The sequence below is a fragment of the Apodemus sylvaticus genome, chromosome 8 (genome assembly GCF_947179515.1).
Source record: "Apodemus sylvaticus chromosome 8, mApoSyl1.1, whole genome shotgun sequence".
In the NCBI taxonomy this organism is placed as follows: domain Eukaryota; kingdom Metazoa; phylum Chordata; class Mammalia; order Rodentia; family Muridae; genus Apodemus; species Apodemus sylvaticus.
The window spans coordinates 27,260,110-27,332,198 of record NC_067479.1 but is presented as its reverse complement, the minus strand read 5'-3'; the positions used below and the strand labels follow the sequence as shown (position 1 = coordinate 27,332,198).

Here is a 72,089-nt window from a genome sequence, read left to right as displayed (position 1 = left end):
ATTTCTATATACATATATTCTTAAATATAATAACCTGTTGAGTCCATATTATGTTACTTGGATGTATTTGCAGAGCTGAATTGAATGTCCCTTCCGTGAGAACTAGTGTTCTTGGCACCTGAAGGTATCATTCATGCTTCCAAAGGAGGGAAGCAGACAACAGTATTACCTAGGTACAATGATTACAAACCACATCAATGCGGGCATGGCACAGCAATCCTCTCTGGTTGCTATAGTGACATGCATCCCTTGGCAACAGCCAACATCTCTCTACACACTTAAGACCCTCTTAACAGAAAAGTGATCATATCTGGACCTGGAAACCTAGTTAACTGCTCAGTGCTAGTCAAATTCTGGTTACTGAAAGAGAATCTAAGATCACTAAGTTAGTAAACCAGCATAATTTGTAACACCAATCTATAAATATTTGTCATTTTTGTATTTTTTTTATTTTGAGACAGCACCTCATGAAATTTCCTTGGCTGGCTTTGATTAATTTGATATAACAGGCAGTCCTTCAATTTGAGTTTTTGTTTTTTGTTTTTTTTTTCCCCTGGGGCAGCCTTAAGAATAGCAGGGCCCCCAGGCACAGGTTAAATTGTATTCTGAAGACAATAGTAAACACTTAGAATAATTCCACTAGATTTTATTATTATCAGCTATCACTGAGTAGCTGTCTGTCACATCTGTGTGATGGGAAAGAGAGTGTGCACATAGACATCTCTGTCAAGTTCTGCATTTAGTGATGCATGGTGGTAGCTTGAGATCTGGGATGATTTAGGATGGATTTATACCAGAGGCATGCTTTATAGATCAGTGCTTTAGTGTTTCAAGTTTGCCCATACCGGACTGTAGGGGCCTACGTATTAAGTCTAAAACATGAGACCTGTGTGGATGTGTATTTACAGAAGTATATCCTCTCATCTTTCACAAGATCCTTCCCTCATCTCCAGCACAAGGATTTGCCTACCAGCCATTTTGCTGCTTAAAAGCATGCCTGGCTTTATTGGAAACCTTGATATAACCATTAAACTACCTAGATTGATAGAAGTCTGTTAGAACTAATTTACTGATCAGAAAAGGAGATCTGTAGAGGATAAGAGGAGATAAAATTTTGTAGGCCAATAAGATGATTGAATTTCCTGACAGGGTTAATTCATCTGCAGTATTGGGGAGACTGGGGCTTGTCAGAGGCAAATGAGTTTTCACTGTGTAGGGAGTGTTTACATCTCAGATATCTATTGCTGTGATTTCAATCTTTTTTAAAAGGAAAGCTTTCATAAGCTAATCACCTTCCTTATCTTCATATTCTTGCTAATTAGTAATTATAAATTGCCTATTTTAAAATGAGATCTAGGACACAATGAGAATTTTTTAAAAAGTTAAATCAAGCTGGGCTGAATGCCCAGAAAAATTAAAAATTTAGTTTAACACTCCTGGGATTTCTGTGTGTATATCTTACGTTTCTGTGGGTGAGTTTATTAGACATAACTAATTGAAAAGATAAAATATATGGAAATTAAACCTCAAATAATGTTAGTCAGAGATAAGGAAGGATTTTTTTAATCAAAGTTCATTGGACAGAATAAAGTCTCTCAAGTGACATAATTCAAGGTGTTTTTATTTTATTTTATTTTTTTTTTGAGAAATACAAGGGATAAAACCTGCATTACGTGTAAAATTAATGTGTCAATACAGAAAACTTACTCTCAAAATGTTAAGAAGCACGCTTTTTAGTGGAGTTCAGAATGGAAAGTATGTAGGAGGAAGGAATCAAGAATTCAACACTAAAAGAGGAAGTCAAAAGGAATCACAAATAGAGATGCACAAGGAGGGAGGGAACGCATTCTCTGTGCGTTTCAAGGGCTGTCTTTCGGCTGCAGTCACATTAAGCAAGTGATCTGGCTAGCTGTTATTCTCAGCTGCTTCGGTGCATTGGCCACCTTCTTCTTTACAGTGCCTAATTATCATTCCCTACACATTGTACACACTACAATATATCATCAAATTAGTATTTATCCTGGGGAATTTAGGAGGCCCCACTGTGAATGAATTGTGCTCAAAGAATGCACATCTTGTTCACAGTTGCACACTCCTCTGAGATATTATCCATGTAAAATAGAATTGGGCCTAGTCTTTGTTCTAACATAAAAAAAATAATGGTTGTGGGTGTTCATGAAAATAGCATGGTATGGTATGGAAGTTATAGTCTAGTGTATTTTCTATTAATGTTTAGCTACAATTTGTAAATTTCTAGTAAAGTTGAGGCCAGATTAGCCTCAAACTTACTGTTTAATGAAAGTTTGCCATGAACTTGTGATTTTCTTGCATTTACCTCCCCAGTTCTGGGGTTATAAGCATACACTATGATACTCTATTGAGAATAAATTTTCTTTCACACAATACATTCTAATCGAATTCACAGCTTCATGTTTGAGTGCAAACACTCTACAGACTGAACCATATCTTCAGCCAAACTATGTAAATTTATCTAGATTTACATTACTATTATCTATATTTTGTGGTGACTGCTTCTCATGCTGCGTGCACTAAATTTGAGACACTGGCTAGGGTTATTTTTTTCTTGAGCACTCTAGTAAGCATGCACACTACCATGCTGTGCTGTTATGGTGGGTCTTCACAGCAGCACTGATTTTTTTTTATAGCCCAAGAACCATGTACCAATCAACCAGAGAGAATTCCTTTGTTCCAGAATATATCAAACCATTAAAATCAGTTATCCATTACTGGTTCAGGGAACTCAAGAAAGCTATATCCTTCTACCACACATAACTATGCTTTTGTGTCCTCCATATTGCTACCTGTCCCTGTCTTTTCCTTGAAGCAATAACAAAATGCTCTGCCTTTGGTGTACCTGGGTGTAGTTGTATTATAGTCTGCAAACAAAAGAATCAGAAAATGTTATCAAAGATTAGTCATAGGTAGAAGCCAGTTGAAGTATAAAAGATACAAACTAACCAATGACTCTATACACATTTTTGTATGTGTTGATCTATGTGCATATATGTGCCAATATTAAATTTTTATCTTGACAATTGAAATGATTAGAGAAACCATGTCTATTGACATTGTCTCTCAGTATTGGTTTTTTTTCCTTTGCAGACACTAATCAGGACAAAGCTCCTAAAGGAAGAACTAATACATTACAAGAGAGTCACACGTTAGCCTGCATTCTGTTGTATAGCTATGACCTCCACAATTTATCTTTAATCTCTTAAAACCTACCTTAATCTTCAACGATCCCTAGGGCCAAAGAAGCATTTTGGTGTATTCTAGAAACTGGAGCTGCATACTCATTAACAAGGGTGCAGTAGCGCCAACTATTATTTTTAAAACCCCTTTAATCTCCTTGAGCTTTAGTTCCTCATCTGTAAAACCTGAATAATGTCCCTGGGTCATTAGAGTAATAGAGATGACAAATGAACAGCAGTTAGTCTAGTTCTTGAAGCAGTCATCCTTAATTCATAGCAGCTATACTGTCAAAATAAAACTTCTGCTACTGAGTGTACCTTAAGCATTCAAGGTATCTTTCATGGCTATGTCTTTGTTTCTTCATTCAGCCTGTGTAGTTCACTCCGGTTGTTCGGCCTGCCATGCCTCTTGGTATGCTGTGAGAGGAAAGGTTGAGACCTGCAGCTTCATGTTCAAGCAGCTCTACATGTTCTCAAGGTCTTGCTTTCTTAAATCCTTTTATCAACACGTCCAATCAGTTTGAAAAGACACTCAAATATGCAGTAGGTGGGACAGCTAAGTATCTGCTTCCCATGTTCCTTATACCTCTGAATGTATCAATCTTGTCTCACTACATAGCCTTGTTCTGTTTTTCCTGTCTCTTCTGCCTAAATGGCTCTTAAAACAAAATTCTTCAGCCTTCAAACCCAGTTCAGTGTTATGGCTTCCAAGTAGAGTTATTTCTTCCAGACTGTCTCTAATTTAGTCCTCTGTCTTCCTTCCACACTATCATACTTTGATAACATAAAGTCTTAGATGTATTTTATACCTTGAATTAAATTATAAACATTATTAAGACAAACATTTATCTTTCCTTTCTGGTTAACCTGATATGAAACCCTTTTATTTAAAAAAAAAAATCTATCTGAAAACAAGAAGCCTAAAATAAACCTTGGCAGTGATGGAGGATTTGCTTTGTGTCCTGCACATACCTTTGTACTTTATCATTGCCCCCAAAAAACTGTCATGGTGGTTATGAATTGTTGCCATTTATAGATGAGGACTCTGTAGCTTGTAGACCTGAAGTCATGCACCCAAGGCTACAGCATCAGTCAGCAGGTGGCAGGCACCTAAAGGGGACCTGCCCCTGTCTCAAGTTTCCACCAAGGACACAACTGTTGAATGAAGCAGTGTTCTTTCTCTCCACTGGAGAACCCAAGTTCACTGTCATTGTTTTCATTTCCTTCCCCCTTGATAAGATCTTCTTCCAAAGTTAGAGAAAGGACTAAAAGTGCTGAAGGAGTTTGCAACCTCATAGGAGGAACAACGATATCAACCAACCAGACTCAGCAGTTTCCAGGGACTAAGCCATCAACCAAGGGGTACACATGGCTGCAGTTGCATATGTAGTGGAGGATTGCCTTGTCAGGCATCAATGGGAGAAGAGGTCCTTGGTCCTATGATGGCTCGATAGGTGCTCCAGCGTAGGGGAATTGAGACCAGGAGGTGGGAAGGGGTAGGTGGAAGAACACCCTCATAGAAGTAATGGGAGGGAGGATGGGACAGGGACTATCCAGGAGGAGGGAGACTGGGAAAGAGGATAACATTCAAAATGTAAATAAAGAATATATCCAATAAAAAAAAGATATTCCTCCAAACCTTGGTCCATACCTCCCTAGAGCTCAGATGTTTAATGTCCCATTATCTCTTCAGGAAGACTAGTCTAAAAGACCTTCGCGACAACGGTCCCCAGTCACCTCTCACAGCACCTTATTTAAACATCTAGTAACTCTTAAAAGGTCTGAAATGATACATGATTCTTTGTTAATTATGAAAGAATATAAGCCTCTACCATTGCAGAATTCTATAGCTCACATTTAGATCAAGTGAAAACAGTTTTGGTTTTTGCTGTTAAAGTATGATTCTTAAAATTACAAACATAAGTTACAGAAGTAGTGAATAATGTTTTCATTTCAAAGGACTATTAACATTTTATTCATTCTGTTATTTGTCTTTAACGTGTTCCTACTTGCAGCCGAAAGGACAAGTAAAATCCATTAACAGAGTGTAGTATTGGTGATTTCATAGGACTGGGGCCCAGACAGCAGCTTCTGAGACTCATTACAGTTTTCCAGCCCTGACTCCTGATTTCTTTGCCATGAATTTACAGAATCAGAGAACCAACTGTTTTCTATAAGATTTTACTTTTCTAAATAGATGGAGAGGTTTCCACACTACTCAAAAGTCTTGGGATAAAGCGACTTCTGGTCTACTGTGGCAATAATATTTTAGAAACATGTGTCATGAAACAGTTAAACATCAGCTACATTGTGTATACTTTTTAAAAAGGGAGAAAACACTCTAAAGTGGACGCAGTTAATGGCTCTGTTCTAAAAGCGAAATCTAACTATAGGCACATGCACAGTGAGACACAGCGCATCCATCAAGCTTAGAAAAAGGCTTCAGCCCTGAGTATTGACATGCTGCACAGTGGCAGCACTGCAGATAATGGAGCAGCCTTGTTCCTGGAGTGACGTGTTAGCTAGGACTTCACTGATGTGTGCAAGATTGCCAGGAAGGAAATAACAGATCAAAAAGGCCTGGATTTCTGGGGCTTGTAATGAATTGGTTTTTACCTAAACAAATTATATAGTTTCCTAAAGTCACTAGATTTTACTAATTCTAATTTTAGATAATTCTATTTTTTTTCATGCAATTTATCCATTTGGAGAGTTACTTATATACTTTTAAAAATTCTCTCACCTTATTAACAACTACCTACAACCAACAGCTTGCCTGACTGACATCTAAGCTAGTTCTGGACCAGCTCCTCTTCCTAGATATTTATCCATGTAAATTTAGAAAAAAAAAACAAAAAGTAAGCAAACAAAAATAACAAGAAGAAACGCAAAACAAAAACAAACAAACCCGGTAACCAGAAAATCCAAATATAAACAGTTTTTGCTCACTTTAAAGCTTCTTTCTAGAATGCTTTGGATGTAAGATAACATTATGTCATAACACTATATTCTGACACTGTAGAATGCCTTATCATCTGGATTACACATTTCAAGTATTTATTACTCTCTTCAAAGGCTCAATTGTGAACCCGAGGAAAGGGTACATTTGAATCACTACCTACATTTGAAACTGCTGGTTTGAACTGTTTTCCTGGAGGGCAGTTAACCTCTCCATTCTGGCTCTATAAATGCCAGAACAGAAACCTTTAATAGAAACAGTGGAACATGGAGAATATTGCAACAAACCACATTTAGAAAACTTTTTCTTTTTTTTTGCAACCTACTTTTAACATGGGTTCAAACTTTCCTCTAGCCCACCACCCAGCAGAGGTTGTGGAAGAGAAAAGTTGTTAGGATGTGGGAGAAGTGGACCTGTTCAGCAATAGTTCTTTGGGTGTGAGCTTGACCTTCTTGGGTAGCAGTTCAGTCCCAGAGCAAACACCAAATATGACTGCAGACCAGTCCTCTAGGCAAACAGACACCAGGCACGAACCAGCAGCTACAGTCCAGTCCTCTCAGCAAGCAGACGCCAGGAAGCTGTAGTTCAATCCTGAAGAAATCAGCAGGCTCACCAATTGGCCTGGGGTGCGGCCAATGCAGGGACCTCTTGAGCAGTTCTTGGAAGTTTCCCTCAAGGTGGAAGTTATCACAAGCTGAGCTCAACAATCGTATGTAAGGTGAACCAATACATGGGTGTCTTTAGTAAAGAATAGCAAGGCGGAGCAAAACAAACCAATGTTCAGTGCCCATCTCCCACTGTCTGGGGGCCATATTTATCTTCCGTCATCAAGCGTCCTTTCATGTGTTTGTGATATCCAAACATCCTTTCACCTGTGTGCCCCAGGAAAACATCTTTTGCTATAACTAACTTTCCAAAGAACTATAAGTTTCCACTTCAGGGCTATATCCTGAATTGTACAACATGAAATCCAGGCAGTTTCCACACTTTTCTACTTCTCTGTGCATGGAAGGAGAAAGGGAGTCTTCCCAAAACTGTCCTGCACCTGTGTAAGAATGCTCCAAGGCACTGGCTATAGGCTCTGGGCTCTAAAGCCAGAGGACTTCACTCAAACCTAACCCTGGTGTCCCCTTGGTGTGTTAAACACTCTGTTTCCCACTCTAAGACTGAGTAGTGATACTCAGTTCTGAGTAGTCCACTTATTCTGACTAGTGGACAGCTTGCTCAAAATGCTCACAACATATGAAAGATGTCTTAGAAAACTCAAAATCTAAAAAGTTGAGAGAAATGCAGCAACTGCAGGACCCATGAAGTGAAAAGACTCCTAAAATTATTTCTGACATTGTTCATGCACAAACCACACACACACACACACACAAGCACCAAGGCATGTACAAATGCACTCATGAGCACACACATACACACACAAATAACAAAGTATAATATTTTGAAGCAATAATACTAACTAGATGTATAACTGTCTGAATGTTTGTGTCTTTCCAAAATTTCCATGTTGAACTTCAACCCTTCAAGGTGATAACTTAGGAGCAGTAGCCCTGGGATAGTGACCAAGTCCTGCTAACAAGCACTGATGTCTTCCTTTTCTTTTTTTTTTTTAAGATCACATTTTTTTATTTGATATAATTTATTTACATTTCAAATGATTTCCCCTTTTCTAGCCCCCCACTCGCCGAAAGTCCCGTAAGCCCCCTTCTCTTCCCCTGTCCTCCCACCCACCCCTTTCCACTTCCCCGTTCTAGTTTTGCCGAATACTGCTTCACTGAGTCTTTCCAGAACCAGGGGCCACTCCTCCTTTCTTCTTGTACCTCATTTGATGTGTGGATTGTGTTTTGGGTATTCCAGTTTTCTAGGTTAATAACCACTTATTAGTGAGTGCATACCATGATTCACCTTTTGAGTCTGGGTTACCTCACTTAGTATGATGTTCTCTAGCTCCATCCATTTGCCTAAGAATTTCATGAATTCATTGTTTCTAATGGCTGAATAGTACTCCATTGTGTAGATATACCACATTTTTTGCATCCACTCTTCTGTTGAGGGATACCTGGGTTCTTTCCAGCATCTGGCAATTATAAATAGGGCTGCTATGAACATAGTAGAGCATGTATCCTTATTACATGCTGGGGAATCCTCTGATATCTTCCCCTCCCATCAAGAAAAAGCAGGAATAGAAAACACTGTCAGTGCAGATGTGAGTCTTCAGTGGACAGAGAAGTTGCTGGAACCTTGATCTCCAAGTCTTAGCCTCCAGAACTGAGAAACTACACTTTTATTTTATTTTAAAACTTCCCAGGTTGACAAACCCTTTGTTATACAATGATGTCCTGACTGTTTGTAGGAGTTATCATTAAATAACTGATTTGACCTAAGACCTACTCCATGGCAACCCATACCTGATGTTGCTTGGATAACCAAGAGCCTAAGACTAGACACCCTAGGAAACTAGGGTAAAGCCGATTACTACTCACATTATAACAATGACAACAATAATAATAACATCTTTAAAAGTTACTCCTATGACTCTTGGCTGGACTCACAGAACAGTGCCTTGCTCAGTCATCACGACAGAAGCTTCCTGCAGCAGCATATGGGAACAGGTACAAAGAGCCACAGGCAGACCTTATGCAAGGAGTGAGAGACCTGGAACACACAGCCCTAGTGGGGTGTCCATCAAATCCCTCAGGGCACATGGAACTCTGCAGAAGAGGAGGCAGAAGAGTGTAAGCCAAAGGGGATGGGTGACACCAAGAAAACAAGGCCCTTTAAATCAACATGAGCAAAGCTCATATGAACTCCCAGCATGCACAGGGCCTCCATGGGTCTCTACTAGGTCCTCTGCACAAATATTATGACTTCCAGCTTCATGTTTTTATAGGATTCCTGAGTGGGAGAACTAGTGGGTTCTGATTCTTTGGTTGTTTTCCTTCTGTTTTCTCCAATTCCCATGTTATTTTCTATTTTATCTTATTATGTAAGATAAATTTCTTATTAAATTTAAATCTTCTAATTTCTCTTAGAAGTTTGTTTTCTAAGGACAGAAAGAGGGTAAGAGCTGTTGGGAGGAGAGGTGGGGAGAAATTAGGAGGAGAGGAGAAACAGAGATAGGGGAAAATTGTAATTAGGATATATTATGCATGAAAAAATCTATTTTTAATAAAAAAAGGAAAAATTAAGAGGGAAATTAAAAAGGAAATGAGCAATGGACTTCACAGGCAAAGGCCTTTTGTTCTTGTGGCTTGAATAGACTAAGATGCAGTGTAGAATGTTGTCTGGCTCCTTATTTGAACAAAGAATAAAAGGAAAAACTATTTTCTAATTAAGCAATTGAGAAAATTCAAATACAAGGGATCCTAGGTGATACTAGCACAATCGTTTCCTACCGTTCCCTGGGTAGTAAAGGCATCCTTCCTCTTACCACCCCACCACATGTCTCCACACCCTACAGACACATTGAGTCGTCCTCACACGCTACAGACACACTGAGGTGTTAGGGGAGGTAGCCAGTGTGCTCTGTGGCCCCTCCAGGACAAGAACAAAGCAACAGGGAGGGCAGACTCACCTGCGCTTCGGGGAAGCGCTGATAACTGTAGAAGTGAAGTAACAAGTATGGGAAGAATTGAATAGTATTATTCTATTTGCATCTATATTTCAGTTTTAAAATGTACATTTAAATGTTGTTTTAAATATTTTCAGTAAAAATTAACCAGGTGAAAGCTTTGTTCCCCTTGGATGATCTATTTTGAGACCAAGAGCACTTTTCTATTTTTAGTGAATAGAACAGAAAAACATCTTCTTCAAAGCCAGGTTTTGTCTAATATATGATACTATTGTCTACAGAGTAACTGCATAAAGAGTGCACTTGCCCACCAAAGTCATTCAAACACTTTTATTTAAAAAAAAGTTTCAAAATAAATTCATCTGGGAAAGTACAATCCAGACATAAGACTTTTGTCATGTATGAACTAGAAAATGTAAATTATTTGTAGATAACATAGAAATGTCAGCCTCAACCATGTCTGTGGGTAGAGCTCTGCCCTTCATTCCTTATGAAACTGTAATTATGCCAATGACCATAGAACCAGAGAAAGCTGTGGCATTAATAAATGATCCCTTATGCCAAGCAAGTGTAACAGATACAAGGAAGAAATGATTCAAATGCTACGGCAGTGAAAAGCCTTAACACATTTCTTTCTATTTGTGACTGACAATGCTGACAAAAACGTTAAAAACATAGATGACATATGATTTCATTCACATCCATAGCAAATCCTGTGTTCTAGCAGTTGGAACTTCATGGCTCTTCCTACCTGGCTCCCTTGTAAAATTTAAAGTTGTTATGAGAATTATAAAAATTAGGGTACAAAGTTCCAAAAGCTTTTAAACAAAAAATAAAAATAAAATGATTACTTTCTCTGATCACAGTATGAACCAATAGAAATATCCAAATAAAAACTTAGCAATAATTCAGCTATGTATTGAATAAGACACTGTCATAATTTTCAGAGGAGAAATGACATTTAAACAATCTCATCTAAGCCTGTTGACGACCTTCAATCTCAGATACTTGGGAGGCTGAGGTAGGTGGCCTACAAGTTCAAAGTCAGCTTGAACTACTCAATTGAATTCCAGGTCAGTTTGAGAAACTTAATGAAACTCTCTTTCTGCATAAAATATAAAAATTATTATGAAAAAATAGCTCAGTGGTAAAGCCCAACTCTAGGAGGTATAAGGTCTAAGTTCAATCTCTAAATACTGCAAAAAAGTGTGTGTAGTGTGTGTGTGTGTGTGTGTGTGTGTATGTGTGTGTGTCATGTGTGTGTACATAAACACATGAATTATAATAAAAAAGAAGTATTCATAAGAGAATCAAAATCTTAAAAATAATCTTCTATTATTAATAAGGAATAATGGAAAATCAATAATAAACTATATGACAAAACCAGTAAACTAAGAATTAAAAGCAAGAGAAATTTTTTAAAAATGAGATGTGCCCAGAGTCATGGTACATACCTTTAATCCTAGCACTTAGGAGGCAGAGGCAAGTGGATCAGTTGTAGGCCAGCCTGGTCTGCATAGTGAGTTCCAGGAGAGCCAGGACTATATAGAGAAACAGTGCCTCAAAATGTCTCCAAAGAAAAAGGAAGAGAGAGAGAGGGGAGAGAGGGAGGGAGAGAGGAGGAAAGGACAGGAGAGGACAGAAGAGGAGAGGAGAGGAGAGGAGAGGAAAAGAAAAGGAAAAAGGAAAAGAAAAGGAATAAGAAAAAGAAAAAGAAAAGAATGAGATGTAACTTCAATGTAACTTCATTTTTTAAAAAGCACAAATTTAATTAATTTGAATATATAAAATAATAAAGCTTAATGAAGAACAAGATTTGGCTCTTTAAAAAGATGACTTAATAAGTTATATGGGCTAAGTCTAGTTTACATAGATATAAGTGAGATATTAAATATGTCATGAATATAATCATAGATAAAAGTATTTGAAAGTATATAAAAATAAAATAGTATGTCAAGATGTAAAAACTTTGATGAAAATAAATTACTAAAATGAGTCCAATTACCATCATATCTCATAAATGGAAAGTAAGGAAGTTAAAATAACCTGCAAATACCAACTCAAAATGATATTACAAGGCCCATGTTTTTCCTAAAAACAGATACTGCTTCCTCCCTAAGGGACACATCATTCTTATTTGTGTTTGAAAAGAAAGTTTAAAAAGCATTAGAGTTTAGGAAGCACCAGATTCGTACTATAATGTTACCATTAGCAAATAAAACAGAACTCAGGAAAATAAAAACAATGATCAAATTCATTTAGAAATATAAATGGAAAATAAACAAACACAATTTTTAATCAGGAGTAGCATTTCATTTCTATTAAACATGATAAAAACCTTTCCTAGAAAAAAAATGGGCTTTTGTTAAATAAGAGATGTCACAGTAAACTCAGAATTCAGCAGTACTTATTATGGATTATTTCAAGAATGAAAAGATGGTTTGATGTAAAGTACAGCAATAAAATCTATAATACTAATATGACAATAGGTAAAAGTCATATGTTCATCTCAAAAAGGACCCAGAAGAGACTGAATAAAATCCAATATTACACAACAATGCAAGATTAAAATAAGACAGCAGTTTCGTATTATAACATCAAAGTCCATCACAAACTAATATCCAGGACCCTGCAACTTTATCACTCCTGGAATCGATATGATCCAAAATTGCCTGTGAACAATTTAGAAGTTGATGTTACAGTGCAGATACTAAACAAGAAGGACAAGTATGTGCTCACTCACAAGGTAGCCATCCTCTTATTATGATTGTCTGGACTAATCAAAAGAAACCAAATGGGACTTCACCACAGCTCTTAAGGAAGCCTCCCACCCCAAATCCCAGTAGTTACAGAATTGCACCTATGGCCAAATTTCTTTCTCAATAGCAACAACCATTGAGAATCTGAAAAGGATGATGATCTCATTAACTATAAAACTCAAGTCTGTGAGGAAATGCATATATTGGTGACACATGATATATTCACAAAGGGAATTAAAAACCTTTGCTGAGAGACACAGCATGGGACCAACATAAATAGTCACACCGTGGTTCAATTATAAAGTCTGAATAAACTAGGGAATTTGTATTTAATTTAACATAACAGTTAAACTGTGCAAGCATTAGAGATGAGACACTGGATAAGATACTTTCTCTGAGTTTGACTATTCACTTCTAAAATTGTCATAAAAGGAAATCTCTCCTGTAGAATTAATGTGGAAATTAAACAAAACAGTGTGTGTAAGGTCCCAGGCACTGTGTGTGGTCGCTGGTTAGATTTAATAGTGCTAGATCTTTTAATTATCATTGTACACTGATCTTAAACATTCTCTGCAACAGTCTGGGTCGTAAATATTTTAGCTCCTCAACTACATACTTGTTTCTCATATTCTTCTTTATTCATTAGAATAACAACCTATTAAAAGTCTAAATACTAATAGTAAATATTCTTTACTGGTATGGATGGGGCTTAAGGAGTCTTGTGGAAGAGTTGGGGAAAGGCTTGAGGGATCCAAAGAGGACAGGAACTCTACAAGAAGACCAACAGTGTCAACTAAGCTGAACCTTTGGGGGTTCCCAGAGACTGAACCACTTGCCAGAGAGAGAAGCATGGACTGGGTGGACCTAGGTCCCCCACACATATGCAGGAGACACACAGCTTTGTCTTCATGTGGGTCCCCCCAAAACTGAATGCGTTGCCTGCCCATAGATCCTGTTCCCCTAACTGCGACTCCTTGTCTGGCCTCAATGGAGAGGATGTGCCTAGTCCTGCAGTGACTGGATGTGCTGGGGTGGGAGGGGATAACCAGCAGGGGCTGCTGCTCCTTAGCACAGAAGGGGAGCTTGGCATGGGAGTGGAGGATCTGGGTAAAGGGTTACTGGGAGGGGAGGGAGTAATATTGGGATTTAAAGTGAATAAATACTTTAACCAACACAGTTTGTTTCCCCTACCTTTTCCCATTCTTATATGACCTTTAAAGATGAACCTGTTAGTCCAAGAACAGTATGAAATGCGTGGAATTCGTGTTTGTCATGTTGTTATGCTTTTCTAAGAGAGATTTTCTCTCTCCCTCTCTGTCCCTTCTCCCTCTCACTGTTTCTCCTTCTGCCTCTGTCATCTTACTCTATTTCTATCTCTGTCTCTGTCTCTGTCTCTCTCTCTCTCTCTCTCTCTCTCTCTCTCTCTCTCTCTCCCCTCCCTCCCTCCCTCCCAGGATGGCAATCCTTCCACTCTAGTCTCCTGTGTGTTGGAATTAAAAGCATGTGCCACCATAGCTAGCCTCAATTTTCTTTGCAAATTCTGACAATACATACTCAAAACTTTGGATGAGGGTGATTTTTTTTTCAAGACTGAAATAATCTGATAAGGAAAACTTATTTTCACTTAATTTAATTAGCTCACCGATGTTTTGGTACAATCACCTCCATCTGCGTGGATTTATTTCTCCCAATTGCATCATGGTATTCACTCCACCCCCTTCCCTGTTCGGCAGCCCTTTCTTTAGAAAACAGAATATATGAGTTCAATGGACTCAAGCAATTTAAATCAAATAGTATTCTATTTTTCCAAGACAATTTCTACCACTTTTCACCCTTGGCTTCCTGGGAGATTGCTATACCTAAAAAGTGTCTGTTCCATGGTTGGAGTTACGGCGACATGATTAGCTAAACCATCTTTAGTGTGACAAACCCATGTAAAGAATTTTATAAAAATCTACATTCAGATGGTATCAGTGAATTTAATCACATTAAAAGATCTTATACAGTTTATAACTTAATAGGCCCCTTTGAAACCATGCCTTGCCCTGAGTAATTATATCAGGTCATTGTTATAATTTCCCACAGAGTGTGTCTGTGGAAACATGGAGCTGGTCCATGATTTCGTTCTTGTAAAATCACTTCTTTTACTTTTTAAAATTTCAATACAATAACCCCTTTTCTCCCTTCCCTTCCTACATCCCTCTCTTTGCTCTTACTCAAATTCATGGACTCTTTTTTCATTGCGAGCACACCAATGGGTTATCTGATACCAAATGGTCAGCATTGAAAATGTACTTATATGTAACATTGTAGAGACTGAGCAGGTTGCACTCATGTATTTAGGAACACACACACATCACTTCCTTTTTTAAGGTCCTCCTAATTGTCAACCCATCTTGGGTTTCCTCTTCTGAGATTTCTTTTGTAGCCTTCCTTTACCCTCCTGTCCCTGTGATTCTCCTAGAAACAGCACCACTTTGGCACACAGGGAAGCATTGCAGTTGTGAATCCACTCGGACCAAACAATGGGTCTATTTCAGATGAATTAAAGGAGCACACCTCACAAGAACAAGGACTGGAAGGCTGGAGTAGTGCCAGGCATAGGGAGGAGAAAGCAGGGAGACTGACAGTAGATTTGCCAAAAAGGACAGGCGAAGAGAGCGTGCAATGAGCAAACGCAAGCGACAGAGCTGCGAGACCTTTAGTAGGATTCTTTGATGAGCAATCATATGCATGACCTTCAGAGGAATCCTACCTGTTTCGTGATTTGTTGACAGGCCGCTCTGTGACATTTTGACTAAAGGACCTAGTTACATTGTGAAAAGACGAAGGTACCCTTTAGGTAAAGAGTATAAACAAACGTCTTCAACTCAGACATTTTTGAAAGAGCTCAAGAGACCCTTCCTAAAGTGCAGGGGGGTGACATTCTTAGCTATTTAGAAAAGGAAGAGGTTTCAGGACCTACAAGCTTGATGGTAAATTGTTTTTTTTCAGACTATATGTAAAAGCACAATGGATGCAAATCCATCACTCACAGAATTGGGGTTGGGGGAGCCATCATATCGAGAGGGAACTAAGGTTGTCAAAAGGCAGAGTCCAAATTCTCAACTATATTTTTTCAAATACATAAAAATACACATGAAATTTCTATTCAAGAATAAAGACAACTGAGGGGGTGATAACTCCACTACCTACCCACCCCTTTACTGTAAAAGACACTCAGGGCATCTGCCTTAAAGCTACAGCTTAAGAAAAATTAGAATATATGAAAGAGATTGAAATCTCCAAGGAGAAAGTTATAGAACATCTTGAGAAAATTCAGCTTCTCTAGAGCAGCGGGAGTGGCTGACATTTAGCAATTAACGCTGAGAAAATAAAGAAATGTGCGTTAGGAAAAATGCTGATAGGTCTTACATATAACAGAGTAATCTATTTTGGCCTTGAACAGCTGTTAGCAGTTCCTTCAAAGTCACCAACTTGCAGTCAGCTGAAAATTCCCTGCTAAAAGGGATGTTCTCCAGATTGTTGGATTCTAATAAAGTATCTTAGAGAATGTTCTGCAGGTGCGACTTTGTTATCTTTCATCTGCAAAGGAATGTGCCCTTGCTGGGTAATTCCATTCAGCACACAAACATATCTGTGAATCATCGGGTCATGTAAGAGGAACATTTTAGATATTTATGAATGAAATGACCTAATGGGTAACTCTAGTTCTCTTGCTAAATATTTTGTCTTATATGAAAGGAAATTCCTTAAAAGGCATTTTGTATTAGAAGTATTCTCTCTATCAGAGAGAGAGAGAGAGAGAGAGAGAGAGAGAAGGATGTTTGTTTATTGTTCTTTGTAAGCCAAAGGCTAATCTCCCTATCTGTCTTTCCCTTCTCTGTCCCTCTCTGATCCTTTCCTATACATTGCAAGCTTTGCAAAAATGTTTCTCCAGTGAAGATGAATGACCGAGGAATGACCCACTCTTTGTGGTACATAATGCCAAGTCTTGCACTATGTGAAATGCATTTGTAGAAGCTTTCTAAAATGTTGTTGTGGTTGTTGTTGTTGTTGTTGTTGTTGAAAAGTGAGTTTAAAACATTAACTTTTCATAGACGGCCTGGCAGGTAGCTGCAAAGACTTAATCAAAGCGATGAGTGAGGAACTGGGGAATGGGAGGTGGTAGATAGCAAGGCAGTAGGGTAGGAGGAACTTTGGCAATCTTTCAGAGATATTGTGCCAAATCTTCCCCTTTCCACAGCCTCCCAAGGTCTGATGTAGGGCAACAACAGCTTTGAGAGATGGAAGTATGGGAGAAATTGTCACAGATTATTCACCCATTCGCTGTACCCCTACAGAGACCACTGCAGTCTGAAAGAGTATTGCTAAATCTCTTAGCACAAGGATGCCAAGCACATGAAGAATGAAACTCAATAACCTTTGGGTACCTAGAATGACTACTGTTCATACTTCCTTTTAACATGAGAGCAGTCTGAAAGCCAGGCTCAATCAGGTAGAAAAGAACAAGGAATTTCATTGACAGCCACTAGTGGGAAAAGATACTAATCATTCAGCAGGTTTAAGCCCTTGGACTCTACCTGGGACATCACCAGCAGTTTTTTTTTTTAACATAAAAAGCAAATGACATTTAAGAAAGTTTAGGGAATGTTTTGTACCAAAAATATTAAGTAGAGCAAAGAGAAACTGAACTGGCAGCAAATATCTGTAAAACCTACCCAAAAGTTCCAGATCAGTTATGAGATACAGCTGTGCTTTGCACAGTCCCTAAAGCTGTAAAAATGGTGTGGGAAGGGGCTCTCATTAAAAATGCTTGTCAATAGTACTCACTCAAATGTAATAACATAATACAGTATTGGAAACTTCATAGTAACCTCTACAGCACCAAAGAGGTGCTGGTAGACCTTAAATCAGATGCTCATAAGAATAAAACCATTGAGAATTGTTCTAATTTTCTGAGGATGAAGTATAAAAGCAAATTTATTATTCAGGAACAATGATAAGTATAAATTGCAGAGATAAGTATAAATATGTCTACTAATTATGTACTTTTGTGCATGACTTCTTTGGAAAGAAAAGACTGTTTTCCAAAATAGCTAACACAGAATTTCAAGATCCAAAGATACATATATATGAAACCCACATATTTTAATCCACAAACTTCTGATTAGAAATCTTTGTTGTACTAGAAGTATCAGCTGCCTCTAGGATATTGGGAAGAGCATAGAAATTCTCCAGCGATTTCTCTCCTAAAGGCACAACTGTGAAGGCACAGTTAATAAACAAAGCTGTGATACTGAAAGTTTACTTTGAGTAGACCACATTACAGCAATCAAATCAGCAGCAAGCAGAGGTGTCCCCACCCCAGCCTCTTGAACTTGTGTGTGTTCTTTGCAAAGGAGAATTAAGGCTTCGGCTGAAATGAAGCCTTCTAATTGGTTAATATTGAAGCACAGACATAATCCTGGATCATACAAGCGGTCAAATGTAATCACAAGGGATTTCAAAAGTGAAAAATGGTATCAGGAAAAGCAATGTCAAGATGATGTAGTGTGAGAAAGACTGGCCAGGCTGTTGATGGCTTTGAAGACGAAGAAAGTCACAAGCCTGTGGAATCTGAGAAAGGTAAGCTAAGAAATTCCCCACAACACCTCAAGAAGAATAAAGCCCCGGCAGGATCTTTGCTGTGCTCCAATGAGCTACATGTCAAATAGCTGCTCTCCTGAATTATAGAATGATAAGTTTGTGCTGTTGTGAGCATTTTCATTTACAGTCATTTGTTTCTTCCACAAAGGAAATTAAAACAGTAAGCATGGGGTAGGAAAGGGAAAAACTGCCCTTTGATGCTAGTCTGAGAAGCAAAAAAGACAGATATGTGTGTGTTTCCAATTCTATTCTTGTTGCTATGACAAAAGCAACTCAAGAAAAGCACAGTGCATCATGTGATGGGGAAGTCATGGGTACGGGAAGTGAGAAATGCTCTGAAAGGTGCCTTATCCTTTTAGCTCAGAAACTCCAGACTTCTCTACCACCCTTCCAGACCCACTCACATTTAGGGTGGGGCCTCTCTGTTCTATCACACCTTCCTGGAAATATACACATAGACATGCCCATAGGTGTGTTTCCATGGTGATTCTAAATGGCATCAAGTTGACAATGAAAACTAACCATCACAGTATATAACCTTCTCTACGCAGTGTTCAAAGCAAGTAAAGCAGATCAATGTTCCGGAACTCCAGAAGCCCATTTATTTGAAAGGAAAATACAAAATAAGGAAGTAAATAAATCTAAGGCAAATCAATAACACACTTCAATAAGCACCTATCACACACTGACAGGCTGTGACTCAAGGTCAAGTGCATGAGATCTGTCTGTTGGTGAGACAGTCCCTCCCTTGAGTTCCACAGAACATATTTGGTCTCTTTTTGATGGCAGAATATAAAAGGCACCTTAAGCTGCTACATTCTGTAACTACTCATCAGCTGGAATTTTACAAAACGCAAATTACTTGAAGTATGACTATAATGCCAATTAGAGCCGCTTTCCTTCCAAGAGATTGTATTTCCCATACACTAAGTTAAAGATCACCCCACAGTCATTTTCTGCATTACTCTGACCAGTATGCTTCACACACCATCCTCCTTTGTATCTTCCCAACAGCAAACTTGTAGCAGTGGGTGCTAATAAAAAAAAAGTTTAAAAAAAAAAACATATTTCTTTCCTAAAAATCCATAGACAAGCACTCAGTGTCAAGGACAGATTTTTTTTCCCTGTAAGTTTTGAGGACCACCTACAACAGCCATGACAGCTGTGCTAATCGAAAAAGCAAACGAGGCCACAAAGGACTGTTCTTTGACCATGTAATCAATTTTCCACTCAATGCATTGTTCATTCTTGGAGACTTTAATGCCAGAATTGATTTTAACAGCCATTATAGAAATACTTAAGTCAAAGGGCTTGCAACCTTTTTTAGCATGACCAATGGAATTTTTTAAATAGATATGTGAATAAATCATTGAGTATGATTCATATGCTTTTTAAAAAAGGTTCCTTGAGTCACTGTCCAGACGCATTCTTTATAAGTAGTCAAGTGGACTAACTCAAATCCTATATCGAGAAATAGTGCATTAGCTCGGCTTATGCTTATAAAATTACGTTTGAAGTCATTCTCAAACCATTTGTATATGACTGCAGAAGCTCCCAGGAAAGCCAATAGATAATCAGTTAGCATACGATAAGTGATCGCTATTCAACATGAAACCCAAGCAGGAAGTCATGTAAGCAGTGCTGGCAACAATAACAACAACAAAAATGTGACCTTAAGGTGTATATAAGGCAGACTTTGCAAACCCCAGGGATGAGGAGAGATCATGAAGAAATGACTAATGGATGCTCAAGGTTACCAAGTTAGCAGTCATTCCATACGGAGGGAAATGCTGAAAGAATTAATTACAAGGCTGTATGTAGTTTTTAAGTATTAAGAATGGTGTAAACTAGAATCCTTTGTTGCTCATTTTGATAAGACATGTTACATTACTCCATGCAGGAAAGAAGGCATGTGTGTAAAATGAAATCTAAATTATAATTAACATGAAGAGAGAACTGGAAAGGGATGCGTTCACAGGTATTTTGCATGTGGAAGGTTTGGAGGCAGGCAATAGAGCTTCCAGGCTGTGCCCCTATTGTATCGAAACCTCTGGTCACTGTCTGCTTAAATCACAGAAAAGGTTAGAGTCCTCAGACAGAAACTGTTCTGGGAAGAATGTTATAACTGAGTTAATATTTGGCTAAAATAATACAGATCCTCGATCAGATGTGTGGGTACTATTAGGATCCCGCTATCTTATTCAATTATATTCACCAACTTCTGAAGAACATTCATTCCGTGCTCTGTAACGTATTTAAACTCAAATACTTTCTCTGTAGGACGTGCATGCATGAGTTTGTATAATAGACATTATTATCCATGGAATGAATGCTGTCATTGCAGTTTAAGACAGCAATCATCAAAATGGCTCCCACCGTGCCTGTTCGTAAGGAAATGTCCTCATGTATTGTGAGGTGTGCTAGTGACATAGATATGACAACTTTGTTAAGATCGGCAACCATATACAACATTCTGCATGCATCCTAAAGGTGTGTTTTTTTTTTAGCTCCATTAGCAGGTTGCAAGTAGAAATAAATATAATGGACAAAGAATTATGTCTTTGTCTTAGTTGGGATTTCTATTGCTGTGATGATATACCATAACCAAAAGTAAGTTGAAGAAGGGGTTTATTTGACTTACACCTCCATACTGTAGCCCATCACTGAAGAAACTCAGGACAGGAACTCAAGCCAGGCTGGGACCTGAAGGCAGGGGCTGATGCAGGGCCATGGAGGAGTACTGTTTACTGGCTTATTCATCATGGCTTGCTTAGCTTGGTTTTTTATAGAACCCAGGACTACCAGCCCAGGAACAGTACCACATGCAATGGGCTGGGCCCTTCCCCATCAATCATTAATGAAGAAAATTCCCTATAGCTGAAACTTATAGAAGCATGTTCTTAACTGAGTTTCCCCCATTGAACATAACTTTAGCAAGCCAGGAGTCCTTTCTTAGCTTTGCCAATGTGAGTGTTGAATGTCATTCATTCACCTTCAGCTCACGACCTTCTCCCAGTGTGTCTTTTTAAAATAGAAACAAGACAGAAATGGTTTCTAGTTTAATTCTAGAAAGCCACAGTTTGTTGCTTAACATGAGCATGGCTATAGAAAACAGTTATTTATTAATTTAATATCCAATCAAAACGCAAAAGTTTTTACACTTAAGGATTTACATCTGGCACCATGAAAGCTGCTGGCATTAGAAGTTCATTAAAGTCATTTACAGAAGACACTAAATGAGAATATTAAGGAAAAAAAGTACTTTGGATTTTCTCTTTGAAGATGGAGAAAATAAATCAGCTTTACCAAGAATATTAGGTTATTAAGAGAGATGAATAAAGATCTATTTGAGCATTCATTCAAAGTGGCATCACATTCCTCCAAAGGAACACCTCTGACTCAGAAAGCAATCTCAAACTGTGAACGTTCAGTACTCATTGGGGAGTATATTGGTGATTTGAAACTTATTGCCGATTCTCTAAACAAAAGGCATGCAAAAATTGCCCTAATCTTCTTTAAGGACTAGTGTGGCCTTCAAAACATCAAACATGTAAACTTTGCAAGCAAAATTCTCCTCGTATGCTGCCACCATCTTCCTTGCAAGACAATATAATTTTGACTTTATTTATAGAATATTAAATAAATATAGCCTTGTATCTAATAACAGCATTGAAAACTAGTAGATCACTGCTGGGTCTAAACAGCAGCAATATACATCTCCACATTGGTGATATGTTTTTTGTGGAATGGATTGAATATGCCTCTTCTTATAACATTTTAAAAATGATTTGTGAAGTCAAGCCTACATTTATTGGCTTCAGTAAATACTGGGTGCTTAAGGTTACAGATTCAGGTTAACTATGAACAAGTTCTCAAGAAGATTTTTTTTAGGCAGGTGGTTAGATTTCAGATGTCTGTCCTTAATTTTTTGACTGGATATTTATGAGAAAATACAATCATTAATGACATACGAAGAACGTTTAAGTGTTCTTAGACCTTCCTATAAGCAGGTAGAAACCAAGATGTCTCTTTGACAAACTAGACCATACTGAAGTATCTCATAGGTTGATAGTAGCATGGAAGTTCAGCTACTTTGAGATAAGGGAGATAAATGTGAAGATATAAAAGCAATTGCACTGACCTTTAATTTATACATCAAGGATGCTCTCTACAATGTCTGCCTTAGAGTAAGCAATTTCTTAGAGATAAGTTTATTCTATCACAAATCTACTTCAAGAACATAAGACTTCAGGTTCAAGAATAACATTTTTGATGCTTCCTACATTTTAATACTTTCAAAACGAAATCTTTTGAACCTTTACAGATTTAATCTTTACAAATCATCACATTGCAAATTAAGAAACTAAAGCCTAAAGAGGTTAAGAAACCTGCCTTCACACAGACCCATCGCTCCTAACTGGTAAAGCTCTGACCGAGCCTCTGAGTCTATGCTCTTGATCACAGGACCTTGGTGACTTGGAGAAATAGAATATCATTCTGTTTTGACAGGTAAATCCATCTTCAGTTTTAGCATACACAAGTAAATAAAGATCTTTATACCTTGGCTAGTCTCCAAAAGATAGTATAGCTATTAAAAACCTCATTCAAATTCCTTCCTCTTACCCCATGTGGTCTCTGTCACCAGGAGCAAGTTCATCTCTCTCATCTCTCAAACTATCTGACACAGAAGAAGCTTAAGAATATCTTATATTTGTCCAACATAATTTTGGCTTTTGAAAGAAATAGTATTTGCTGATCTATAATGTAATCATGAATAGGAGCCAAATGCAACAAATGATTTCCTGTATTTGTAAATTCATACTTTGATCTAGAAAAAAATATTTGTTCCTTTCCCCTTTTATGGCCCTTATCTTGAACTGATCCTTCGTAAACTTTTATATTGTGCTCTAGATGGGGGGGGATTATCATCTTCCAGGCTATAGTTATCTGCATCTTATTGAAACTGAACATCTTGCCTTTCCCCCTTTCTGACTGGTACTGACTCTGGCTGGCTAAGAGGCCAGGAAAAACTAGACAAAGCAAACAACTGCAGGTAATGCACAGGTAGAGCAGATCACCCACAGTGATCTCTTCCTTCTCTTATCTACTCTCTCAAGTAAGCTTTTCTGCTTGCCTCCTCCTGTCTCCTCTTCAGTCCATGAGATACAGAGTACAGTAATTCAAAGCACAACCATCCCAAGAGCACAAAATCAACATGTATTTATCCACTGCAGTTAGTATTAGGTAACACCGTAACATTAAAAACTTTGTAAAGGGGAGGGAAGCCAAGTATGACAACACAAACCTGCCCCACGCCCAAATGATAACTAGGAAGGTCTACCCACTGGAATGCTCTACCTTCTGGACCAGTCAAGTCAGCCAGAGACTGATGGCTGAGACCTCTGTGCAGCAGTCCAGCACAGTTATGCCACCTTGCACAATAGCACAGGGCCAACCAGGAAGAGCAGCAGACTAGGAAGGCCATGAGGCCAGTTGCCAAATTCAGCTGGATACATTCTCAGCACTCCTGGAGAATGACTTCTGTCACCAATCAGAATCCAGTTTTCAATTTTTTCCAAATAGTAAAATCCAAAGGAAAATAAAAGAGAATTAGTTTTGTCTGTACTTTACTATACTTGGTTGAAAAAATGTTTAAAGAGGTATACTGTCTTTAAATAGGAATTAATTCAGTCTACAAAGTAGAACATTCTAGTAAAAATGTTGGCATAAACTTTTTCCCTTTTATTAAAAAAATGGATTTGCCCCTCGATTTGTAATATATACTGATTATAGTTTCCCTTCCCCCATTCTTCCTATTTCCACCCTCCTCCCCTCTTATCCAAATCTACCTCCATTCTGTCTCTCATTAGAAAACAACAAAGCTTCTAATATAGGAGAAAGATAAAATAGTAGCTAGCACATCAGCATAAGACAAAACAAACAGAAGGAAAAGAGCCCAAGAAAAGGCACAAGAAATAGCCACATGGGACTCAAGGATCCCATGAAAATGCAAAACCTGTAATCTATAATTTACATACAGAGGGCCTGTATGGTTAAACAAGAGAGAGAGACAGAGAGACAGAGACAGAGAGAGAGAAAGAGAGAGAGAGAGAGAGAGAGAGAGAGAGAGAGAGAGAGAGAGAGAGAGAGAGAGAGGAGAGGGGGATAAATAACATATAAACGAGACAAAATAAAAATCAGAAAAAAATAAAAAACAAAACTGAATAAAAACAAACAAAGAAAAATACAGGAAACTATAACCCCCAAAGAAAAAGCAGCAGTCACTAAAACTTTCCCAACCAAAAAAAAAAGCCAGATGGGTTTAGTGCAGAATTCTGTCAGACCTCCAAAGAAGACTTAATACCAATACTCTTCAAACTATTACAGAAAATAGAAACAGAAGGAACATTGCCTAATTCATTCTATGAAGTCACAATTATACTTATACATAAGCCACACAAAGACACAACAAAGAAAGAGAACTTCAGACCAATTTCTATTATGAATATCGATGCAAAATACTTAATAAAATCCTCACAAACACAATCCAAGAACACATCAAAATGATTATCCATCGTGATCAAGTAGGCTTCATCCCAGGGATGCAGGGATGGTTCAATATACAGAAATCCATCAACATAATCCACTACATAAACAAAGTCAAAGAAAAAAACACACGATCATTTCATTAGATGCTAAAAAAGCATTTGACAAAATTTAACATCCCTTCATGGTAAAAGTCTTGAAAGTATCAGGAATTCAAGTAAAAGCAATATACAGCAAACCAGTAGCCAACATCAAACTAAATAAAGAGAAATTTAAAGCAATCCCACTAAATTCAGGGGCTAGATAAGGTTGCCCACTCTCTCCCTATCTATTCAATACAGTACTTGAAGTTCTAGCTAGAGCAATTAGAAAACAAAAGGAGGTTGAAAGGATGCAAACTAGAAAGGAAAAAGTCAAAATGTCACTATTTGCAGATGATATGACAGTATACTTAAAGAACCCCAAAAATTCCACCAAAGAACTCCTAAACCTGATAAACAATTTCAGAGTGGCTGGATATAAAATCAACTCAAACAAATCACCAGCCTTCCTATATTCAAAAAATAAACTGGCTAAGAAAGAAATTAAGGAAACAACACCGTTCACAATAGTCACAAACAATATAAAATATCTTGGTGTGACTCTAACCAAACAAGTCAAAGATCTGTACCACAAGAGCTTCAAGTCTCTAAAGAAAGAAACTGAAGAAGACCTCAGAAGATGGAAAGATCCCCCATGCTCGTGGATTGGCAGGATTGATAAAGTAAAAATGGTCATCTTGCTGAAAGCAATCTACTGATTCAATGCAAGCCCCATCAAAATTCCAACTCAACACTTTATAGAGTTAGAAAGAACAATTCTCAAATTCATCTGGAATAACAAAAACAAAAACAAAAACAAAACAAAAAAAACCCAGGATAGAAAAACCTATTCTTAACAATAAAAGAACTTCTGGGGCAATCACATCCCTGACCTCAAGCAGTACTACAGAGCAATTGCGATTAAAAAAAAAAGCATAGTATTGGTTCAGTGACAGGCAGGTAGATCAATGTAATAGAATTGAAGACCCAGAAGACAAGCTTATGGTCACTTGATCTTTGACAAAGGAGCTAAAACCATCCAGTAGAGGAAAAGACAGCATTTTTAACAAATGGTGCTGGATCAATTGGAGGTCTGCATACAGAAAAACGCAAATCAACCCATTCTTATCTCCTTGTATAAAGCTCAAGTCCAAGTGGATCAAGGATCTACACATAAAACCAGACATACTGAAGCTTATAGAGGAGAAAGTGGGGATGAATCTTGAACACATGGGCACAGGGGAAAAGTTCCTGAACAGAACACCAATGGCTTATGCTCTAAGAATAAGAATTGACAAAAGGGACCTCATAAAACTGCAATGCTTCTGTAAGACAAAGGACACCGTCAATAGGACAAAACACCAACCAGTCCTTACCAATCCTACTTCTGATAGATGGCTAATATCCAATATATACAAAGAGCTCAAGAAGTTAGACTCCAGAGAACCAAATAACCCTATTAAAAATGGGGATCAGAGCTAAACAGAATTCTCAACTGAGGAATACCAAACACCTAAAGAAATGTTCAGAATCCATAGTCATCAGGGAAATGCAAATCAAAACAACCCTGAGATTTCACCTCATACCAGTCAGAATAGCTAAGATCAGAAACTCAGGTGACAAGAGATGCTGGCAAGGATGTGGAGAAAGAGGAACACTCCTTCATTTCTGGTGGAATTGCAAGCTGCTACAACCACTCTGGAAATCAGTCTGGCAGTTCCTCAGAAAATTGGACATAGTACTAACTGAGGACCCGGATATACCACTCATGAGCTATACCCAGAGATGCTCCAACATGTAATAAGGACACATGCTCCACTATGTTTATAGCAGCCTATTTATAATAGCTAGAAGCTGAAAACAACCCAGATGTTCCTCAACAGAGGAATGGATACAGAAAATGTGGTTCATTTACACAATGCAATACTGCTCAGCTATTCAAAACAAGTGCTTCATGAAATTTGCAGGCAAATGGATGGAACTTGAAAATATCATCCTGAGTGAGGTAACCCAGTCACAAAAGAACACACATGGTGTGCACTCACTGATAAGTGGATATTAGCCCAAAAGTTCCAAATACCCAAGATACAATTCACAGACCATATGCAGCTCAAGAAGATGAAAGACTTTGGTAGACGCTTCAGTGCTTCTTAGAAGAGGAAACAAAATTCTCACAGGAAGAAATATAGAGACAATGTGGGGAGCAGAGACTGAAGGAAAGGCCATCCAGAGACTGTCTCACCTGGGGATTCATCCCATATACAGTTGTCAAACCTGGAAACTATTGTGGATGCTAGGAAGTGCTTTCTGACAGGAGCCTGATATAGCTGTCTCCTGAAAGGCTCTGCCAGAGCCTGACAAATACAGAGGCAGATGCTCACAGCCAACCACTGGACTGAGCGCAGGGTCCCCGATGGAAGAGTTGGAGAAGGAGCTGAAGGAACTGAGGGGGTTTGCAGTCCCATGGGGGAGCAACAGTGTCAACCGGCCAGACCCCCCAGAGCTCCCAGAAACTGGTCCACCAACCAAGTAGTACACATGGAGGGGCCCATGGCTTCAGCCACATATGTGGCAGAGGATGGCCTTGTTGGATATCAGTGGGAGGAATGGTCCTTGGGCCTGAGGGGGTTTGATGCTCCAGTGTAGGGGAATGCCAGGGCAGGAAGGGAGAGTGGGTAAATGGGTAAAGGGGCACCCTCATTGAGACAGGGAGAAGGGGGATGGGATAGGGAGTTTCTGGAGGGGGGTCCTGGAAACAGGATAACATTTGAAATGTAAATAAAGAAAATATCCAATAAAAAGGAAAAAAAAAGAAACAAGCCCTAACACAACATTAAGAGACAAGGAACCTCCAAGATGCTTTCAAGTTCATTTTCTGTTGGGCATCTACTCCTGGGCATGTAGCCTACTTTTAAGAGTAGCTTTGAGTCTCCTGCCTGTGCCAGAGATAGCCATATCTTCTTGTGCAGAGTCAGCTTTATCCCTTAGACACAATGGTGAAGGTCAAGGTGAACAGATTTGTCCATTACCAGGGCTACTTTCTCATCTGCTGCTGACAATGTGAATAGTGTTGCCATCAATGACCCCTTCATTGGCAATAATGTCATGTTCTAAGTTGAGTATGACTCTATCTATGAAAAGTTCAATGGCACAGTCAAGGCTCATGGGAAACTTGTAATCAATGGAAAGTCCATCGCCATCTTGCAGGAGCGGGATCCCACAAACATGAAGTGGGGTGATGCTGGTGCTGAACACGTTATGGAGTCTACTAGCGGCATCTTCACCACCATGGAGAAGGCTGGGGTTCATCTGAAGGATGGAGCCAAAACAGTTCATGGATTTTGGTCACAAATATTTTATTGAGAATGTTTGCATCTATGCCCATGATGTAAATTAGTCTGTAATTATATTTATTCATTGAATCTTAATATAGTTTGGGTACAAAGGTAACTTTGGTCTCAGAAAATCGATTGGTCAATGTAAAAGCTTTTCTTCCTTTCTGTCTTTCTTTCTTTTCTTTTCTTTCTTCCCTTCTGTCTTTCTTTGTTTCTGTCTTTCTGTCTCTTTCTTTCTTTCTTCCCTTTGTTGTTTTCATTGCTGCTACTGCTGTTGTTGCCATTGTTGTTGTTTTGAGAGGAGGTCTCACAATGTGTCCCTAGAAATTCTGGAACTCATCATGTAGAGTTGGATGACCTTGAAGTCACAGAGATCCCCTCCCATCTCTAGAACCGCTCCCAATTCTTCCAGTGGAAATATTTTCTCATTTTACAGCTCTTTGAAATCAATTAGGTTTGACCCATTCAAGGAACCAGGGAACAAATGAACGATAGAATCTGTACACAAAGAACATTTTAATAAGAAAATCTCTTTGGAAAGATCAATTACAGAAGTAAAACATTTAGTTGTACTAGTGCTCTCCTCAAATAAACGTAACTGATTTTGTGAACTTTTCTCTCTACAATGCCTATCTTGGGCTAGCGCTGCTTGGTGTGTATAGGGAGTGCTGCACCTGTGCCCTGTGCATGCTGAGCAAGACCTCTACCAGGAGCTACACCCTCAGCGCACATTCTTTGCATTTGCTCCAACATTTCTTCACATATTGAATTATGAATGAAATTGCTCAGTAATCTTCACATGGTTTTATTTCATTTACTTTTTAACTATTTGGAACTAAAATCATACCACAACTGCTCTGTTTACTGAATATAAAATGAAGATCATTAAGAAATGAAAAAGACCTGATAAGCTTAAATTACAATCACAATGTGAGTTGTGATTAAATCCGTTCAGGCATAAGACAATACCTGTGAAAAATATGTCATCTATAATCTTCTACCTAAAAGCAAAACATACTACATTGCACTTAAAGATTAAATTAAGAATTTACCTAATCTTACAATGATTTTATTTTTTCACTGTGCATTAGTAAAAATTTTCCACTTTAACTTCTTTAATTGTGGCTTGCCACAATTCCCTGTACACTTGCATTCCTTCCTCCAAGGTGAGATTGCCGAGGGGGGAAAATGTGGCAAACATCAAACTACAAATTGTTTCACCATTTCTTGTTTCACAAATAACTTAAAAGTAAAAGTAAGTGTGGATCCTTTTGTCTTTTTATTATTATATTTTTATTATTTAAATTTTGATTAGAACATGAGGCCTGTCCTAGAATGGTTGGTATACCCAGTACCATTCTATTGAAGAAAACTGATTTTCCTTCTTCCGGCAGATACAAGTAATGGTTCACTTGTTAACCTTTGCCCTCATTTTCGAGAACATAACAAAATAAAATATTACATGATAAAACAAATACTATCACTACACATTGGCAAGACAAACCAACAGAAGAAAAAGATCCCAAGAGAAGGCACAAGAATCAGAGAACCACTCATTTGTACACATAGGAATTCCCCCCAAAAATGATGCAGACCTGTGCAGGTGCTATGTGTGCTGCTTCAGTCTCTGTGAATTCACACAAACTTTGCTCATGATGAGTTAGAAGGCCTTGTTTTATTGATGTCTTCCATCCACTCTGGGGTTTACAATGTTTCTGTCTCCACTTTCCTGTGGTTCCTAATTCAAGATCCAGCTATATCACTCTTGGATATAAACCCAAAGGATGATTCATCAGACCAGTGAGACAGTTCATCAAACATAGTCATTTTTGCTCTATTCATAATAGTCAGAAATTGGAAACAACCTATATGTCTCTCAACAGATGAATGGGTATATAAAAAATGTGGAACATTGACACAATGGAGTATAAGCCATTTTTTTAAAAACAACATCATTAAATTCACAGGTAAGTTGATGGAACTAGTAGAAGAAATCATCCTGGGTAAAGCATCCCAGACTCAGAAAAATGAATATGGTATGCTTTTGTTTCTATGTGGATATTAGTTGTGAAGTCAATGATAACCAAGCTACAATCCATAAAACTACAGAGGTTTAGACTAAAGGGAACAGATAGACCTAGTAAGGAAGGGAAATAGAATAGATGTCTTTGGGTAGAAAGGTACAAGAATGGAAGGATCACGTTGAAAGGGAAAGTGGTGAGCAGGATATTGGAGGGAGCATAGAGAGAGACAGCTAAAATTACAGGGCTTTTTGTTTGGAAACCTAACACAATAGAAACGTCCTAAAATATATACATATATAAAGGCAATCTAAGTGAAATGGTTAAATAATGGGAGAGAGAGAAAGAATCTCAACTGGCTATCTGATGACACCAAACAAAATTCCCAATACCTTGATTGGATTACAATCCAATTAACTTAGTTGCCAAAGGGGCCACACAGGAATTCCCAAACAAGCTGGGCTGTTGACAAGACTGTAATAGTCTGATCTCCATCAACTGACAGCAAGGCCCCATTTCAGAAGACAATGCCTACAGAACTCATAACAGATGGAAATGATGAGCTGGTATCTCCATAGAGCCTTCACCCCTGTGTTCCCACATCCTTGGTTACAGATATTCTGCACACTCTCAAAAGAGAAACATGAACACCAAAGGCAACCACAAGCCTTTATCTACAATGGTCTCCTGTCTGTAAGATAAAGCAGGGCAATGCTGACACAAAGCTTGTGGGAGTATCCAACCAATAACTGATTTTACTTAAGGCCCACTCCACAAGATGCAAGCCATATGCGACACTTTGGGTGAGCAAGAACCTAACTCTAGATAGCCCAGGGACCAAGGGTAAAAGCAAACAATACTGGTCAAAAAAGAATGTAGTGATAAAATGACTTCTGATAACATTCTTCCAAACTCATAGGCCAGTGTCCTGTTTGGCTGTCATCAAAGAAGATTCTGCCTGCAGCAGAAAGAACAAATATAGAGACTCAGAACCAGACATTAGGTAGAGAGTAAGAGACTCTGGGAATACCTGAGACCTTGGAACACTAATCCCTAATGGGATGTCTCCATCAAATCTCTTCCCTGAGAGCTCAAAAGTAAATGTTTAAGAAGGAAATTTGCTCATAGAAAAATGGTAGGAAAGTACTTTCAAATAACAAATCACAATTTAAGACAATTTGAATTATCTTAATTGGCTTTATTGTTGGTTCTAGAAACAGACCTGTTATTCTGTTAAACAGAGGTACTGTTCTGAAAGAGTTAATCAGAAGAGAACGAAGAGTAGTAATTGCAAAGTTACTTTTCCTTATATACCACCATTGAAATAAACAGCTCAGGTTATTTCAAGTTCCCCTTTGGGTGTAAAGATTACAACAGAAAGAGTTTGTTATTGTGGCATTGAAACAGGGTTATTTGGGAATTTTGGCTCTAAACTTTGTTTTTTGGAAGCTTCAACAACTTAGTATCCATTAGATGATCCAGTGCTTGAGCTCCCGGCTGCCCTTGGTGCCCTGTGCAAAAGCTTAGTACAAAGCAATAGCTTCCGGTAGTAGCTTCAGAACGCAGGTTGAGAACCTATTCACTTGTTCTCACTTTGCTTCCTGCTTTAATTCTTTTTTTTTAAAAGGTAGTTCTGCAACTTTATTTGTCATACAGCAGGTTAGTTCTCATCCACATTGATCTCTGTAAATTTTTGAAGGTGGTAACAGGCACGTAAGTTACCAATGTGTAGAGCTTGTTTGGTGAATTCTTATCCTCATTACATTTTTTTTTTTTTTTGGACAAACATACTCGGAAGCGATACGCAATATTCCTTATTCCCTTGGCCACATGGCTTTATTGAGCCTGGTGTCAATGCCGCACATCTGGAGTCCCCATTTCCTTCGTGGCAAACTTCCGAGTTTCTTTGAGTGCCCGAGGAGCAGGCTTCTTGAAGCCCGCTCCGAGGATGTGCTTGTGAATGCTGATGGTGAATTCTCTGGTCACCACCTCGCTGATGGCAGCACGGCCCTTCTTCTCTCCACCCTTTGCGGAAGCTATTCTGCCGAGCCCAAGTTGGTAAGCCCTGCTTTAATTCTTAAGTAGCAAAATGTAGATGTCTCTCTTCTCAGTTTTAAGAAACAGACGACATAAATCCATCCTTGCATCCCGACCCCCTTCCTCTGCATACCTAGGGAACTCACTGTGGGATTCTCCTCTGATGCAGACTCCCATTGCAGTCAGTACCACCAATGCTAAATCAGAAGCAGGCAGCCGGCATCCTGAACAGCTTTCCATCTTTCTAGTCCATCAACCCCTCATCGTTGTCTAATCGCACATGAGAGCATCCTTTTTCCATCTCAATTATTAAATTTCCTTTTCTTCTGTTCAAATTTAATTCCAATATTATTTTAAACCTGAAGTGTCGTGAGTGGGAGCATGCATATAAAAAGCTATGCAAATGAAGCATTATCAAGCAGATAATGCATCTCACTGACCACGCAGTTAGCTATGCAGCCAAACCACAGATGCAGATGTGTCGAAGGGCACACATTCTGAAAGAACTCGGGGTGTCCATACAGCTGAAGTTCTGATAGACATCTACACTCCATAGGTTAGTTCTCTCTGTAAATGAACCTTTGCTGGATGACAGATTGAAAGCTATTTTCATGATACATAGAAATATTCAAATAGGAAGTGTTCAGAGAAGAATCATTGTTCAAACCTCTGACCTCTTTCTCCGTGGTGGTGGTGGTGGTGGTGTGTGTGTGTGTGTGTGTGTGTGTGTGTGTGTGTGTGTGTGTGTCTGCGCGCACGCGCGCGCGTGCGCGCGGGGGGGGGGGGCGGTTTATATCTAACAATCCTATCAAGGATAACTCATTTCTATTACTGTCTAATCAGTCCATTTAATTTACTCTCATTTTTTTTCTAACTAGCAAGTTCTTACTCTTCTTTTGTTTGTTTTTGTTTTTGCAAATAAGGCACCAGACATTTGACTAAGAATTTTACTAGGTAATTTTGGAATCGGATCCTTTTCAAATATTAGGAATTGGGGAGACAGAGATATCTGACTGATCCCAAACTTTCTATCTGGAGAAAAGACACACTTGAAGAGGAATAAGAGTCCTTCCCAAATGCTAAGTCTTCCAAGATAGATCTGTGCTTGCAGTCTCTAGGCGCTAGGGGTTCTTTTCCCTCTGCTAATATGGGAATCATAAATTTTACCTTGAAATACGCAGGTGCTCTTCTTTCCGTATGAATGAGGTCATTATTGATTGGCCTAGGAAATGGACTGGAGACAAGTGTTCATTTAAAATCCATTCCCTGAGGAAAGTACATTTTCATAACAATAATAAAAATAAAAATAAAATATTCTAAATGGAGATGGCTGTGCATTTCCTCTTATCTCTGTCCTTTTCTGGGAGTCTCTTAAGCAATGCCTAATAACTGGCTTTGGTTTTAAAGAAAATTAAGAAGCCTGGGGTCAAAAAAAAATCAATTTTGGAAGTAGTAATATCAATTTCCTTGGCAGAGTTGCTGAAATAGAGTTTTTATTGACTGTGAATCTCAGTTACTAAGAAAAATTAGTGATATTAGCAAATGGTTCTACTATGCAAATCCTTATGATAGAGTAACAATGGCTCATTGTTCACAGGATGGATGTGGAGAGCGTTTTTTGAATAGTCTGAAGTGATATACATTGTCCGTTACAATGAGATTATGAAACAAAAATCCTTGATGATGATTCGACCTCTTCATACTAACCTGAGTACAAATTATAAATTATATTTACTTTGTATCTATATCTCTGTGTTGTATATGTTATATGCTCATGTGGATATTCCACAGTGTCTGCATGTATATGTGAGGGTATATATGCACGTGTCTGTTTATGTGCATGTGCTCTCGTGTGTGCATGTGTGTGTGTGTGTGTGCATATGTGTGTTCACGCATGTGTGCATGTGTATGTGTGTGTGTGTGTGTGTGTGTGTAAAAGCTGAGATGAGAACTTAGTATCAGGTGTCATTCTTGATGGCCTTCCACCTTACTTTTTTGAGAAAAGGTTTCTCATTGGACAGAGAGATCTCTTATTCAGCCAGGTGACTGGCCAATAAGTGACAGGTTTCTGTTTGCTGCACACCGCAATCCTGGTTCTGTAGACACACACACTATGACCTGACTTATGTGGCTGATCGGAATCTAAACTAGGTTCGCATGCTTGAGTGGCAAGCTGTGAACCACCTCCCCAGTCCTTTTTTTTTTTAATAGCTTCTTCTCTTTTGAGTAATAATACAGTTACATCCTTCTCACCTTCCCTTTTCTCCCTTCAAACCTCCTCATACACCCCTTTTTGCTCTTTCAAATTCATGGCCTTTCTTTTCGCTAATGGCTGTGCTACAGGCAAGGAAGGGATGCCAAAGGCAAGAGACATGACTTTCCCAAGGGAAGAACACAGAAGTTTGTTATCCAGTACCAAATTTTTTAGCTCAGGAAACATAACATATGAGTAACATACAGACTGAGCAGGTTATATTTATGTATGTAGAAATACACACAGACCACACAGACACAAACACACACACACACACACACACACATCTTATTCTTATTTCTTTTAGAAGAAGAAGAAGAAGAAGAAGAAGAAGAAGAAGAAGAAGAAGAAGAAGAAGAAGAAGAAGAAGAAGAAGAAGCTGAGACTTATAATTAGAATAAATTAGAATGTTTGTCCTTTCAATGTCCATTTCCCTGTCTGCATGGTGATATGGAATGATCCGATAAACTTCCCACTGAGGCCTTTCCTCAAAGGTCACTTGTATCTGAGGACGTAAATTATGGAAAACTCTGATCTATTGGAAATCATGTGACTTACCATTACTTGTCTTCATGTATTTGGTCCCATCACCATATCTGCAGATAACAGATGTTTTGGGGATGACTTTGTTTGTTTGTTTGTTGCTTTATTCATTCTTCTAATCTTTCAGAATTATTGTTATTCGCTTTCTGAGTTTCCAACGTTTATTACTAAATCATTCCAAAAATATCTCTTTAATATCTGGAGTCCACTTGAGCAAGGGGGTTCTTTAAATCATTTCTAAAATATCTACATTGTCATACTGTGTCATACTGTGGCCGGTGAGTCTTCCCACATTCTTGCCAGCACTTGTGATGGCTTAGCCTTATTCTCATTGTGATTCAATTGAGAAGAGATTAGTAAGTTCATAAAAGACACTTCTGAGGTTATCTATAAGGATGCTCCTGGAGGGAGGGATTGTATTAAAGTGGGTGGGCTTCAATGTGGACAGCGCCATCTGCAGGTCAGTGGCCTGAGTGGAACAAAAGGAAAAGAAGGAAGGAGACTTTGTGCTAGCTGGCTGCAATGAGGGAGACAGTTTCCTTCCTTCCTTCCTTCCTTCCTTCCTTCCTTCCTTACTTCCTTCCTTCCTTCCTTCCTTCCTTCTTTGGAATACAACAGATTGTAATGCCAGACAATCAAGGAGTTTGCTGCAAGTGTGTATCCCCTAGTAACATCAGAAGTTATACCCACCGAGGCCCCTGCATTCTTTTACTATGATGCCCCATCTCACTGCAAGCTTAGAGATAGGAACCTCAACACCCTGGACTTAAATCTCTGAAACTATGAGCCAAAATAAGTCTTTCCTCTTTTAAATTGTCTCAAGTATTTGTCACAGTGACAACGTATCAAAATGAGACAGGCCGTGGCTTCTCCGCCTATCCCTTGCAGTGACTACCTGCTGGTTTAGAAGGGAATGCTTAGATATGCGGAGTAGGTACATTCAAAATATATCCTTATCCTGTACCATTATTTCTAGCGTCTTAATTTCTATAAAACACTGTAGCCCCTTCAAAATTATATTCCAGCATGCCAAACAGTCTTACTCACTTACACTCTCTTCAATTACACAATACTTTTATGATTATTTTATATGGATTATCTTAAACATCCTACTCAATGATCCCTACCTATGGGAACCCTCAACTGATTGCTTCTCACCAGACAAGAGTTACCAAGAGTTTCAGGGATTGTGGACACACAGCAAGGTATGCAGGCTTCTATGATGTTACACGAAATTATGATTATACATATCAAACATATCTTCTATGTTGTATTTATTGCAGGTATCTATATTGTTCCAGAAGCAGGCACAGTGCTTGGCACAGAACACTCACTCAATATTTAGAGAGCATGGTCGTTTGAATGAAAATGGCCCCTGTAGACCCATAGGGAGGTATGGCATCGATGGAGAACATATGGCCCTGATGGAGAAAGTGTGTCACTGGGGGGTGGGCTTTGAAGTTTCAAATGCTCGATTCAAGCCCAACATCTCTCTAGTTTCCTGCTGCCTGCCAATCCAGATGTAGAGCTCTCAGCTACTTCTCCATCACCATGTCTGCCTGAATGCTGCCATGCTTCCCGCCATGACGATAATGGACTAAACATCTGAATGTGTCAGCCCCAATCATACATTTTCCTTTATAAGAGTTGCAGTGTGACCATGCCTCTTCACAGCCACAGAAGGCTGATTAAGCTCAAGGCTGAGAATGGTGCAGTCTAATGCACTTACAAAATGCAAATTCCACTGTGAAGTTATATTTTTCTTTGTTTCTTCTTTCAGCCAAGTATGTATTGAGTAATGAATAGTGTTGTGGCTCTTATGACTGAGGGATGTTATCCTGTTCTTGTTGTCCTTGAATCCTTTCCTCTGTGTCATTTACATTTTAATCTATTAGTTACTTTTATAATAGAAAACAATATGCAAATGACTATATGTGATGTTATCAGTAAGCCAAGTTATTGATCCATTAGAAAAAAAAATTTCTTCTTTTCAACTCCCAGATTCCCCCCCTCTACACACACACACACACACACACACACACACACACACACAGGCTTTTCTTGTAGTAAGAGTATTGGCTCCCATGCTCTACATTGTAGAACAGTGGTTCTCCAACTTCCTAATGCTGCAACCCTTTAATATAGTTCATCACACTCTGGTGAGCCCCCAACTATATAATTATAACATTGCTACTTCAAAACTGCAATTTTTCTACTGTTATAATAATGTAAATATCTGATATGCAGAAAATCTACTACATGGCTCCCAAAGAGGGGGTCATGACTCACGTTGGAGAACTGCTGCCCTAGAACATTATTGTGCCTCACAGTATTTTTGTGTACTTAGAAATTAGCACTGTGTTGCTATTGCTTTGTAAATATTTATGTACTACATAACTAGTAATAGAGGATAACTGTACTTTCATTTACAAACACATTTATTGTTTCGTTCGTTAGGTTTTATTGTTTTGGGTTTTTTCCTGAGTTGCTACTTGCATTCGTAAAAATTAGTTGCCTTTGTTTTTCCTTTGAAACCTTAAAATTTCTCAACAATATTTTTGGTTCTCCATATTCTCTTCTCTTACTCCCTGAGAATCCCACCTCCTTACTCTTATCCCTATCTAGACTCAATGATCTCCGGACTCATGCCTTTGGTCTCCAGAATTCTCTGGGTTGTAGACCTTTGTCCTCTCTGGCATGAGCCCCAGTGCTGTATCCTGAGCCATCAAAGAAAAACAAAAACTTTCCAGATCCTTCTACCTTTTTTTTTGGTCAAGTCATTGGTTGAGTACATGAATACAGATTAAAGAATTTTTTCTTAAGTATTTTTTAAGTATTGTTCTATTAATTTCCAACATTAGGGGTGTGTGTGTGTGTGTGTGTGTGTGTGTGTGTGTGTGTGTGGTTATAATTTACTGTGCTTAAAATGTACATTTTCCTTCTTCCCATTTTAAGTTCATTATCTAAGTATCTCGTGACAAAATAATAATAATAACAATAATTAATAATAGGTTAGCAAGAAAGCAGCCTACAGATTCAGTTCATGTACGTTTATGGTTTCATGTGAATCTTCATACAGAAATAAAGACCCAAAGAAACAATCAAACATGAGAGCTTCAGTAATAGTTTGTTTAAAACCTGAGTATTGGGAAAATGTTCTAGGCTAAAGAGGCCCTGACCCCAGGTAATACAGTGGAGACCCTAGCAAGGCTTTCATGGCCATTCTTCTTGATGCCGCATGTCTTTAGAGAAAACTATGTTCTTTTTCTTCAGGAATAAGGAAACACCTCTCATGTATCATGAAGCTTTTATACTGAGTACAGAAGAAAATCAGGGAATTCTTCCTAGGTTTTCTACTAATCTGATGCCTATTGTTTTATTTTTAGAAACTTTTGTAGCATCTTTAGTGTTCTAAAATCTCCAGAAATATGGTTTTATGTCTTGTCTTGGTTTTCCAAAACTGGATTTTTTTTCTTTCTTTTTAAGGACACTGTCTTTCATTACACTTTGATGATGTTGTTATCTGACTGTTTAGTCTATGTATTGATTCTTTATATATTTTGGGTTTTCTTATCTAACATTCCCACTTACCCTTTTAACCACTTCCTGGCTGATCCCAAGGTCATTACATTTACAGATGTCAGTTCGACTGAAGAACACACATTCTAAAATGAATCTAGTTAAATGTCGATACTGAAGTGCAATAAAGCATTTTAAGAGTTTTATTTGGCGTGAAAACTTTCCACAGAGACTATAAATAAGATGATTATCAATGATACTGATTATACTTTTCTTGGTATTGCCAAACCTAACATACAAGAACTAATAAAAGCGAGACCACCTTCAACCTGTATTTAGAATCTTGAAGCTAAAAATACATTTGGACTGTATTTTTACTCTCAGGTTTACTTTCCTCATCAATAAACTGAAGATAAACATTGTTTAGCTCATATCTTAAAGAAATTCTTTTATGTATAGTTACATGAAGCTAATGAACATTTTTTTCATCTTTCACTTGAACCACAGCATAATTACTAAATATATAAAACTTTGAAGCTCCTCTATTTACCCAGTGGAACTGAACTCATATTGAATAAGGAAAATCTTCAAGTTCATAGTAACTTGGATGCTAAAGTCACCAAGTTCCATGATTCAGCTCTGCGTGTGCACGTAAAGCTCTACAATAAGAACCCGTTCAAAGACACTTTTCTATGTTGACTTCACACCAGTTAACAAATTTGCCCTTTCTTAAAGATTTTTAAAATATGGAATCAGCTGAAAAAAATGATGTTGTTTTAGATTCCAATTTTATCCAGATGCCCCCAAAATAGACACTGATTTTCAAAATTATGTGCAGTGGAAAATAGATAATGTGATCCTTGTTTACAAGAGTTCATACTGGCCCTTAATCATTTGTTTATCCCCAGGACTATTGATTGCCACAGGAGAACACTGACACTGGGGTTGGAAGCACAGTGTAATTCTGTGCTGGTGACTCCTCCTCACAATGGAGCCATAATTCACAACGTGATAGGTAGCAGAAGGTAATTTTATGGTTACTAAGAATGAGTTTGCATTTGTTTGTGTAGTTACTATATAAATTTATAGATGCATTTTGTTTGTATCACATTTTAAATTTTAGTGGTTGAACAGGAAGAGGATTGAAGAAGTACAAGGGATTTGCTCGTGAACTCCTTCTCAGCAGCCACTTGTAAAGGTGGACTGTAATTCAACATGAAATAGGTCCCGAACGTCCCCACAAACTCATTATAAATCAAGCTGCTTCGGAGGTATGCTGTTATTAAGTTTGTTTTTTTTTTTTTTTTTATTTTCTCTTGCCCTTCCTCCAACATCTTATCTTGAGAAAGAGTTTAAAGGCAGGAAAAGTAATTCAGTAAGCATCTACTGTTAGTAGATGAAATAAAGACAGCACTGTTAGATGCATTTCACTCTGCTATAATGCAGCCCCCAGAGCCAGGGATTTTTTTTTCTTATCATTGACTGACTTTGTCTTCTGTTCTCTGCCCAACCCACCCTCAAAATGTTAATGTAGCAGTTAACAGATGCATGCAAAATTCTGCATGCTGTATGCTTTGGAAACTGTGGACAGCTGTCACAGAGTTCAGAGATAGTGACGAAATTCAGTCGATAACAGTAATGCTGTCACAGTAGGTGCAACTAAACTGGAGACAAGGGTAAGAAAATATTTATCACTAGGCTAAGAGTATACATGGAGAATGAGGAAGCAGTGTGGACAGCCATGAATTAGCTAGAACAATTTTATGACTTTGCCTATATGCTAGAAAGTTATTGAAAGTATAAATTATTCTCCTTTGTCTTTGGTCTTATTAACAATATATAGAACTGGACCTGGTAAGAGCTGTACCAAGGCTCCATCAAGAACAGCACTGCCTCACTAGTGCGCATTATTTGAGACAGGGATTACGCCATTGGTGTTTTGATGGTTGATATCCCATTGCTTTTCAGTGTATGTGCATTGAGCAGGATTGGAATAAACACTGGGAAAGGGGTTTTGCTAATGAATGCACTTTTGTAGTGCTTGATAATTCTCAGTACACATTCTCAACCAAGTCTCAAATGTTTTCTCAGCCTGAGGTTGCTTGCCAGGGTTAGTCACCTTACGGTTTGTTCTCCTTCCTGGTCTGTCAACCATTATTGCAAAGCTTGAAATAGAATAAGCACAATAGCATTGTTAACAAAACCAAAGACCAAGTAAATGAGAAACATTTCATAATTGTAAGATATCTTAGGTCTAGAAATAGACTATTAGAGCATTATACAGTATAAAGCTGTCTCCAGTTGAAGAATTTGATCCTACATGTTGTCCATACAGCTCATTGTTTAAGCTATTTGTAACAATATTATCTAAAGACACATGGAATTAAAATGATATTGAGACACAAAGCACGAGGGGACCCCACTTCCTAACACAAAGCACAAACTTTCCAGCATCTATTAGTGCCTTGGCCCTCTATATGTTAAGATATTTCATTTATAAATGTTGTCACAATCCATGTTTGCAGAAATTTTCAGTGTAGGTATAAGCAGATAATCTAGCCCAAACTCAATACTGAAATAAACTATGTTCTAGATAAAAGAGATTAATCACTCTTCTCCATATGCATAATGCATTTTTCTGCTTCTTAGTAGTTAGCTCAGATATTCTTATGGCTGGAATGTTCTTGTGCCCAATCCATCACTGGATGCCCAAGTCATGTCACCTCCTTCTGAACTCATCTCTTGTCATCCAGCCAAAACTAACATGTCTTGTCTCTTGTCTCTATGTCTTGACTACTCTTTTACCTACACTACTTATAAGCTCCTTTGTACCACAGGTTTAAACACTGACACCTCATGTCTAGACTGACAGTTTCTAAGAATGTACACTTCAGCATTTGAATACAGAGAGCCACCGATGCATAAGAAATACTAAGAGCATTGGTTTGCTCCTCGCTCTTTTGCTCCTCGCAGGTTTGCTCCTGTTTCTTTTGCTTGCTGTTAACAGAATTTTAAACTCAGCAAGGGTTTTGGGATCATCAAAATTGAGTGACATAATAAGTTATATTGATACTGAGCTGATAGAAGTTAGAAAGTTGAACCAGATGAATCATTTCACGGAGAATGTGATAATTCACCTGAAATGGAAGAGAGGAGAAGGCATCAGAGGAGACTTAAGGAATGAGAAAAAGGAGTTTTAAGAGCATAAAACATCACATAGAAAGTGTCTGTGCAGAAGACTGTAAAGTTTGTTCCATTTGATGCTACATTGTTTAAATCACAGGAAATATACCTTTTCCTGTTTCTACCCACGGACAAACTAGATAGCCTGATAGATAGGCACAGGTCTTTGAAGAGGAAAATAACTGAAAGACAGAAGTATGGCAGAATATCCCAAAAGGCAAAGGCAGCTGCTGCCAAGCCTGAGAATTGACTCCTGTAACCCACCCTGCACCCTCCACACACAACCCATGGTACATGTTCACCCACAAACTTAATCAAAACATAAAGGCTAAAAGAAAAGTCCTATAATCCTATAATTAAGAGACAGATAGCAAGAAATCCAGATTTTAGGAACCCTAACCTGTAACAGACTGTAAACGAGATAGAAAATAGTAGCTTGAATGAGACCAATTAACAGTGTGCTATAGTCACTAAGACTGAACTAGTGTGTTTTAGAACTGGACAACTTGTCACATAGATAAGAGATCTAACTAAAAGCATAAGGCATGTCACATAATAAGTGAAACATGAACATGTGGGATTGGACATACCTATGAGCCCAGTATTCATAGAACTGAATCAGGAGGATCCAGAGGCCAGCCTGGGCTCTCCCCACCAAAAAAAATAATGGGGTGGGGAAGAGAAGTTATGTGACAAAAGATGTAAGGATTTATGACTCTGAAGGTATAGCAGTGGTTCTTTACCTTTTGGATTTACAATCATGTAACATTTTTTTTTTTTACTGACATCACTGATTCACAAACTGTCACATAACAAAACACCACCCACCACTGCCATGTTTTCATAAAAAAGGAACCATTTTTCCATGAAACCGTGTGGAAGAATCTCTGCACTGGCTCAGCAGACCTTTCTCTTTTTGGTTGCCCTGGAGAGGTTGATCTAGGCTCTGAGTCTCCTCACCCCTTGAAGACCACCAAGACTGGAGCTAAGGTTTTCCATAGCACAAGGTAGAGCCCATCAAATATACTTTTTTTGCTCTGTCTTGTCCACCCTGTTCTTCCTGGCTATTTACGAAATTGCTTTTTTTGTGCCAATTTAAGTCTCTTAAGTGCACACACCTAAAATTATTCTTCTTGAAATTCAGTGTGGAATGAAAATACAGATAAGGACTGAAGGGCATCTACCATATGAGGCTGCAAACGCTGTTAGGGAGAAACAGTGAGAAGGCCTGGTCCAGAGAAGTATCAGGGGCTTCATTTTAGAGGCTGTGCTCACAGTATGAAGAGTATTATAAGGAAAATAATAGCAAGAAATACTAGTAATGTGGGATATGTGTGAAATTTTCGAATGGTCCAATATGTAAGAGTTGTTTGCATAATGGACTATTAAAATAGATAAAATGTTGGTGACGTTGGACTTGAGAAGAAAATGAAAGTATTAATGTTAAAAACCCATCCATACCTAATAGGAAGAATACCCAAAACATAATCCACACAACAAATGAGGTACAAGAAGAAAGGAGGAGTGGCCCCTTGTTCTGGAAAGACTCGGTGAAGCAGTATTCGGCAAAACCAGAACAGGGAAGAGGGAAGGGGTGGGTGGGAGGACAGGTGAAGAGAAGGGGGCTTACGGGACTTTCGGGGAGTGGGGGGCTAGAAAAGGGGAAATCATTTGAAATGTAAATAAAAAATTATATCGAATAAAAATAATTAAAAAAAACCCATCCATACCTAATAGGAAGAAAAGTAAGAAAATTATAAAAGATGTGGAAGAAGGCAGAGAGAGACCAGTAAAAGCAATTAGTACAGAAACCTGGGAGGGTGTAGGCTCCAAAAGTTAGTGGCCAGTGGTAGGACGCTGGCGTTCTTCATGATTTGTACACCAGCTTTGATAAAATAAGCTAGACTATGCTGACTGCAGAGAGTCTGGCTCACAGCAGCTGTTAAGTGTTGCCCTTAAGAGGAAAAAAAGCCAAGCAAGAATATATTATTGTTGCATGTCAAAAAAAACAAAAACATCTCTACAACAGCTGCACATTATAAGGATCGTGCTTCTCAACAGCATGTCAATGAAAATGGTTCCTTAGGAAAGGTGATAGATAATTCTGGTTCAATAGACACTAACTCATTTTTCACTACACTTTTAATGAATTCACATTAGAGAAGATCATTTGAAGACATATGTGTTATTTTTTTAATAATTTATTTCTGAACTTTAAAAAATTAATAATATTTGCACAGGGCCATTTTATAATCACAATATGACACCTTAAGGTGTGAGTTATGATATAATAACTCAAACTTTGTGCATTTAAACAAGCACTCATCCTATGGCTTCATTCTCAGTAAAGCAATGGGATGAATTATTATATAATAACTCATGCTTTGCCTCATATTATTGCTTAATTATGGAAGAAGAGGAGACTTTCAACTAATTTCAGTCTCAGAAAAAAATCTAACATTTTTACTCTTGGAAAGAAAGAGAGAAAAAAGAAAGAAAGAAAGAAAGAAAGAAAGAAAGAAAGAAAGAAAGAAAGAAAGAAAGAAAGAAAGAAAGAAAGAAAGAAAGAAAGAAAGGAAGGAAGGAAGGAAGGAAGGAAGGAAGGAAGGAAGGAAGGAAGGAAGGAAGGAAGGAAGGAAGGAAGGAAGGAAGGAAGGAAGGAAGGAAGGAAGGAAGGAAGGAAGCACTCATTCTCATAGTACAGTAGGATTGCCTCAGGGTTATCTCAAACCTTTGTTTCATCCAGACTGCTCTTAATAACTTCCCAGAGCAGTTTTCCCCCACTGCATTGTCTCAAGAATCTCAGAAGGCCTCCAGGATAAAAGTCCTTCAAGTGTCCTCCTCTAGTGTAGACTCACATATGTATTCAATGAAATGATTATATGGAGGGGGAAAAAAGGTTTCATAGGTGTTCTGACAAGAGTAAACATGATTTCTCTTTCTAATAAAAGTACCTCATAGAAGACAGGAGTGGAAGGGGGATGAGGAAAGAAATCAGAAACAAAAGGAAAGCGGGTTGAGGAGCAAAAATAAAATTAAAGAATACATTTTCTATTATCTATGACAATCTTCTGATAAAATTCAAAACATTTGGAAGCTACCCAAAGATACTATAAAATGTACCTGCTTATGTTCATTAGAGAACATCATTCATGTATTTAGGATTTGGGTTTTTTTGTTTGTTTGTTTGTTTTTGTTTTTGTTTTTGTTTTTTTGGATTTTTGAGAAAGGGTTTCTCTGTGTAGCCCTGGCTGTCCTGGAACTCACTCTGTAGACCTGGCTGGCCTTGAACTCAGAAATCCACCTGCGTCTGCCTCCCAGAGTGCTGGGATTATAGGCATGCACCACCACGTATTTCATAAAACATTGACCTAAATATTTCCTTGGGGATATTATCATCATTATTAGTCATGATTAAACACGAGGGGTTTATTTCAAAATATGTACTCAATTTTATCTAGCCAGTGCTTCCTCTGGAGCTAGTTTACAAAGCTTTATCTTGTTCTTCTGAAACTATCAGTTCACAGGGTTAAGGGCAAAACAGAAAGATTACCTATATAACAACACAGCACAACCCTGCAGTAGGGGAGCCAGCATACTAGTGAGTCCTATAGAGCACAGAAACCTTTGCCTTTTTTTTCTTTCTTTTTTTTATTCGATATATTTTTAATTTACATTTCAAATGATTTCCCCTTTTCTGGTCCCCCACTCGCCGAAAGTCACATAAGCCCTCTTCCCTCCCTCTGTTCTCCCACCCATCCCTTCCCACTTCCCTGTTCTGGTTTTGCCTTATACTGCTACACTGAGTCTTTCCAGAACCAGGGGCCACTCCTCCGTTCTTCTTGTACCTCATTTGATGTGTGGATTATGTTTTCAGTATTCCAATTTTCCAGGCTAATATCCACTTATTAGTGAGTACATACCATGATTGGTCTTTTGAAACTGGATTGCCTCACTTAGAATGATGTTTTCCAGCTCCATCCATTTGCCTAAGAATTTCATGAATTCATTGTTTCTAATGGCTGAATAGTACTCCATTGTGTAGATATACCACATTTTTTGAATCCACTCTTCTGTTGAGGGACATCTGTGTTCTTTCCAGCTTCTGGCTATTATAAATAGGGCTGCTATGAACATAGTGGAGCATATATCCTTATTACATGCTGGGGAATCCTCTGCGTATATGCCCAGGAGTGGTATAGCAGGATCTTCTGGAAGTGAGGTGCCCAGTTTTGTGAGGAACCGCCAGACTGATTTCCAGAGTGGTTGTACCAATTTGCAACCCCACCAGCAGTGGAGGAGTGTTCCTCTTTCTCCACATCCTCGCCAACACCTGCTGTCTCCTGAGTTTTTAATCTTAGCCATTCTGACTGGTGTAAGGTGAAATCTCAGGGTTGTTTTGATTTGCATTTCCCTAATGACTAGTGAAGTTGAGCATTTTTTAAGATGTTTCTCCGCCATCCAAAGTTCTTCAGGTGAGAATTCTTTGTTTAACTCTGTACCCCATTTTTAAAGAGGGTTATTTGGTTTTCTTGGGTCTAAATTCTTGAGTTTTTTGTATATATTGGATATTAACCCTCTGTAGGATGGTTGGGTTGGTGAAGATCTTTTCCCAATTTGTTGGTGCCGATTTGTCCTTTTGATGGTGTCCTTTGCTTTACAGAAACTTTGTAAGTTTATGAGGTCCCATTTGTCAATTCTTGATCTTAGACCATAAGCTATTGGTGTTCTGTTCAGGAACTTTCTCCCTGTACCAATGTCCTCAAGGGATGTCCCCAGTTTCTTTTCTATTAGCTTCAGAGTGTCTGGCTTTATGTGGAGGTCCTTGATCCATTTGGAGTTGAGCTTAGTACAAAGAGACAAGGATGGATCAATTCACATTCTTCTGCATGCTGACCTCCAGTTGAACCAGCACCATTTGTTGAAAAGGCTATCTTTTTTCCATTGGATGTTTTCAGTCCTTTGTCTAGGATTAAGTGTCCATAGGTGTGTGGGTTCATTTCTTGACCTTTAATCCTGTTCCATTGATCCACCTGACTGTCACTGTACCAATACCACGCAGTTTTTAACACTATTGCTCTGTAGTATTGCTTGGGGTTGGGGATACTGATTCCCCCAGAATTTCTTTTGTTGTTGAAAATAGTATTAGCTATCCTGGGATTTTTTTATTCCAGATGAATTTGAGAATTGCTCTTTCTAACTCTATGAAGAATTGAGTTGGGATTTTAATGGGTATTGCGTTGAATCTATATATTGCTTTTGGCAAAATGGCCATTTTAACTATATTAATCCTGCTGATCCATGAGCATGGGAGGTTTTGGATTGTTCCACAGGGGTAATCTAAGTCCTCAGGACATGAAGAGAGAAGCATCTCAAGTTGAAGGCCAGGTCAGACTTCATAGTGAGATGCTGAATATGCAAAATTGAAAAAATTATAGTTTGCATATTAGATAAATTGAAATTATACTTTGAAAAAATTAGATAAATAATACGAAAAGGCATTGTTCACATGGGGAATAGAACACCTCATGACTGACCATTTGCCTGCCATTGTCTAGTTTGCTGATTGGTTGATCACTACCATCTCCATTAAATAGTTTGAGTCTGTTGTATAAACTTCTTTAGAAGCTGCACATCTAAATTACTAGCACTACAGTATTGTCTTACCTTGGTGGTTATATTGGTATGTCACTGACTTGAGTTTGGGGGGCTACTTTCAAAATCTATGGAATTTTCACAATCAGTGTAAAGATGTTTGGTGGCAACATTAACAAAACACAGGAATGGGAGAGCGGACATTATCAAAGCCAGATGCTATCCTGATTGACCTATAGCTCAGACCTAACATCTGATCAACCATCTCTAACTCTTAGAGGACTCCTTGGCCTCATAATACTTTGTTCTAAGGATCCAGTATTCACTATATCTGTAGTAGCTTCTAGATAACCTGACAATATTAGGGGTTTTATTTACTTTTTCAGATGTCTAACATTCTCCCAATGCTGTCTGATATCAGCTCTTGGTCTTATCCAAGCTGCTTTAAAAAGATTTTTTTTTCTTTTCTTTTTTTCTTTTTTTTTATTCGATATATTTTTTATTTACATTTCAAATGATTTCACCTTTTCTAGCCCCCCACTCCCCGAAAGTCCCATAAGCCTCCTTCTCTCCCCTGTCCTCCCACCCACCCCTTCCCACTTCCCCGTTCTGGTTTTGCCGAATACTGCTTCACTGAGTCTTTCCAGAACAAGGAGCCACTCCTCCTTTCTTCTTGTACCTCATTTGATGTGTGGATTATGTTTTGGGTATTCCAGTTTTCTAGGTTAATATCCACTTATTAGTGAGTGCATACCATGATTCACCTTTTGAGTCTGGGTTACCTTACCTTAGTATGATGTTCTCTAGCTCCATCCATTTGCCTAAGAATTTCATGAATTCATTGTTTCTAATGGCTGAATAGTACTCCATTGTGTAGATATACCACATTTTTTGCATCCACTCTTCTGTTGAGGGATACCTGGGTTCTTTCCAGCATCTGGCAATTATAAATAGGGCTGCTATGAACATAGTAGAACATGTATCCTTATTACATGCTGGGGAATCCTCTGGGTATATGCTGAGGAGTGGTATAGCAGGATCTTCTGGAAGTGAGGTGCCCAGTTTTCGGAGGAACCACCAGACTGATTTCCAGAGTGGTTGTACCAATTTGCAACCCACCAGCAGTGGAGGAGTGTTCCTCTTCCTCCACATCCTTGCCAACACCTGCTGTCTCCTGAATTTTTAATCTTAGCCATTCTGACTGGTATAAGGTGAAAACTCAGGGTTGTTTTGATTTGCATTTCCCTAATGACTAATGAAGTTGAGCATTTTTTAAGATGCTCCTCCGCCATCCGAAATACTTCAGGTGAGAATTCTTTGTTTAACTCTGTACCCCATTTTTTAATAGGGTTGTTTGGTTTTCTGGAGTCTAACTTCTTGAGTTCTTTGTATATCTTGGATATTAACCCTCTATCTGATGTAGGATAGGTGAAGATCTTTTCCCAATTTGTTGGTTGCCGATTTGTCCTCTTGATGGTGTCCTTTGCCGTACAGAAACTTTGTAATTTTATGAGGTCCCATTGGTCAATTTTTGATCTTAGAGCATATGCTATTGGTGTTCTGTTCAGAAATGTTCTCCTTGTACCGATGTCCTCAAGGGTCTTCCCCAGTTTCTTTTCTATTAGCTTCAGAGTGTCTGGCTTTATGTGGAGGTCCTTGATCCATTTGGATTTGAGCTTAGTACAAGGAGACAAGAATGGATCAATTTGCATTCTTCTGCATGCTGACCTCCAGTTGAACCAGCACCATTTGTTGAAAAGGCTATCTTTTTCCATTGGATGGTTTCAGTCCCTTTGTCGAGGATCAAGTGGCCATAGGTCTGTGGGTTCATTTCTGGATCTTCAATCCTGTTCCATTGATCCTCCTGCATGTCACTGTACCAATACCATGCAGTTTTTAACACTATTGCTCTGTAGTATTGCTTGAGGTCAGGGATACTCAATTTCTATTGTTCCTGAGAATGGTTTTAGCTATCCTGGGTTTTTTGTTATTCCAGATGAATTTGATAATTGCTCTTTCTAACTCTGTGAAGAATTGAGTTGGGATTTTGATGGGTATTGCATTGAATCTGTATATTGCTTTTGTCAAAATGGCCATTTTAACTATATTGATTCTACCGATCCATGAGCATGGGAGGTTTTCCCATTTTTTGAGGTCTTCTTCCATTTCCTTCTTCAGAGTCTTGAAGTTCTTGTCATACAGATCTTTCACATGTTTGGTAAGAGTTACCCCAAGATACTTTATACTGTTTGTGGCTATTGTGAAGGTTGTCATTTCCCTAATTTCTTTCTCAGCCTGCTTATCCTTTGAGTATAGGAAGGCCACTGATTTGCTTGAGTTGATTTTATAACCTGCCACTTTGCTGAAGTTGTTTATCAGCTGTAGGAGTTCTCTAGTGGAGTTTTTTGGGTCACTTAGGTAGACTATCATGTCATCTGCAAATAATGATAGTTTGACTTCTTCCTTTCCAATTTGTATCCCTTTGACCTCCTTATGTTGTCAAATTGCCCGAGCTAGTACCTCAAGTACAATATTGAAAAGATAAGGAGAAAGGAGGCAGCCCTGTCTAGTCCCTGATTTTAGTGGGATTGCTTCAAGTTTCTCTCCATTTAGTTTGATGCTGGCTACCAGTTTGCTGTATATTGCTTTTACTATGTTTAGGTATGGGCCTTGAATTCCTGTTCTTTCCAAGACTTTAAGCATGAAAGGATGCTGAATTTTGTCAAATGCTTTTTCAGCATCCAATGAAATGACCATGTGGTTTTTTTCTTTGAGTTTGTTTATGTAGTGGATTGCATTGATGGATTTCCGTATATTGAACCAAACCTGCATTCCTGGGATAAAGCCTACTTGATCATTGTGGATGATCATTTTGATGTGTTCTTGGATTCGGTTGGCAAGAATTTTATTGAGTATTTTTGCATCGATGTTCATAAGGGAAATTGGCCTGAAGTTCCCATGGTTCCTTCTCCAAAATCAACAATGTAATTGGTCACAAGACAGACCTCAACAAATATAAGAAGATCGAACTAATCCCATGCCTCTTATCAGATCACTATGGAGTAAGAGTGGTTTTCAATAGCAACAAAAACAACAGAAAGCCCACATACACATGGAGGCTGAACAATACTCAATGACACCTTGGCCAAAGAAGAAATAAGGAAAGAAATTAAAGACTTTTTAGAATTTAATGAAAATGAAGGCACAATATACCCAAATCTTTGGGACACAATGAAAGCAGTGCTAAGAGGAAAACTCATAGCCCTGAGTGCCTCCAAAAAGAAAATGGAGAGAGCATACACTAGCAGCTTAACGACACACCTGAACAAAAAGAAGCCAATTCACCCAGGAGGAGTAGAAGACAGGAAATCTTCAAACTCAGGGCTGAAATCAATCAATTGGAAACAAAGAGAACCATACAAAGAATCAATGAATCCAGGAGCTGGTTCTTTGAGAAAATCAACAAGATAGATAAACCCTTAGCCAGACTGACCAAAGGGCACAGAGAAAGTATTCAAATTAACAAACTTAGAAATGAAAAGGGGGATATAACAACAGAAACTGAAGAAATCCAAAAAATCATCAGATGCTACTACAAGAGCCTATACTCAACACAACTGGAGAATCTGGAGGAAATGGACAATTTCCTTGACAGATACCAAATACCAAAATTAAATCAGGACCAAATAGATCATCTAAACAGTCCCATAATGCCTAATGAAATAGAAGGAGTCATAGAAAGTCTTCCAACCAAAAAAGCACAGGACCAGATGGTTTCAGTGCAGAATTCTATCAGACATTCAAAGAAGACTTAACACCAATACTCTTAAAACTTATTCCACAAAATAGAAACAGAACGAACACTACCCAATTCCTTCTATGAAGCCACAATTACGCTGATACCAAAACCACACAAGATTCAACAAAGAAAGAGAACTTCAGGCCAATTTCCCTTAAAATGAATTTAATTAGGTTGCCTTGAGATAATAATGTGCATAAAAACATATTAGCATGTTCTTGAATTACCATAGCACCATAAGAACTAGGGTATATGCTGTTTCATTCTGTATTGCATAGTTAAATATTATATCAATAGATTAAAAATTAAAGTTAAGTTATTTATATATATAATTCTTGGCTATAAATGGCACTTTGATATTAACCACTTATTTAATTTTTTGGGTTTTTTTTTTCATTTTCTTTATTCCTTGTTTACATTCCAAATAATTTCCCCTTTCCCTGTTCCCATAAGTCCCATAAGCCCTCTTCTCTCCTCCCATTCCCCAACCAACCCCTTCCCACTTCTCTGTCCTGGTACTCCCCTACATTGCTGCATCAAGGCTTTCCAGGACCAGGGCCCTCTCCTTCCTTCTTCTTAGGAATCATTTGATATGTGAATTGTGTCTTGGGTATTCAGAGCTTCTAGGCTAATATCCACTTATCAGTGATTGTATTCCATGTGTGTTCTTTTGTGATTGGGTTACCTCACATAGGATGATAGTTTCCAGTTCCAACCATTTGCCTAAGAATTTCATGAATTCATTGTTTTTAACAGCTGAGTAGTATTCCATTGTATAAATACACTACATTTTCTGTATCCATTCCTCCATTGAGGGACATCTGGGTTCTTTCCAGCCTCTGGCCATTATAAATAAGGCTGCTATGAACATAGTGGAGCATGTATCCTTATTGCATGCCGGGGAATCCTCTAGGTATATGCCCAGGAGTGGTATAACAGGGTCCTCTGGAAGTGTCTTGCCCAGTTTTCTGAGGAACTGCTAGACTGATTTCTGAGGAACTGCTAGAGTGGCTGTACCAACTTGCATTACCACCAGCACTAGAGGAGTGTTTCTATTTCTCCACATCCTCACCAACACCTGCTCTCTCCTGAGTTTTTAATCTTAGCCATTCGGACTGGTGTGAGTGAAATCTCAGGGGTGTTTTGATTTGCATTTCCCAAATGACTAATGATATTGAACATTTCTTAAGGTGCTTCTCAGGCAATCAAAAATCCTCAGGTGAAAATTCTTTGTTTAGCTCTGTACACTATTTTTAATAGGGATATTTGGCTCTCTGGAGTCTAATTTCTTGAGTTCTTTATATATATTGGATATTAGCCCTCTGTCGGATGTAGGGTTGGTGAAGATCTTTTCCTAATTTGTTGATTGCTGTTTTGTCCAGTTGACAGTGTCCTTTGCCTTACAGAAACTTTGTAATTTTATGAGGTACCATTTGTCAATTCTTGATCTTCGACAAAGGAGCTAAAACCATCCAGTGGAAAAAAGATAGCCTTTTCAACAAATGGTGCTGGTTCAACTGGAGGTCAGCATGCAGAAGAATGCAAATCGATCCATTCTTATCTCCTTGTACTAAGCTCAACTCCAAGTGGATCAAGGACCTCCACATAAAACCAGACACACTGAAACTAATAGAAAAGAAACTGGCGAAGAGCATTGAGCACATGCACACAGGGGAAAAATTCCTGAACAGAACACCAATAGCTTATACTCTAAGGTCATTTAATGTTTTATGTAGATTTTTTGTTCATTTATTTGAGGCTAGTCATGTTTTGTAAGTTTAGTTTTTATATGAATTTAATAGGTTATATATTCAAGAGGGAGCAATATATTCCAGTGCCATACATTTCTTCTTATATGATAAAATAATTTCTATCTAGTGTACATGCATAATTTTTTATTTTTATTTACATAGAAGTTTGAGAAGTTATAATGAAGATGACCCCTACCTAATCAAAGTTCCACTCTCTGTATGTTTGTGGATATCTTGAAAGATTTTTAGATAATGAATAATAAAAATAATAAAAGTTAATAAAAATAATTGAAATGTGTTTCTTCAGGGAATTAGATAAATTGTTAATTAATTTTCTGTTTTGCTGAGGTCTAGATCTCATTTATTGTTTCTTGATTTTAAATGTGAAAATGTTCAGATACTATGGTTAAAGAACTGTGATAAGGAGATAAATATCATGGCAACGAACAATTAATAAAATTAAAGTTTTGAAGGAAAATGTGGCAGTACAATAGAGTTCAACTCAGAATGGCATTGTAAAAAAAAAAAAAAAAAAAAAACCCAAAACAACAGCAACAACAACAACAACAACAACAAAAAAAAAAAAAAAAAAAAAAAAAAAAAAAAAAAACCTCAACTATACCAACAAGACTAACAGAGTCAACTAACCTGGATCCTTGAAGTTCAGAGACTGAACCACCAACCAAAGAGCAATCAGGGGCTGGACCTAGCCCCTTACCCCCCAAATATTCAACAGATGTGCAGCTTGGTTTTCACGAGAGCCCCCAAACAACTGGAGTGCAAGGCTAGTTTTGAATCTCATTACCCTAACTGGCCGCCTTGTCTGGCCACAGTGGGACTTAGTCCTACAGTGACTTGATGGCCAAGGTGAGTTGATACCCAGGGAGTTCTCTCTCTTCTCAGAGGTAAGGGAATGGGGAAGAGGCTGTGTGAGGGAGAAGGGACCAGGAGGGCGGGGTGGGGGGACTGTGATTGAGATGTAAAGTGAATACATAAACTAATTAATGGAAAAACATACTACTAACATTAGGCTAAAGTGTAATAATACATCATGTAATAATATTTCTTATTGCCAGGTGCTTCTACCCATTTAGTTTATCAAGATACATCATGGGTACTAAACTCCTTGTGACACACAGACATTATTTATCTCGTGACTTCTCCCACATACCAGCTGAGAACTGCCTCTTGAAAAGGTAGAAATGACCACTGTAGTACAGAATGTTATATCTGCATATTTGAGGATAATCTGCCGGTGAGTTCCAAAGGACTTCTTCCTGATGTCTTTCTTTCTGGGGCAACTCACTTTCAAATTCATTTTCCACACTCAGCTGATGAACATTCAAACTGGCTGGCAATCTGAAGAATATTTGTGACTCTGTACTTCATGGTCACCTGAGAAAAACAAGGGAGGTCTCAATATGAAAGCAGCAAACAAAAAATATCCCAGATTATTCTATTTTTTTTTTACCCTTGCCTAGGTTTCGTCAGGGCTCTTTAGATCAAGGTGTGTCCTTTGCTTTCTGGCTTTATTACATCATAGTTCTAAGCAACTGTTTAATGCTTCTCCTAGAAGAAAAACATAACGATATTTCCCGGGACTTCCTCTTCTCTCCATCACCATCAACACAAAATATGTTAAAAATTAGATATTAAGTATGACTCAATTGGTAATAACCACTGTTTGATATTTTCAACATAAAATTGGTTGTTTCGTGATTGTGCATGCCATCTGTTCTTTGAAACCAGCTAAGTCCATTATTTTATAATGCAGCAGTGTATAGTGCTATCATCTCGCTGAAATGTAGCAGGGTGGTTTGTTATATCCTTATAAACGTCTGCTGTTTTAACATGCTGGAAATGCGTTCTCGAATTTGTGCTAGGTCCTGGTTGTTATGGAAAGGAATTAATGTGTTCTATTAAATTTAACTTTTGCTGAAACATTCTTACCTCAGCTAAAGCTCAACACTGTAATTGGAGATGAGCCTCTAAGCAATTAAGGAATAAAATACTTGGCTTTTATAATCCATCTTTTGTTCTGGGAAATGCCTATGCTTAAATCAGTATGGCATTAGACAGGGACTTGTGACCACTAAATATTTAATTTCATCAAAGTCCATCCATATTCTGTGCTTTGACAAGCCTCTAACTGGGTAAGTATTATTTAAACAAGAAAGAATGTTTCAATTAAGTTTATACTGTAAGTGATTATGCCCCCTCTGTGCTGAGGGCTCTACTGGGCATCCTAGCAACCCACAGAAATAGATGCTAGGACCTGAGCATGCTGCTCCTCCAACCCCCACTTTAACCCTGTGCTCTGCCCTGAGCCACCTTTATACCTGCTTAAAAGCTGCTACCAATTACAAGAATACCACCTCCTCTCACTTACATACATCCTACTACTTAGTCTTTGGAGTCTATTTCAAGTCAATGAAAGCATGGCATAGCCATCTGGATTAACCTCTCCATATAGTCCTTCCAGTCTGCTGGCTACACTGTGTCTTCATGAGACTTACTTAGCATGCATCAGCCCTAAGATGTAAAGCAATACATTCACTAGGAGCTTGGTATGAATTACATTCCTATTTGGGTTTTCTCTTAGCTTAGCACTTTGGACAGGGCAGGTGCTCAGCAAATATTCATGGATTTCAGATAGACAATAAAGAGCATCTTCATCTGCCTGCTCCTTTCTGCTGGGGCAGACTCTTAGCTTGTCTGCTCAAGTGAAGACACCATATCCTGACCCATCCTAGAGGACCCTCTGCACTCAGAGAAGTTGAAAAGAACATCCCCCTGGAGTATCATAGCTGCTTCTGGGAGCCCATCACCCACCAAAATGCCCACCCTGTTGAATACCACTCCATTTCCATCCCTTCTGCCTGATCCTTTGTGCTGGGGCAGACTACTAGCTGATCTGCTCCTGTGAAGACACCATGTCCTGACCCATCCTAGAGGACCTGCTTCACTCAGAGCAGTTGAGGACCAGCTGTACTCAGAGCAGTTGGACAACAGCTTGACTGTTCCTCTGAAGACCCAAAAGTCTAAAAGCATCCAAGAGATCTACTGCAGCCAGGGCAACAGTTCAGCAGCTTCTCTGTCCCTGTGACGAGCCCCCAGGTGGAAGGCCCCACAGGTGGTCTGCTACAGCCCAGGCTGTAGGCCTACCAGGAGACCTGAAGCAACCCAGGGTTAAAAGAGGCAGGCTCCAGACAGTCACCCCGATGAACAAATATAAGGGATAACCAGATGGTGAAAGACAAGTGCAAAACCATAAGCAACAGAAGCCATATATGTCAGCATCATCAGAACCCAGTTCTTCTACCACAGCAAGCCCTGAATACAATTCACCCGAAAATCAGGCATCTGTCCTAAATTCCTATCTCATGAAGATAATATAGTCCTTTAAGGAGGATATCAATAACTCACTTAAATAAATACAGGAAAACACAAGTAAACAGGTGAAGGAATTGCATAGAGCAATCGAAGATCTAAAAGTGGAAGTAGAAACAATAAAGAAAGCAAAAATGGAGGCAAACCTCAAATGGAAAACCTAGGAAAGAGGTCAGGAATTACAGATGTAAGTATCACTAACAGAATGCAAGAGATAGAAGAGAGAATCTCAGGTGTAGAAGATATTGTAGAAGAGATTGACACAACTGTCAAAGAAAATTCAAAACACAAAAACTCCTAATCCAAAGCATCCAGGAAATTCAAGACACAATGAAAAGACAAAATCTAAGAATAATCGGAATAGAGAACAACACTTCCCTGCTCAAAGAACCTGAAAATGTCTTCCACAAAATCAAAGAAAACTTCCCCAACCTAAAGAAAGATATGGCCATAAAGACACAAGGAGCCTATAGAACACCAAACAAATGGGACCAGAAAAAGAAAATCCTCTCGTCGCATAATAATCAAAACACTAAATGCACAAAACAAAGAAAGAATATTAAAAGCTACAAGAGAAAAAGGCCAAGTAATATACAAATTCTGTTAGTAGATAGTAGACCTATCAGAATTATACCAGACTTCTCAACAGAGACTAAGAAAGCCAGAAGAGCCTGGTCAGAGCTCATGCAGACTCTAAGAGAGCACAAATACCAGCCCAAGCTACCATACCCAGCAAATCTCTCAATCAACATAGATGGAGAAACCAAAATATTACAGGACAAAACCAAATTCAAACAATATCTATCTACCAATCCATCCCTACAGAGGATCTTAGAAGGAAAACTTCAATACAAAAAAAGCACCTGCACCAAAGAAAGGACAAGATATTAAGCATCTCACAACAAAACAAAAGGAGTGAACCATAAGCACATAAAGCCACATACAAAAATAAACATATCAGGAGCCAACAGTCATCTCTCTTTAATATCTCTCAATATTAATGGACTCAACTCACCTATAAAAAGATATAAGCTAACAGACTGGATACACAAACAAGATCCAGCATTTTGCTGTATACAAGAAACATACCTCAATAACAAAGTCAGACACTAACTCAGAGTAAAAGGATGGAAAAAGTTTTTCCAAGCAAATGGTCCCAGGAAACAAGCAGGAGTTGCCATCCTAATATCTAATAAAAGAGACTTTCAACCAAAAGTTATCAACTGTGATAAACAAAGATACTTCATATTCATCAAGGGGAAAATTCACCAAGAGAAAGTCTCAATTCTTAATGTCTATGAGCCAAATGCAAGAGCACCCACATTCATAAAAGAAACTTTACTAAAGTTCAAAAGACACATTGAACTCCACACAATAATAGTGGGAGACTTCAACTACCTACTCTATAGGTCATTAAAACAGAAACTAAACAGAGACACAGTGAAACTAAGAGAGGTTATGAACCAAATTAATTTAACAGATATCTACAGAACATTTCACCCTAAAACAAAACAATACACTTTCTTTTGAGCACCTCATGGTACATTCTCCAAAATCAACAACATAATTTTGGTCACAAACCAACCCTTAACTTATATAAGAAGATTGAAAAGATACCACACATTCCATCAGATCACCATATTCTAAGGCTGGTCTTCAATAACAGCAAAAACTACAGAAAGCCTACATACACATGGAAACTGAACAACTCTTTACTCAATGATAACCTAATCAGGGAAAAAAATAAAAAAAGAAATTAAAGACTGCCTGGAATTTAATGAAAATGTTGAAACATCATACCCAAATTTATGAGACACAAGAAATCAGTGCTAAAAGGAAAATTCATAGCACAAAGTACCCTAATAAAAAAAAAAAAAAACTGAAGAGATCTTACACTAATAACTTAACCCAAAAGCTCTAGAACAAAAAGAAGCAAAGTCACCCAAGAGGAGTAGAAGGCAGGAAATAGTCAAACTTAGGATCAAAAATCATCCAGATAGAAACAAAGAAGACAATACAAAGAATCAACAAAACCAGAATCTGGTTCTTTGAGAGACTCAACAAGAGAGATAATCCCTTAGCCAAACTAACTAAAGAGCCCAGAAGCAGTATCTAAATTAACAAAATCAGAAATGAAAAGGGAGACAAAATAAAAGAAATGGAGGAAATTCAAAAAAATCATCAGATCCTACTATAAAAGCCTATACTCAACAAAACTGGAAAATCTAGATGAAATGGATGGGTTTCTAGACATATACCACATACCAAAGTTAAATCAAGAGCAGATAAACTATCTAAACAGGCTCATATTGCACAAGGAAATAGAAAAGTCATTAAAAACCTCCCAACCAAAAACAGCCCAGGGACAAATGGATTTAGTGAAGAATTCTGCCAGATCCTCAAAGAAGACCTGCTACTAATTTTCCTCAAACTATTCCATAAAATAGAAAGAGAAGGAACACTACCTAACTCATTCTATGAAGCCACAATTACTGATTCTTAAACCACACAAGGACCCAACCAAAAAAGAGAACTTCAGAACAATCTTGCTTATAAATATCGATGCAAAAATACTCAATAAAATTCTTTCAAACCGAATCCAAACCATAAAAACCACCATTCACCACGGTCAAGTAAGCTTCATTTCAGGGATGAAAAGTTGGATTAATATATGAAAATCCATTCATGTAATCCACTATATAAACAAACTCAAAGAAAAACATCACATGATCATCTCCTTAAATGCATAAAAAGCATTTGACAAAATACAACACCCCTTCATGTCAAAAGTATTGAAAAGATCAGGAATCCAAGGTCTATACCTAAATATAATAAAAGAAATTTACTTCAAACCAACAGCCAATATCAAATTAAATGGAGACATACTTGAAGCAATACCACTGAAATCGGGGAGAAGAAAAGGATGTCCACTCTCACAATATCTATTCAATATAGTTCTTGAGGTTCTAGCTAGAATAATAAGACAACCAAAAGAGATCGAGGGGGTACAAATTGGCAAAGAAGAAATAATATTTGCAGATGATATACATAAGCAACCCCAAAATTTCTACCAGAGAACTTCCAGCTGAAAAACAACTTCAACAAATGGCCAGATATAAAATTAACACAAATAAATCAGTAGCCTTCCTTTATACAAATAGTAAACAGGCTGAGAAAGAAATTATGAAAAAAAACTCCCTTCACAATAGCCACAAGTAATATAAAATATCTTGGGGTAACTCTAACCAAACAAGTGAAAGATGTATATAACAATAACTTCAAGTCTCTCAAGAAAGAAATCAAAGATCTTAGAAAATGGAGAGAACTCCCATGCTCGTGTATTGACAGAATTAACAGTAAAAATGGCCTCCTACAAAAGGCAATCTACAAATTCAGTGCAATCCCCATCAAAATCCCAACACAATTCTTCAAAGACATGGAAAGAGCAGTTCTCAAATTGATCTGGAAAGGCAAAAAAAAAAAAAGAAAAAAAAAAAGAAAAAAGAAAAGAAAAGAACAGAATAGCGAAAGCAATTCTTAACAATAAAAGAACGACTGGGGTAATCACCATCCCTGACTTCAAGCTTTATTACAGAGAAATAGTGATAAAAACTGCACGGTATTGATCCAGAGACAGACATGTTGATCAAGGAAATAGAATTGAAGACCCAGAAATAAAACCATACACTTACAGACTTGATCTTTAACAAAGAAGCCAAAAATATACAGTGGAAAAAGAAAACATCTTCAATAGATGGCGCTGGTCTAACTGGGTGTCTGTATGTAGAAAAATGAAAATAGACCCATATTTGTGACCTTGCACAAAGCTCAAGTCCAAGTGGATCAAGGACCTCAACATAAAATCAGATACACTGAATCTAATAGACGAGACAGTGGGAAAGTACCTTGAACTCATTAGTACAGGGTAAAATTTCTGAAATAAAACTCCAATGGCTCATGCTCTAAGATCAGGAATCGATAGATGGGACCTCATGAAACTGGAAAGCTTCTGTAAGGCAAAGGACATAGTCAATAAGACAAATTGGCAATCCAGAGATTGAGGAAAAAATCTTTACTAACCTGTCTTAGTCAGGGTTTCTATTCCTGCACAAACATCATGACCAAGAAGCAAGTTGGGGAGGAAAGGGTTTATTGAGCTTACACTTCCATGTTGCAGTTTATCACTAAAGGAAGTCAGGACTGGAACTCAAGCAGGTCAGGAAGCAGCAGGAGCTGATGCAGAGGCCATGGAGGGATGTTTCTTACTGGCTTGCTTCCCTTGCCTTTCTCAGCCTGCTCTCTTATAGAACCCAAGAGCAACAGCCCAAAGGTGGTACCACCCACAAGGGGCCCTCCCCACTTGATCACTAATTGACAAAATGCCCCACAACTGGATCTCATGAAGGCACTTCCCCAAATGAAACTCCTTTCTCTGTGATAACTCCAGCCTGAGTCAAGTTGACACACGAAACTAGCCAGTACATAACCCCACATCCAATAAAGGGTTAATATCCAAAATATATAAAGAACTCAAGAAGCTAATCACCAAAAAAAAACAAATAACCCAATCAAAAAATGGGGTGTAGAACTAAACTGAGATTTAACAACTGAGGAATCTCGAATATCCAAGAAGAACCTAAAGAAATGTTCAAAGTCCTAAGTCCTTAGTGATCAAAGAAATTCAAATCAAAATGACCTTGAGATGCTACCTTATACCAATCAAAATAGCTAAGATCAAAACCTTCAGGTAACAACACTTGTTAGAGAGTATGTGGAGAACGATGAACACTCCTCCATTGTTAGTGGGATTGCTAACTGGCACAACCACTCTGGACATCAATCTGGAGGTTCCTCAGAAAATTGGAAATAGATCTACCTGAAGACCCAGCAATACCACTCTTGGGAATTCACCCAAAAGATGCCCCACCATGCCATAGGGGCACATGTTCCACTATGTTTATAGTGGCCTTGTTTGTGATAGCCAGAAGCTGAAAACAACCCAGATGTCCCACGACAGAAAAATGGATACAGAAAATGTGGTACATTTACACAATGAAATACTACTCAGCTATTAAGAACAAGGACATCCTGAGTTTGGCAGGTAAATGGATGGAACTAGAAAATATCATTCTGAATGACGTAACTCAGACCCAAAAGAACATGCATGGTATGTACTCACTAATAAGTGGATATTAGCCTCACACACACACACACACACACAAAGTACAGAATGCCCAAGATACAGTCCACAGAACTCAAAAAGTTCAACAAGCTAAAGTTCCCAAGTGAGGACACCTCAGTCCCTCTTGGAAAGGAGATGAAAGCAATCATAAGTGGGGAAGGGGGAGGGATCTGGGAGGGAAAATAGGCAGGTGGGAGCCAGGGGGAGGGGAACCTGATTTGGTATTAGGTGAGGGGAAAGGACCAAAGCCCTGAGGGCCAGCAGAAAGAATGGAAACAGGCAGAGGTTGGGGGGAGTCTCCAGAATACACCAGAGACCTGGGAGGTGAGAGACTCTCAGGACTCAAACAAAGGGACCCTAGATGAAATGCCCCACAGTAGGGAGAGGAAACTTATAGAGCCCACCTCCAGCAGGAGGACAGGGCATCAAATGAGGGAGTGGGGGACCATTTCCCATAAGTGTTCCTGTCTTAAAGAACTGCAGGGATGGAAATGGAGAGGAGCCTGAGGAAAAGAAGGTCCAATGACAGCCCCCAAAGTGGGGTCCAGCTCCAGGGGAGGTCCCAAGGCCTGACACTGTTTCTGAGGCCATGGAACACTCACAAAAAGGGAGTAGCATGACTGCACTCCAGCAGCCAAAAGAGTCAGATGCAGATATTTGCACCCAACCAATGGACAGAAGCTGCTGACCCCTGTGGTTATATTGGGGAAACCTGGAAGAAGCTGAGGAGAAAGGTGATCCTGTAGGAGGACCAGCAGTCTCAATTAATCTGGACCCCTGATGTCTCTCAAACACTAGACCACCAAACAGGCAGCCTACACCAGCTGACTTGAGGCCCCAACATACATACAGTAGAGGACTGCTGGATCTGTGTTCATTCAGAGATGATGCACCTAACCCTCAAGAGACTGGAGCCCCAGGGAGTTTAGAGGTCAGGTGGGGTGGGGGTGGGGATATCCACATATCCACGTGGAAACAGGAGGTGGGGAAGAGGTTTGAGATGTAAAACAGTCAGAGGGTAGACTCGGGGCGGGAGATAAAAATGGAGTGTAAATAAATAAATAAATTTAAATTAAAAAAAAAGCATCTTCATTAACCAGACTCAGAAATCAGAAAAATCATATTAGTGAACCTGAATCCTTCCTCTTTGCTCCAGTATTACAGGCTGACGTTCATTTGTCTAGGCCAGTGCATTAACCACCTCCTCATTTCTCCTTATATCAAATCAATTTAGGAATTCATAAATTAATATTTGCGATAGTAATGGCAACTGAAACTAACTTACCACATTAAGAAATCATAAACCATTCATTTACATTGGTTATTAGATGGGCACTGAATGCTAAGATTTTATTCCACAAAAGAAACTTCAAATTAATTTTTAGTAGTAAGCTGAAAATTACTAGCTTTTAAAGACTTTTGATTTACTGGTATTTACCAACAATTTGTATTTGTTTAATTTTAGTCAACCATTTTAAAGCAACATGTATCATTTTAAATAACATTTTAAAACCATTTTTTAACTTTATTTTTATTGATATATTTTTTTATTTACATTTCAAATGATTTCCCCTTTTCTGGGTCCCCACTCCCCGCAAGTCCCATAAGCCCTTTAAAACCATTTTAAATGATGCAAGAGCTTTTTGAATATATTTTCTGTCCTAAATTTCCTATTTTTAAGTTTGACTTAACTATTCTATTTTTCTGAGAATTTATTCAAGTTTGATATACTTCAGTGGTGGTATCAGAGGAAAAAAACAAGACTCTTTATGGTAAATTTTTTATTTTAATTTTTGAAAATGCATGTAGTATGCATACACGTGAAAATTACCTACAAATCAATCATTTGCTTTATTTAAAATTTAAAATGGATCAATGTCAGCCACTAAAATTTCATGAAAGCCATCCAGTCTTCGCAACATAGTTTCTACATCTTTATAAAGATACCATCATCATAGACACAGCAACACAGTCCTTACAAATTTTCCAAATTGAAATTAAAAAAAAAAAAAGCTCATTGTCACCAGCCTTTCATTAAACATCTACCGCTACTAAAATTGCCATATTCTGATGTTAAATTCTATCTGGTTCTTTTCCTTGCCTTCTGCATCTGGCCACAGTTTGTCATTAGAATTGGAATCAGTTACTGACATGTATTTCTAAACTGGTTACTTAGGGTTGGAGAGATGGCTCGGCCATTAAAGGTTGAAACACAGCAAATGCAAGCCCCAACATCATCTGAGGATCAAGAGAGCAATTCATCATTGACCGATGGCGATGCCAACCAAAGCCAGTGGTTCTCATACGAAAAGATAAGTATGTAAGCACGTTTCACATGGATCAGCGAAAGGATGGACTTCGAAGCGCCCTTCTAGCCCAAGGCTCTGAAATTCAGTCAGAAGCATTAAGCATGCCCACACAACACTGTGAGAGACGTCTGCAGCGTCATTGCCTTGCATAGAAGAAGACGGCAGGAAAGATCCTAGCTGTGGATTTACAGAAGCAGGATTTCAACTCCCTTCTCCCTTTAATAACTGCACACTCCGTGCGCTGCTCCAGCACAGCAAACACTGATTCTTAATTAAATTGTTACCCTCTTTGTCTATCATAAATGCCACATCCATTTAAAGGCGCGTTTCCTTTAGTTAAAATTTGTTTTATCATCCACAGAAGGGATTATTAAATTGAACGGGTGACTATTTCAGCTCAAGTTAAAATCAATAGCATTTATCTGAGCCTTAGGTGCTGAATTCCCAAAGTCTGCATTTACCACTTTCCTGCGGGGCTGCATCTAAGCATCGCTGACGGTCCTTCTTCAGAGTTCACCTATGATTTATGGCTCTTCTAGCAGGTGGGACTAAAGCTTCAAGGCCTCTTGAAGTGTTTAAGTTTCTAATAACCAACAGAGTTTTCTGTCCTTACTCTTTAAACCAAAACTGTCAACTTGAACGCATTGAAAAAAAAAAAAAAAACAGTTGAATCTTTAAACATGCAGCATGTAATCTGCTATAAAATCTGAGCTATAGAAAGAGCATAATCCTGCAAAACATATGTTCAAATTTCCTCTAAAGCAAAAAATCTCCTCAAACTCTGACATTGGGCTGTTTTAGCTTCTGTTTAATTTTCTAATTGTGAACAGTAATCTGATGAGAAATGGTGGCTTCAGATCAGAGTTCCAGCCAGTGAAGTATATCTAGCGGCAAACTTCTCATTGAGAAAACTATAACTCACTCTTTTAGGCATAATGTTTCTGTTTTCCTGCTCAATTTACATAATGAGAATGGTTATAAATAACATTATCTCAATGTTTCGCATCAAAGAAGAAATGATTATTAATTGTTTAAACACAAAGAAAATTTGTCATTCAATCACCATAAAAATTATTTTTCATTATGTTGGGCAAGCTAGGAACTAATTATTTCAATTTACTTAGTTAAAAACTCAGTATGAGGCATTTCTTAAATGAGATCTATATTGTTTGAGAAAGTACGTTTCAAAACTAAATTACTGTGAGCTAAAACCAAAAAAAAAAAAAAACATCACCCCAGTCAATTTGATTTATTAAAGTATGTATTGCCAAAGCTATTTATCAAGAATTAAGGCATAAAAATTCACTTGCTACTGATCTGTTACAATGTGCTCTTTGGTCTAATTATGTCACCCCAATAAATAAAGTAAAATAAAAATTTACTTAAATTATTATAGGATGTGTTTATCTACTAAAAGTTATGGATCTGAAAAAAAGGTAAAAATGTTTAGAGTGGCTCCTCTTCAAGTGGCTTCAATTTTCGGGATACCTCATCCATTTGAGTTACGACTGAAAATAAATGAACAAAACACTTCAAATAAAGCACATTAAGATCTGGGTAAGTCACACCATGAAAGGTAAATTGAACTCCATTCTTTTAAATCTATTTTAAAATTTGAAATGTTTCCTTTTAACACAATTGTAAACTCATATAATAATCTTACACACAGTGATGTTTTGGTTCTTTTAATCAATTAACTTGGCTTTCAGAATATTAACATCCTAATTTTATTTACCCAACTGCTACTTGACTATGTAAGCTATGCAAGAAGCTCTTTAAAATAGTTTCAGCAACAACAAAAACAATACATTATTGCAGCAAGTAACTTAAATGACCACAAAATGAAAGTTTGATATAAGTAATTGGAGAAAGTATACAGAGAATTTAATTGCTTCCCTAGAGCACAAGGATATAAACTACTTTGACCAAACATTGAATTCAATACTGAAAAAAGCCCTCCAAACACCATTTTAATTAACATTTAAATATTTACATCTAAAAGATTAGACATACTTTAGGACTTATACCAAGGGCTGTTCTGAAGCTTCATTGCCCCTCATTTTTGAACTTCTGTTTGTAGGGAGAGGAAATAACCTTTACTGTACCGTAGGTATGAAAAGGGACCCGATGATTCATCTCTGTGAATCTGCTTGCTGAGTTTGATGGATCATTCTTAAAAGCGACGTTGCTAATCTTCAGGTTTTCTTTTTTAGGTTATTCACAGATCAGTGGTTTTCCAGCTAATACAGGTCTGATGCTCTTCTGTCTTCACACATGGTATTCATCATATCTTGACAAGAAAAGACCTTCAGTCTACAAATAACCTTCAGTGGAGTAAGACATGGAAGTGGGTTTCTTTATGAAAGATAGATTTTATGGCTGAATAAAAAACAACTGTAGTTAAAAAGTGTCATACAGTGGCCTTATTTGAAGATGTTTTTCCTTTAAGGAACTTTAATGTTTGGTGTAGAAACTACTAACAGACCAAAAAAAGAAAAAAAGGGAAAAAGTATTAAATTACTTTATCATTAACCACAAACGCAACAGGAAGGGTTGATCGGCTCCCTGTTTTATCATTCAGAGGCATTCAGCCCTTAAAATATTTAAGCATTCACATTAGTTCTTGTCAAACTAGCACAAAGCAGTGCATAATATGACCTGTGTGTAGGAGCGGAACAAGATAAGGGGCTGCAGTCAGAGTGAAGTTTCCACAATGGGAATGCCCTGTGCTTTAGATAATACTTCGTCTTCCTGTTTTCAGACAATTACTAAATGGTGTTGAATGTTGTCTTTAGGCCACTGCTGGCTCACTGGTACTGACACTAAGCAAGGGCACCAGGTTCGGTTAATATTGAGGTAGCAGAGAGCAAACAAGACATTTCAGACAGCCTTAATGCCCCGTATTATTTCACATGGCCAATTAGAAAAGAGATGCAAGTTCTGGCTGGAGAGAAGACTCTACGGCAAAGAGCAAAGGATCCTGGCTCAGTTTCTAGCACCCACATAAGGCAGCTCACAACTTCCTGTCACTTCGGGGAATTTAACATCCTTTTCTAGAATCCGCGGGTACTGCACTCACACGCATATACCTCCTCACACTGACATATATTGCATATGAATAATTTAAAACAAAAAAAATGATCTTCAAAATACAATAAATACAAAAATACAAAAAGCTGTTCGAAATGTATCAGACAGCCTGATAGTGATAGTGCAGGATTTCAGATATATTAAAGATATTTAAAGAATGCCCTCTGAAAGGCCCAACAAGCAACTGAAAGACTCAGATGTAGATATTTACACCCAACTAATGGACAGAAGCCGGGAACCTCTGGGGTTGAATTAGGGAAAAGTTGGAAGAAACTAAGGAAGAGGGCGACTCCGTAGGAGAACCAGCAGTCTCAATTAATCTGGACCCCCAAGATCTCTCAGGTACCGTACCACCAACCAGGCAGCATATACCAGCTGATATGAGGCCCCCGACACACATACAGTAGAGGACTGCAGGGTCTGGACTCAGTCAGAAAAGATGCACCTAACTCTCAAGAGATTGTAGGCCCCAGGGAGTAGAGAGGTCTGGTGGGGTGGGGTGGAGGGGGACATCCTCTTGTAGACTGGGGGAGGGCAGTGGGGGGGGGGGAGGGGGGAGAGGTGTGAGAAGAGATGTGGAACAGTCGGACAGTAGAGCAGGAGGGAGACAAAAGTCTGGACTGTACAAAAAAATTAAAGAATAATTTTTTTAAAAAAGAATTCTCAAGGGCTGGCGAGATGAGTCAGTGGGTTAAAACACATAGAAGCCTGACAACCTAGGCTTGTGAAAAGAATACAAATCCCAAAAGTTTCCTTCTGAAACCTGCCATTGCACACCCCCCTCCACATGGCCACAAACACAGCTTTCAATAAGCATGCAACAAGACAATCTCTCAGTAAATCCAACCCACATAGTGAATGCAGAGAACATATTGTGCACTGTTCAAAGACTAGCCAAGGGGTTGGAGAGATGAACTAGCAGTTTCATTACTCCTGGCTCTTGCAGGGGACCTGGGTTTCATTTTTTAACATCCAAACAAAGGCTCACAACCTTTTGTAACTCTGGTTTCCAGCAGACCTGATGCCCTCATCTGGCCTCTTTAGGTACTGCACACACACTGCTATTATCAGCTGGCAAGCAATGAGGTCATACACATAGAATTTTAAAAGGAGCAGCTGGGATCCTTTCTTTAAAAACGGCTTGGAAACAGAAACGTAGTCCTAAAGATGCACCAGAAGACTTAGTCAGTCTACAAGAGCTTAGGAACAGCCTGAATTTGATGGTAAAATCATTAAGATTTTTTTAATCAGTCTGAAAAAGACATGAAAAGGTTAAAACTGCAATGGGAAAAATATCAAAGGAATAAGGATTTCAAAATATGTGTGTGCTTTTGATGGTGTCCTTTGCTTTACAGAAACTTTGTAATTTTATGATGTCCCACTTGTCAATTCTTGATCTTAGAGCATACGCTATTGGTGTTCTGTTCAGAAACTTTCCCCTTGTGCTGATGTCCTCAAGGGTCTTCCCCAGTTTCTTTTCTATTAGCTTCAGAGTGTCTGGCTTTATGTGGAGGTCCTTGATCCATTTGGAGTTGAACTTAGTACAAGGAGACAAGGATGGATTAATTCGCATTCTTCTGCATGCTGACCTCCAGTTGAACCATTTGTTGAAAAGGCTATCTTTTTTCCATTGGATGTTTTTAGCCCCTTTGTCTAGGATCAAGTGGCCATAGGTGTGTAGGTTCATTTCTGGATCTTCAATCCTGTTCCATTGATCTGCCTGCCTGTCACTGTACCAATACCATGCCGTTTTTAACACTATTGCTCAGTAGTATTGCTTGAGGTCAGGGACACTGATTCCCCCAGAATTTCTTTTGTTGTTGAGAATAGTTTTAGCTATCCTGGGTTTTTTGTAATTCCAGATGAATTTGAGAATTTCTCTTTCTAACTCTGTGAAGAATTGAGTTGGGATTTTGATGGGTATTGCGTTGAATCTGTATATTGCTTTTGGCAAAATGGCCATTCTAACTATATTAATCCTGCCAATCCATGAGCATGGGAGGTTTTTCCATTTTTTGAGGTCTTCTTCTATTTCCTTCTTTAGAGTCTTGAAGTTCTTGTCATACAGATCTTTCACATGTTTGGTAAGAGTCACCCCAAGGTACTTTATACTGTTTGTGGCTATTGTGAAGGGGGTCATTTCCCTAATTTCTTTCTCAGCCTGCTTATCCTTTGAGTATAGGAAGGCTACTGATTTGCTTGAGTTGATTTTATAACCTGCCACTTTGCTGAAGTTGTTTATCAGCTGTAGGAGTTCTCTAGTGGAGTTTTTTGGGTCACTTAGGTAGACTATCATATCATCTGCAAATAATGATAGTTTCACCTCTTCCTTTCCAATTTGTATCCCTTTGACCTCCTTATGTTGTCTAATTGTGCGAGCTAGTACCTCAAGTACACAAATTGGGAAAAGATCTTCACCAACCCTACATCAGATAGAGGGCTAATATCCAATATATACAAAGAACTCAAGAAGGTAGACCCCAGAAAACCAAATAATGCTATTAGAAATGGGGTACAGAGTTAAACAAAGAATTCTCACCTGAAGAACTTTGGATGGCAGAGAAACATCTTAAAAAATGCTCAACTTCATTAGTCATCAGGGAAATGCAAATCAAAACAACCCTGAGATTTCACCTTACACCAGTCAGAATGGCTAAAATTAAAAACTCAGGAGACAGCAGGTATTGGCGAGGATGTGGAGAAAGAGGAACACTCCTCCACTGCTGGTGGGGTTGCAAATTGGTACAACCACTCTGGAAATCAGTCTGGCGGTTCCTCAGAAAACTGGGCACATCACTTCCGAAAGATCCTACTATACCACTCCTGGGCATATACCCAGAGGATTCCCCAGCATGTAATAAGGATATATGCTCCACTATGTTCATAGCAGCCCTGTTTATAATAGCCAGAAGCTGGAAAGAACCCAGGTATCCCTCAACGGAAGAATGGATACAAAAAATGTGGTATATATTCACAATGGAGTACTATTCAGCCATTAGAAACAATGAATTCATGAAATTCTTAGACAAATGGATGGAGCTGGAGAATTAAGTGAGGTAACCCAGTCTCAAAAGATCAATCATGGTATGCACTCACTAATAAGTGGATATTAGCCTGGAAAACTGGAATAACCAAACCATAATCCACACATCAAATGAGGTACAAGAAGCATGGAGGAGTGGCCCCTGGTTCTGGAAAGACTCAGTGTAGCAGTATAGGGCAAAACCAGAACAGGGATTGGGAAGGGATGCGTGGGAGAACAGAGGGAAGGAAGGGGTCTTATGTGACTTTTGGGGAGTGGGGGGCCAGAAGGGGGGAAATCATTTGAAATGTAAATTAAAAATACATCAATAAAAAAATATGTGTGTGTGTCTCACCTTCTTCTATAGCTGTGGAAAGACACCATGACCATTGTAACTTTTTTCTTTTGGGGGGGGGGAGAGGGTGGTTGGTTAGCTGGTTCATTCTGTTTTTGTTAGTTTGGTTTGGGGAGGGGTGATTTTCCTTTTGTTTTTTGAGACAGGGTTTCTCTGTGTAGCCTGGTAGTCTGGTTGTCCTGGAACTCAGTATATAGGTCAGGCTAGCCAAAATGCAGAGCTGGTCAAAATGCAGGACTGTGGAGCCCCATCCCCTTCGATTCACAGGAAACAATCCTCACACCTAAGGCTCAGGGGACACCACAAAAGAGAGAGCAGAAGACTGAAAGATCTGAGAGTGTGTGATGCGATTTTCTCCTACTACTGTCGGAAGCTACACCCGGAAAGCCTCATTAGTGTGACTGCCTGAACGTGAGCTGAACTTGGAGGACACCAATGGTCATGCAGAACTGGACAAAAATGGCCCACAAGGCCTCAGCACTACAAACAAATTATAGACAGCTGAGGAGAGGTGGGAAGGGAAAGAGGAAGACCAGGGAAGATAGCCATCCGTGGTCCAGTGCCAAGCACTCAGCACTGAAGGACATACTGACAGCATTGCACAAACTGTACAGATTGTACAAGATTATATATGTATATACATAGGTATATATATATATATATGTGTGTGTGTATATATATACATACATATATACATATATATGTATGTATATGCATGTGGTATGTGTGTATATTTGTGTGTGTGTTTGTATGTATGCTCAATAACTATTACTGGGAGAGAAGCCATGAATCTAATAAAGAGCATAGAATTTGTAGGAGGATTTGAAGGAAGGGAAGGGAGAAATGTTAAATTGTAATCTCAAAAATATAAGCATAATAGTAACAATAAAAAATAATAAAGGAAAACAAGAAGCAACAAAGGAAAAAGAATTGAATGCAGAGCACTGATATACCCAAGTTCAACCTCCCATCATGTCCATACGTGCTGTAACATTAAAACACACAGTCCTGAACACTGCGAGCCAGAAGAGTTTCGTTATGATCACAGCATTGATAAAATTATTGAAATTTTACCTGTAAAAAAAGAAACCACATGCTAGTTCAATATATTTAATCTTTTAATTTGTTTCAAGCTATTAACTTTTAAAACCTTTTTCTTTCTGAAATAATTACTTTCTACATTTTATTCACAGGGTATGGATGGAGTTTTAATCTTCATAAAAAAATATTTTTCCAGACTAGAACCTTAGTAAATATATGGGTGCTATTTTTTTTTAATTCCTTACTAACTGCTGAGAAGGTATTCAGTTGGTAGGGTGCTTACCTAGCATTCAAAAAGTTTTCAGTTTGGTCCCCAATATCCTATAAAATGGCCACAGTGCCACAGACTTGTGACCCTAGTACATAGGGGCGCATAGCAAGTTCAAGGCCAGTGTGGGATATGTGAGAGCCAGTAAAAATAAACAGATGGTTGGTAGATAGATAGATAGATAGATAGATAGATAGATAGATAGATAGATAGATAGATAGATAATAGAAATAGACAGATAAATAGATGGTACATCTAAATTGAATAGTTAAAACCCAAACATTACTCTATTACATAATCACATAAAACCTGCTTAAAATAGCTTCAGAAGTGAAGAGATAAATTGGTAGATTTGTGCTTCTGTTTTAATCGTTCAAAAGGAATTGAGAACATAGCCATCATTCGTGAAAGTGAGTTAAAAAATCTAAACTGAAGCAGTTGAGTGTACAGCATTTTTATAAATGGGACACTAGATGTATTAAAGTATTTTCTAATATGCAAAGGTTAAAGCATCAATAATTGGACCTCTTTCTAAAGTATCTTTACAGTAAAGAGTCCAAACTTTTGTTTCTGCTTCCCAGAGATGTCTTTTGAAGAAGAAGACGGATTAGGC

The 72,089-nt window shown here is 38.3% G+C and overlaps 1 pseudogene; it reads right to left on the bottom strand.

The window, feature by feature from the left end:
- Window positions 1–31,798: 31,798 nt before the first annotated feature.
- LOC127691082 (60S ribosomal protein L31-like) lies at window positions 31,799–39,489 on the bottom strand (annotated as a pseudogene).
- Between the last annotated feature and the right edge of the window lie 32,600 nt (window positions 39,490–72,089).